We start from the raw sequence: 65007 nt of genomic DNA, 5'->3' as shown, positions 1-65007 counted from the left end.
ATATAAGAGCAAACGATAGTCACATACATAACAACAGAACCCAATAAGTTTGATATGAAAGATATATTTTAGATATTTCAAGAGAATATTGTGCAACCCAACAGATATTTCATATGATAATTCGTATCCTATTATATTTGATTGTATTACCTTGAAATATATGTATAATACCAAAGTAACTAATCTTAATACAATCTGTCTAATTAATTGTGTTAAGACATCAAATATAAATAAAAGTAAATTTATTAATTAGATTATTCATGTAATGTATTTAATAAATCAAACTCTAAAAATGTATTTAAGAAAAAAAAAACTCAATTTTGAGTTATTATTTTAAGACATAATTAGATTTTTATAGATAATACTGATACCATGTATTACATATTAACTTTTTTTAATTAAATATATTTACATGTGTCATTCGTTTATCTAAATCTATTTATTCGAAATTTAAATCCATTTAATTACATATCGCACTCTTTTATAATAAATATACTATACATGAATGGGCATGTACTATAAAGTATAGACCTTGTATTGCTATAGATCCATTTAATTCCCATTCTCTTCTTCATCAATCTGTATATTGACTATGTGTACAAGAATTGGAAACATAATCTCCATTACTGGATCTCAAAGACGTGCCTTGGTCAAGGGACCTTCTAATGTTATAATTCCTAGTTTTCTTCTCAATTCTCTTCAAAGTGGCATGTATCAGTTGTTAATTATACATCTTCCCAACTCCTCAATTTTATTTGAAAAATACTCGAGATGTGGAGATTCACAAAATGTTAAATGAATGAAGCTCAAGCTTAAGCTGCTCAAAAAGTTGAACGGGCTAAATTTAAGTTCTACGATACTTAAATCTATAGGCTCGTTAGCGCAGTCGAACTAATTGATATTGTTTTACTTTTAATATATTAATCGAATCGAATTTGAATTTAAATGATGAGGCTGAATGGTTTTATCTTTTTTTTTTTAATAGAATAATTAAGTCAAGTTTGAATATGTTGCGTGTGACATTAAATTTAAGTTCAAAAATATGAAAATTGATCGAATTTAATTGAGTCAAGCTTGAATATGCTAGTATTCCAACTTAACTCTTTTCAATCATATCAAAATTTAACTAATATATTGACCACCCACCATTAATATTTAGTTTAATCCATCCATTTTATGGAGGAGACCATTGCACCAACTTTATTTCCTTCTTCCAAGTTAACTCCTCCATTTACAATTACAACTGCAGCTTAGAATTCTAAATAACACTAAAATAAATGAGAAAGTTCATTGGTTATAATGATGTATTGTTCCATAGTTGGTGCACCAAATATGTAAAATTGAGCTCAAAGTTGGCCATAAGATTTAGAGTTCAACCATCCTTTATTAAAGACCTAAGATTTAAATGGGATAATATATAAATAGTTACTGAATTTTATATTTAGTATTTATATTTTATGTTTGTGTTTTTCTAATAATAAAATTGGCGTTACTAATTATGATGTGTTCTTTTTATCTTTCTTGTATGAAGATTTTTAAATTTTTATACAGTAGAGTCATAAAAAATTTTATACAGTAGAGTCATAAAAAATTTTATGGTGTTAGATCCTCCTCTTTCGAGAGTGAGAATAAAAAAAAAAGATTTATCCCAATTTTTACCAAATTAGATTTGTTTAAAGACATTTCTGGAGTCGATGAGTGTGGAGGAAGATCACCGATAGCGACAGAGCAAAGAGAGAAGAGAGAATCTTCAATTTTAGTAGAAGAATGAGAGAAGAATTAAGAAAAGGAGAAAATGAGAGTGACTATTGTGAGAAAATAAGAACAAGATATAAAAAAGAAAATAGAGTTTTATCTTTTAGTAAAAAAGTAGCAAGTAGAGAATAAAGTTTAAAATCCTAAAACAATATATAAATGCATCTATTTGCATTTATTTGGATCGTATGACATGCTAATTCGATTAAATAAATGGATTAATAGGATTATATATGGGTTAAGCGGATCAATCTGTTTATATGCTTTTCATTTTATGTCACTTATTTATAATTTGAATCCGCCTAACTAAAATTTAAATATGTTTAATTATATATTGAGTCGTACAATTTAGCTGGTCTTATCAAAAATTACCAACCATGTCATGACGACAACAAGTAGCTTAAAAAATTGGAATTTTATATTTGTATGAAAAATAGTGTATTTTTACAGTTCAAGATTTTATTTTTTTATTTATAAGGCCAAAAAATTTTATTTATACATTTTTTAATTGCATTATGGTATGTCATTGATATCCTTTTAATATAAACATAAAATTACTATCTTTAGATGACTTCTTTTGTATTATTTTTGATTTTATCTTCATGTACTTCACTGTTATTTAATATATTTTTAATATACTATTAATATAAGTTTTATATATTTTTTGAGCGAATGGAATTATTTTTTGTATCCTTTAATATCCTTTTACCAAATAAAGTTATAGCAATATTATTTTTATTTCTTATTTTAATCTATTCCTTCATTATCTTCAAAATACACTAGTTGCTATAAATACATGTAATATTATTCAATTTTATAGATATCAAAATAGAAAAAAGTTTAATTTGCCCTCTCAACTTGTAAGAAAAGATCAAATTAACATTTTTAATCTTTTAGGACAATTTAACTCAAAAGCTCTATCTTCCTGGATTAATTTAATATATTTTTTGGAGAACGTGTTTCATTCTCTCTAACAGGAAAGTGATACAATAAAAAATAAAATTAAAATTAAAATTTAAAATAATTAAATTTAAATTCTTAATTTAAAACCACTATACATTGAAATATAATTAGATATATTATAATTAAGTATTTAATTTGTGTTTAGATTATAAAATAGGTTTTAAGGATTAATAAATTACTTTTTATTTGTTAAAAGAAAGTGACTCTCAAGGAGAAAATTAAGCTAAAAAAATAAAGTTTTGGACTGATTTGAATAAAAAGGTAAAAAAGAATGTATAGATCTTTTTCGAAAAATATAAAGTGCAAATTGGACTTTATTTTTATAGAAAATAATAAATCATTTTCTGCGAGAATTAAAAATGATAAACTATCTTAAAAGTTAAATAATATTTTTTTAGTATTGTTTATGTATACTTTAAATATTCTTTTTAAAATAATAATAAATTATATAAAAAAGTGTAAACAAAATTAAAAATTATATAAAAAATTATTTAAATGAGATTTAAATTTAATATATATATATATATATATATATATGCTTCTATTGTTACGTAACAATAGAGCAGGATAGCATTTGCGCCCACATGTTTGAATTTGAGGGTAAAAAGCTCGCTTTTTATATGGGATCCGACGCATCCAGCAGAGCAAAGCGGCGTTCCATTCTTTTCGGCGGCATCCTTCTCTGCATTAGCGGCGAGTGGAGTGCCACAATTCCATTCATCATTTTTTATCTACGTAAGATAAAGCCCATAGAACTGGCGACGTCTCCGGTGTATATATATATATATATATTATATTTGATATTTTAATATTAAATGATTAATAAATATTTTATTATTTAAAATTAATAAAAGTATATGAATTCTTTTTTAATTTAGTGGATAAATCGGACAATTCCAGCCAAGAATTTTCTATAAAATTTTGTAAAAGGGAAATGGTTGTCCTGAAATTTCTTCCAGAAAATTTGGGCAATGGGCTTTCACTTGTTTTCAAAAAAGTGCTCAACCTTTTGGGCCTAGAGACTGAAATGCCGATTGCAATGACTCCAAACATCATAGCAGCAGCAATGACAATGTGAGTGCTAATTGCACCACTCTGCTGTGCATGTAAAATCACTCACATGTGAGAAAGTTGAAGCAACACCAAAAGATGGGAAGAGGGTTAAGGGAAATAGTAAAGAAAGGATTAGGAGAGATGAGTTTCAACTCAGAAGGAGGAGTCATTAACTGGTTTCCAGGTCACATGGCTGCTGCTACTCGAGCTATTCGCAGTCGACTCAAGCTCGCTGACCTCGTCATCGAAGTCCGGGATTCTCGTGTAAAATCTCTGTCTCTGTCTCCACTTCTATAATTATCTGATTACTCATTGAGTGTTGTTTTCTTTCTGTTAAATGGAACAGATTCCGTTATCTTCTGCAAATAATGATTTACAGCCTCACCTCAATTCCAAACGCCGTGTAATCGCTCTCAACAAAAAGGACTTAGCTAATGCTAATGTGATGCATGTAATTAATCTCCTTCTTCGTTTTTCCTAATGGGTTCTATTTCGTTTACTGTATATGTATGCATTTTTAATTTTTCTTTGATTTGTCATTGTAGAAATGGGTCCATTATTTCAACTCTTGCAAGCAAGATTCTATTCCAGTAAATTCACACAGCAAGAGTTCTGTTATGAAGGTTTGATTACACCTTGTCTTTGTTCTGTCGATGAATTGTAAAAAAGGCTCTGTTCTTAATGTATGTATTTAGGTAGATATTTGAGATAATATAGTAATCTGGTTTTGATTGAGGAGTTATACTGCGAAATGAGGTCATTCATTCGGCATAATAAAAAAAGGGGTTCTTATGGGTTCACTGAAGTAGTAGCTTAGAGGGAATTAAATGTGGCTGAACACTTTCAAGGGGTAGACTAGCTACCATATGAAGAAGTTAAATCTAATGAATTTTATATTGGTCGGATTGGAGGACTATAAGGCCTTACTTTAATTATGTGCGGGTCTGTTGGGATATGCAAGAGATATATGTGTAGCTTTGTCGCTAAATACAGTGTAGTTTGTATTCTGGTATTGGTGATTATTGACTCAGTAATAATAATATTATTATTATTAGTATTATTATCATTTTGTTTTTTTTCGAAATGTTACATTTTAGTGGCAAGCATATTCATTCTTTTACTCCTTTTGCATTACATTTCTTAATTTGAAAGTGATGCTCGTAATACTCGGTTTATGGTCTCCTGTTATGCTCATTAAATTGAATTATACATTTTTAGCAATGTACTTGTCCTATCCTTTGCAATTGATTTCCCTTAAAATTGGTGCAATATATTTTGTTGAATCTACATATATATTTGATGAATTCATTTCATTTTTTGGAATCTAATTTTCCTTTATAGTTTCATGCTTGTTCATACCTCTTTTCTTTGCTGGTTCATATATCAAAAGCTTCTTGAACTTGTGGAGTTAAAACTGAAGGAGGTGATTTCTAGGGAACCTACGCTCCTTGTTATGGTGGTTGGAGTTCCCAATGTCGGCAAATCGGCTTTGATAAATTCTATCCATCAAATTGCTTCTTCTCGATTTCCAGGTATAATATTCTATATATGGCACAAGAAAGATATTACATTAACATAATCTGGTGCGACAACTCTATTACCAGTATTTATGACCTTGAATTCAGTATAAACAGTTACTGTTTGAGTTGTTACATAGTGCAGGAGAAAAAGAAACGAGCTACAGTAGGCCCATTGCCTGGTGTTACTCAAGATATTGCAGGTTACAAGGTGAATTTATAAACTTACTCTTTATATTATGCAGTGCATGTGCTCTCAGGTCTCGACGTATGTGTCAATATGGGCATGCATGTATACATTTTTTTTTTTTCAATTGAGCTACCTATCTCTCACACCTTCATATAACAAACGTGTGCATGAACACATGCATAAACACTGTCTTGCCATGTTTATAGATTATGATTATATAGTGCATTGGATATTATCATTGTAAAGGGTTGTAACTCAATGGCATTGCTTTCTTTCTGACATATGAGTTGCCCTTCTCTTCGTATCAGTTCTTTTCTTGAGGTACTAAGCACTAGGCTTTGATGAAAATCTACCAAGACATTGCTTGGATGTAGTCTCTTTAAAAAATTTTCCTAGCATAATCAGGCTCTCCTTGTCAATTTTACTTCTTCTATTCTTCCTTTTTACTGATGAAAGTCTTCCCAGTTCTATTTTTGGTTATTATGGTCATGATTTCTTGTTGTTGGTACTCCTTTATGAAATATTCAATACTGATGCATTTAATGATGTGCAGATTGCTCATCAGCCTAGCATATATGTACTGGACACTCCAGGTGTGTTGGTTCCCAGTATCCCAAATATAGAAACAGGGTTAAAGCTAGCACTTGCAGGTTTAAACTACTTACTCCTTAATTTCTTATCATTTTATTCTATATATTCGCCTTTTTTCCCTTTACATAGGATAATTTAAATGATATTGTAGATCCCATGATTCATTGTACAGCTGTTAAAAGATTTCCTGTACGGTTAGGTTACAGTTTGCAACATATATACGTAGGAAAGGTATAGTTATTTGCATATTCACTATCTGCTAAAGTAGATGCAATATTACCCAGCTCAGACTTTGTTTTTGCAATATTGGGAATGCCTAACTGATGTTTTCCTCAAAATTAATATGCTTATGCTTGTCAGCTTTGAGTCAGAGTTGGGCCATCTTTGTAAGTTCAAAGTATTTATTTATGCAGTCAGAGATCTTAGATAGTGGGCCCCCTCCCTCCCTCTATGAATCCATTGAACTATAGTTATTCTTTTTTGCTGATCACCTTAGTTATTTCTTTTCCTGTCATCTTTCTAACATCCAAGTTGCTGCTGATTGTTTAGCAGTTATAGACCTTTTTCTCTTTATCTTTCTTTCTTCTTTCCTTCTGATTTTTCTTCTTTCCTGATATTTTCTGTTTATTTATAGATGATCCCCTCTCAATTTTCTTACACTTGGTCATTGCATATCTTACCATTTAGAAACTAAAATCAACTTAGCCTCTGGTACATATTAAGTTACATTCCATCAGGATATCTGCTTTAGATTTATTGTCCTCCTTATATCAAATTTTTTGTGCAAATATGCCATGCCAAGTTCTGGATTTTGTGCTGGAACGGTTGTGCTTTCTGATATCATGGAGGGCTGCCCTATATCCTGTCGTGCACAAGTAATGCAAATGAGAAACAAAAAATTATGATTTGCAAACAAGAAAGTTCAGTTGGAAAATAACTTCATACTTTTATTCAAATCTTACATCATGATGGGGTTAAAGCTATCAATTTGGCCATATGGCTTAATTGCTGCCTCTTTCTTAAATTTAGTTTTACCATAATGTCAGCAAAGGATTACGGATTAAAATTCTAGATAATCAGTCAGAATTGCAAGGGGATTAATTAATAATTATTATCTAAAATTAGGAAAGAAATCATAGTAATTACGTGATATTTTACTTTTCCCCCTACTCACCCACTTCTCCACTCCTCATACCATCCTTACATCCTCTCTGCCTTTTTGCAATAATAATGATACTCTAGCTTTACTATCTTTTCCTGATCTTTCTTTTTCTCATCCCATCAAAGCTTTATCTAGCTAGATTAATAAAAATAAATCCAGTATAATTACAATTTATTTATGAGAAGCAACAAGTTTTATTACGGAAAAACTCATGATGTTCATATCGATCTATTATGCGTCTCTGCATCTAGCATTAGCTAGACCTAATATGATAATTATTCTAGCTCTACCCTATCTTTTGTTCCATTTCTTCTGGAGATTTGAGGGAAATGAATGCATTTATTGTCAAAGATAGATTAATTTTGATGTGGTGGTAAAGTTTAACCTTAAGGTACATCCTTCTTTATTTATGATATTCAAAGGCCAAATTAAGTACTATATAAATTGCAGAGTTGTTGCAATTCAACAAAGATGGCAATTATGGCCATTGCAGTAAATGTGTTTTCGTAGCTCCTCTCTCGTAGAAAAAGGACCTATAACCGACAATTAAGAATGCCTTTGGTATTGACTATTGACTCTCTCTCATAAGGTAATCACCGAGGTGAAAGTAACTCTCTCGAAAATCAGTTTTCGCAGTTTAATAGTCCACCTACAAGATCAAAAGGGCTTAAGTTGCTTTTGCCTTACCTAAGTGTGAATGAGGGGCATAGCGAGATGCCAAAAAACACTGACAAAATTAATAACTGTAGGGATACCCAATCACATGTTGAGCTACTTCAAGCTTCCTATCTACATAATCAATCAGATTGAAGTCCTGCTACATGACTTCCCAGTCTGCCTAAAGCTCATTTTCGAAATGAATACAACTACTTTCTTCTTGCTCTTTTGTGTGCTGTTGGGCTTGTCTCTGTTAATTGAGCCTCGTCTGGATTAAAGGCCTGTTGGCTAAGCTGTTGCTGGTAGCTGATAGTTGATAACTGATAGCTGGTAGCTAATGGCCGATTGATTTTAGTGTTTAGTAAAAGTATTGCTAATTGATGTTGTTTATATAATCTAGGACTAATATAGACATCAATTAATGTTTTTCCATATGATAATGTCAGAATTTTTTTATTATATTACCTACTTATCTTTATGTATATACACGTAATGAATAATATTTTATTTGTCTCAAAGAAGAAAATGAAAGCCATTTCATCATTATGAATATAGTATTAGAAATAGTATCATATAGAAAAAGTAGAATAAATTATTTTTTGTTATATTTAGTTCTCATAAGGTTAAAAAAAAGATTGTGTTGTACCTTATTCAAAACACTAGTATGTACATATGCAGTTTTAACTAAAGGAAACAAATTGTTAAACAAACGTTTTTTTTTTTTAAACTTTTGTTTCTTTTTTATTTCTCTATCAGTTTATTTTTCATTGAAATTTTCTAGTAAATATTTCAAAAAGAAATTAAGGGATAAATGAGTCCAATTAGTTTAAAAAGCTATGGAATAGAGTTGTTGTAAACTGGTGCCATTTAGTATCCTAACAACTATCTGCTACCAATTTAAATAATTAACCAAACACTTTTTATTTAGAGTAAACAGCTATCAGCTCCCACCAATAGCTACGCCAAACACCCCTTAAGACCTCAAAGTTCATGATTTATCAAAATCCTTGGAATTAAGAAACCTAGGTTTTTAATAGGTTTCTGAATTCATGGATTTTAAAATTGTAACTTTTTGTTATACATATAAAAGCCAATGGAATTTAAGGGCAAATTTTGGACATAATGGATAACATCCCACATTCATTAAAGTGAGGTATTTGGCAAAACCCCGCCTCCTAGGGGGTTTTTAGATTTCATCTTTTGGTGGATTTTGTTAGATGATGTATTTTAAAAAATCTGTGGATTTTGTCCATTTTTTCACACCCAAACGATAGGTTTTGTCAAATTCATGGATTTTGTAAAATCTCATCAAATCCCTCTAATTAAAAATTGCCTTGAGTTTTGGTGGTGAATCAAGACAGACAGTTTGCTGAAAGGGTTATGTAGCTTGGGTGGCAAGGTAATTAAGCTTTCTAACGTGACTATTTCAATAAAATTATGACGTTTATATTAGACGGCCTGAAGTGAATGTTCTTTCTTAAAATTCTTTCATTGCAGGCTTTGCAATGCAAGGTCAATTCTTCCTGGCCCAGGACAAATCTGATGTTAGAGTTTGCCTATATCTAGAAATGCCGATATTGGGAAAGGATGTAGAGAAAAGAGCGGGGCTGGCTGGCCTGGAAAGAGAGGAAAGGGATGGTAGGGACAAGGATGGAGACTGGAGAGGAAAGAAATATATAAAATAAAGGCCTAATGACTAGAGAAGATCTAGATCTTTGTATATAAGAATTGGAAACTTTCTTTTTAATCTTGTTTATTCATTAGGCGTTCTTTATACATATGTTGAAATTCTGCTGTGATGTGTTATGACTGCATGTTCTTTGGAATCCTACTTTTCAAGCAGATATTTGGCCAAGTTTAATTTGGTATCTGAGAGACGCATATCCTTCTTTTTTGTTGAAGAAACTTCTGTCAACCGTGTGCTTCCATCCTAGGTGAATTGCCATAATTCACTGCATTCTTATCTATCTATGGGTGCATATGCAGGATCTGTGAAAGATTCTGCTGTAGGTGAAGAGCGAATTGCTCAATACTTGTTGGCTGTTTTAAATACTCGAGGCACTCCACTGCACTGGAGACACTGGAATAACAGAAAAATGGATGGAATCAAATATAATTCCCAGGACAAACATGAGTGTAATCTTAAAGATCTTCGGCCAAAGAGGAAGAGGCCACCAAATTTATCTGATGTGCTGTATGTTGAGGTGACTATCTCTCTCCCTCTCTTGCTACAGCAGGGCTACACTAAAGAAATATAACTCAGTGTTTGTTGATCATTCAAACTATGCTTGCGGTGGTGTTATGTATCAAATTTTTTAATATTCCATTGTGTGATTATGAACTGATGGCTTGTCATTGTCAAAATAATGTCTCATAATACAGCATGGTGCCATGGCCTACACTGGAGATATGTAACTTATGGGTTGTTGATCATTGAAAGTAGATTTCAATGACTGACTCTTAATACAGTATGGCACTAACGAAACGCAATTCGATGTTTGTCAATCAATGAGAGTGTATTCTGTGGTCGGATGTTACATGATTCATCATCATACAGGGCTTGTTACGGTCAAGATGATAATTAGGATAGCAGTTTCAGTGTCCAACTGTATGAGGTGCTTTTGATGTTAGACGCATGTGGTCCAATTTTGTCTTTCATTTATAGCATGTTTGCATTATTTAAGTTTCTGAAATCATAAATTATTCACTAAAGGACATGGTCTTTTTCGTCCCTGTTCTCACCTGTTGCATTAAAACTCATAGACTAAAGATTAACCAGTAATCACCACGATGATCCATTTAGTAAAAACATTAATGATTATCTTATTCCAAATTTTAGGCTTTGTATATCTGATAATGCTAACAATAATCTGAATAATTGGAAAAATTTCCTCAATCTTTCGAAAAAGCAATACAATTTCATTAATGTCTTGTCGGACTAATACCAATTAATGATGTCAAAATTGCTCTTGCATTTTTGCTTCAAGTCTGGGATGAACTTCAAAGAATTTTTGCCCTTTCATCATTTCCCATACTGTTTTATAGTTATTGTTATGCAGTTTTAATTAGGATATCAAAGCCAACCTGCTGCACCTTTTATTTGTCGGTGTCGTTTCTAAATGTTTGGTTTTTGCTTGTGTTCATCTGCAGGATATGGTTACTGAAGTGCAATGCTCATTGTATAAAACTCTAGCAGAATTCAATGGCAATGTGGAAGATGAGAACGATTTGGAGAATCTTATAGAACAGCAATTTGCAGTGCTGCAAAAGGCATTAAAGATACCTCACAAGGCATCCGAAGCTCGTTTGATGGTCTCAAAGAAGTTTCTTACTCTATTTAGGACAGGTAAACTTGGCCATTTCATTCTTGACAATGTTCCTGAAACCAACTCTGTATAATAATATCTGCTGGAATTTCATGATGCAGATCAAGAAAATAGAATGTTGAAATTTAATTCTTAATTGCAGGATTAAAAATTTTCGCCTAAACCATTTATTTAGGAAATTTGAATTTTTAGTTACTGTCTAGGAGTATTAGAAGTTATTTGAATTCTAGTTAGTAGTAGCTTATAATATTTCTAGTCCTAATAGTTTAGGATTACTTTTTTAGTCTATAAATAGCTAGGCTTGTATTGTCTTATTTTGAGTTGAGTTATGCAATTCTCTTTACCCTGACCGAAGGAACCCGTGGTTGTCATGTCATCTGCTTCTAAATGAGACTTAGAATTCTCCTCCTTTTTTATTCCAATCTTTTCTTTGTTTACTACATGTTCAGATCTAAAAACCTGCAGTTAAATTCAGGCTCAGCTTCTGAGTTCCCATATTTTCTGCAAATCAATGCAGAACAGCTTACCCTAAATCTCCTTTCCATCTGTTTATGTTCTTGCAATCACTTTCTACTGTGCAACACTTGCTGTGCACCATACCAGTATTAATAATGCAGAATATATATATATATATATATGAAGTTGTGTTGTTGAGACGTTGTAATTATGCTAGTGAGTTAGGCTTCTTGAATTTTGAAAGCATCCCTTCAACCACTTGGAACTACCAATGCAGTTGGAATTAGAAGTGCCAAACTTGAATAGCTTGTAAAGTTGAGTACCTAATTGGATGTGATTTCAGGTAAATAGGATACCGCTGGTGATTACACACGTACTACTTACTACCTTATACCTCCAACATTTCCAAAATGATTGTCTACTAATCTTAATCTAGAGTGCATAGTTTTAATGATTCAGAGATATTACCTTGTTGCACAGATATAAACTAAAAATTCTAATTTTTTTGCCTCGCCTTATCTTTTCAACACCCCATCAAATTCTCACAATTCAGAGATATTATAGTTATTGATCATGAGATTTCCGCCCCATCACTGCCACTTTTGGCCCTTATAAGTATTAGGGGGTAAATAACTTATCTAATATATAAATCAGTTTCTATATTTTTTTATTATATTAAAACTCATTTGAATTTTAATAAAATTAATTTTATTATTATATTAGAGTAAAATTTTAGTTTTTAATTTGTGTCTAATTAAAATAATAAAATTAATATTTTTTACTGTTTACATCTTTTATTTTTGGCATATTTTAATCCTAAAATAAATTTGAATGTATTAAAAATATTTATTTTTTGTATGATATTATTGAAATATTGTGTAGTTAAATTTTAAATTCTTAAATAAAATAGATAGTTAAAAGTTATTATTCTTATTAGATATTAAAATAAAAATATATCAAAAATAAAAATTTTGCTCATTTTAATTTGACTCGAATGGTTGATAAAAAGCTTCATTTTTAACATACAAAATTATCATAATCTTCTTCATTTATAAGGGACTTGTCAATTTAGTGTTTAGTGTTTAGGTTATTTCATTATATTAAAGCATGATTGTTTAATTTAATTTTTACTTTTTATATAGTTTAACTATAATATATAATAACAATAACAATAAATGATATTTTTGACTAGAAATGTTTTATTTTATATTAATAACTAAAATTAAATTATATAATAATTTAATAATATTGTTGTAAATATAAGTAGTTTTATAATATTTAAATTGGCTTGAATTAATTAAAAATTAAAAAAGAAAAAATATTAAATTTGTTATTTTAATTAAGCACTAAAATTAACTTGTGCTAAAAATAGGATTTTACTCTAATTTGATAATAAAATTAACTTTAGACGAGTTTGATACTTAATAATAAGTTTAAAGATTAAATTTTAATCTTAAATTATCAATTTAGTCATTTGATTAACACAAAATAATGGAATAGTAGTTAGTTTTATTAAAATTCAATGAGGTTCTAATAGAATAAAAAAATGCAAGGACTGATTTGTGTATTAAACCAAACCATAAGAATAAATAGTATTTAACCCTAAGTATTAATTGTTAAAAGTTTTTTCTTTTTTGTTCGTGTATCTACTAGCCATTAGATTTTTTTATGTATTAGCTATGACATATTTAGTAGTAGTAATGACTTCTTTTAATAATTAATTAGTTACATTAAAAAAATTAAACTAATTGCAACAACATTATTTCGAGCCCTTGAGAATAAAACAATTATGTGTGAATTTGAGGTTAATGCTATAACTAGTCGCAAATGATAATCTTTGATGAAAATATTATTAACATCACAAATAATATGATTATCGCGAGAAAAAATAATATGTTGCTATTAAAATGGCGCCAAATTTTTTCACCAAAATAATGATAATTTTAACGAAATATTTAAGTATCACTGATAAATTTCATAATATTAAAAAAAATGACTTTTAAATTAATTAATTGTGACAGGATTATTTTTTTTCCTAAGAAATAAGGTTATTAACAGCTATCAGGCACAAAAAGAATATGTTCTTTTGTAGGATTTCAACTTATTATTTTCCTTTTTTATCTTGGAAAAATGAAAATAAAGAAATGTTTTAATTTTCTTTAAAGAATTTCACTTGACCCTTCTGTTACTATCAAGAATGATATGAAATAAGTTTAACAGCCTGAAGGTTAGGGCTGACGAAGACGGAATTGGCTGTAATTTGCAGAAATGGGAGAGGAGCTATTGCGGATAAAGCAACGAGAAGGGTGAGAGCTAAATCTCCTTTGTCGGCAAAAGCTTTGCTTCACTCCCACTTAACAAGAAAAGATGCGTAAACTATAAACAATATATACACTATTACTCCACTATCATTTCTCAGAATTCCCTCTAATAATCCTACAAATTAATAAGGATTTAAAAGAGGAAATACTCTTTTTAAATTTATAGTTAGTAATTTCATAGATAACACATCATTATTTCAAGATTACGTAAGAAAATGGATTTAGGAACACAGTTGCAAAAACTACCCATTAAAAGTTAATAATGATTACAGTCACAAAGTGGCAGAATGTACCAAAAAAATTGCATGTTGCTCCATTATCTTGGAACATGGGTTGCTTTTTCTTGATCCTTAAAATTGAAATGTTCATGTGTTTTAGATGAAACTGCCTATTCTTTAATCTTTGTCTGCATCAAACCATCCAAAGATCTGTACTGCAAAAGGTGTTTTACCCTTCAAGGGAATGTGTGTCTTTCCCTCTGATCTCGCATGGAATTTGAGTATATACGTTCATCCTCTCTCAAAATTATAAAATCATTAAAAAATTAAAATTGAATAATACTATATCATAAAGATTTAGCAAAAAATACTAAAAAAATATTAACCGACTATATAACTAACTAATTATATATATATATATATATATTTGTTGAGTATTTTATTTGATATATAAACATGTTATATTTTTGAAATTTTTAAATACTTATTACTTTTGATGACGATAAATTCATTTATTAAAAAAATTTATTCTCTTTTTATATAATTTAATAATTTTTTCTTATTTAAACTGTTTAATTTTTTATTATATTCATAATATTTTTATGAAATTATATAAATAGGTGTATCTTATAAAATTAAATAAATAAATAAATTAATAATATAAATCGAATCAAAATAAATTATTATGTTATAATTTGATTTCCATTTGATTATTTCATTTATTTTAAATATATTTTTGTTAATTTAGTTTTTTTTTTTATATTTTAAGTATATAATTCAATAATATTTCCTTACTTTACATATATAAAAGTAAAAAAAATTTATGTTAACCTAAACACTAATTTTTAATTAACTGCATGTTTTACTTGAAATTGAACCGTATCAAAATAATTTCATTAGGATAAATTTAAGATAGAATGCAATGAGGGGTCAAAATCTTAATAAAAAATTAACTATTTTAATTGATAAGCTAATTATTCAACTATGATATAATAAAAAATCTTAAAAATTCTAATAAAACTTAAAATTATAAAAAATACTTTAGAGAAAAAAAGGACTATTAAATACTTAAAATTCATAATTAAGGTGTTGTATATTGTAATATAATACTTAAAAAATAAATTATTTAAAGTGAAAGTTATAAATATGAATCCAAATGGATATAGGAATGTAAAATAATTAAATATCCTAATTGAAGTATTGAAAATTGTAACATAATACTCTTTAAACAGTAAAAAAATATTATTTTACAATATAAAACAACTCAGCACTCCATTTACACCATGTCTGCAAGCTTCCCATATGGAATATTTCAACACATAGGCCTAACGGAGACAAATAACCATAATCCACAGATGAAATCTTACAGTCTTGGAAAACAAGAGATATATATGTGTTTGCCTAACTAACAGGTGAGTTAGAAGACTGACCTCTTACGTCGTGCCGACTCCTCAGCTAGACCTTTCAGGTTTACCCTTGACGATAGCTCGAGCTTAGCCATTAAACTCCTAGATCAGATTGTCAAAAGGCCCATTAAATGCCTAACAGTAGTAGGTACCAGAAATTTAAAGGATTAAAGGAAATTAAACCTGCCGGCATGAGGTTGGAGGGCTAATCAGGAATCTCCAAATGGTGCTATCCGTGGGAGACGGCTTTTGTGGGTATTGCTAAACAAAATATCTGCCAGAGCTGTATTCACTGTCAAGAGAAAATGAAACAGAAATTCTTATTTAACTTTTGGTTCAAGATACTTGCTGTATATTTATTAATTTTAAATAATATTAATATATAATATTATTAATTTTTTATTTATAATATATACAACAGATTTAGATTAAAAAAAAATTAAATAAAATTTTATAATTTTTTTATCCAAATCTTGTAGGACCCAAACCATTAACGCCTTTCACAACCTTTTTAGTTCTCTTCTTACATTATTAGAAACCAAACTGTTTGTCATCATTCAATTCTCCATTAATTATTACCACATTTTCACATCTTTCCTGTTGAAAAGCCTCGTTTTTTCTCATTGCCAAACATTCATTTGCTTATTAACATTTTTATCCACCGAAGCCATCATCAGAATTATGTAAAATAGGACAGTAGCATATAAATGAGTTACCATAGTTTCAGAGACCACTCTAAATTGTTTAAGAATACGGTCCAATCTTTCCTTTCAATTATCTTCTCCATACCTTCCATTATACAAAGTATATTCCGTACCATCTAAACCTGTAAGATCAATGAAGCCACAAGAATTCAATTGCTTCCCAGATGGTTCCGTCATTCTTTGTTTCTTTTAGTCTGAAAATGAAATAACACATTAAATTTCACCGAATTATTATCCATTTCCAGTTAAAGAAATTCTAAAGAAATAAAAGACGAGAAACCATTTTTGATAACCCTCAAACTTATAACTATCCATACGTTTCTCTCCATCACAAGAAATATGTCACCGCATTCGATTCTCCTCATATGATAATGATGGGATAATACTATAAATAGTTATCAATATTTTAATCTCATTTAGTCATAAAATTTTAATTTATTTAATTTTAATTTTGATTATAATTTAGTCATTTTGGTCGTAAAGAATTGGCTCGATGTGTTTTTTTCTCTTAATTGCTATAGTTTATTAATTATTTTTATCATATGTTAATTTTTTATTACAAAATTAAATTAAAATTTATTGATCAAAATAAAATTAAGTGTAAAATTAAGTTTTCGATTCTGGTATTATTTCAGAAAATTACGGACTTAGAAAATGAGAATAAGAGGGCAAAATATATAAGGAAAAAATAACATAAAAGATGAAATTACAGTAACTTAAAAAGTGGTATTTTAATAAGTATTTGGATGGGATTGCCTAATTTGTTACAGATTCCAGCTTAGGAGCCTCACTATGATGGGTGGGATTGGCGAGCAGTTTCTACTGTACCACCAGTTGTTCATTGCCACGTATCCATATGGTCATTTACCCACCTTCACATCCAAAAAGCTCTCTCTTTTTACAGAATTCTATATCTTGATTGATTAATTAACAGCTCCTTCAACATCGGACACATTAGGAGCATTTTACAAATCTACCCCTCCTATTAGTTTTCAATATCTTTACCATATATGACATTTTAAAATTACTTAGAATAATTTTGGATACTAAAATTAGAAAATAATATTAAATTTCAAATTTTTTGAACACAATTTTCAATTTCTCTCATTCTTAATTATTGTTTCTATTTTTCAATAGAAGACGGATTCAATCTTCCTCTTGAATTTTCCTTCTTACTCAGAGAATCCAACTTTTTATATAATTGATACATGAAAACTACATTATTTTTTATGTTTGTACGCTTAAAATTATAAATATTGTCTTATGTAATAGGGTTAAAAAACTATTTACTTCTGAGATTTGATTTGATACACAAGCTAGTTTTTATATTTTTTTATTATATTAATTTTTTTAATAAAACTAACAACTATGTTCTTTTAATTTTTAACTATTTATTTTATTTAAAAATCTAAAACTAAACTACATAATAATTTAATAATATTAAATAAAAAATAAATATTTTTAATATGTTTAAATTCTTTTAGGATTAAAATTATACTAAAAAAGATATAAATAAGTAAAGAATACTAAATTTATTATTTTAATTTGATGCTAAAACTAACTTGTTCTAAAAATAATATTTTACTCTAATTTGATAATAAAATTATTTTTTGACGAGTTTGATAGTTGATAATAAATTTAAAAATTAAATTATAATATTAAATTATCAGTTTAGTTTTTGACTAACATGAAAAAGATTGATAATTTTTTTATTAAAATTTTTAAAAAATTTAATGTAATAAAAAAATATAAAAACCGACTTGTGTATTAAACTGAATCTCAAAAGTAAATAGCATTTAAATCTGTATAATATATGAAAAAGAGAAACTTAATATGTCTATTCTATATTTCATAGTTATTGGTGACCATTAAAAATTTGTTTTCCTTTTTCAGTTAAAGAAACAATGACAAATTCAACAATTAAGAGCTATTGGAATGAATATCGATGAGTAGAGAGAACATATTGTGGAGATGAAGAGAGGTTAAAATAGTCTTATCCATGTAACATAGCTATTTTTATTATTTATGACAATTACTAAAATTAAATGATTTACGGTGGAAGTATTGGAGAGGACTTCAACCCAAACTGTAGAGAGAAATTGAAAAGTGCATCTGCAGACGTGAAGACCATCTTTTTGGTAGCGTGCCTAAATTATTTATTACAAGAATTGCATAGAAACTGAAATGATATATCAAGATTGTGCAGTTCTTTTGATTTATTACTTTTAGTAGAATAGTTTCTGTTTTTCAATATGCATCAATAAAATGAATATTGATGAAACTTCTATTAAAATATATTTAAATCTTGTTAGTTTCTTTTTCCTTCTTTCCATGTTGTATTTACTTCTAAAATTAATAAATATAAAGTTTGTTTCTTTCACTTTAGCTTATATTGTCAATTGGTGTGTCGTTGTTTTAATTTTTTTATATTAAAATTTTAATTTTTGTTACAGTCGATGGCCCTTATTAGAAATCTGTTTAATTTTTTATGATATAAATGATGGAGTTCTATATCAATATTCTATTCATTATTCATGCGGATTTCGAAGCTCTACACCCATTATTTATGGAATAGTCCTAGAGATTAGAGAAATGCAGATTCATTTTTTTAAGAGCAGTGCTCTATGGCTAAATAAAATAATGGTTCGTCTATTATGTGTGTTAGTGTCCAGACGAGTTGTCTTATATTAGTAAATTTTCAACTCATATGAGATTCGCCTTTAAACGAGTCGTCATCAAGTATCATCGATTGAAATAGAAATAGTATATGTAATACTAAAATGAAATAAATTGAAAAATTTGTACAATTCAGATATAAATTATAAATTTTTGATGCTAATAGAGCAATTTATCCAAAGTTAAGTGTAATATCGACAATGATGAATGTTGATGTAGATTTTCACCTCCGCATTACAAAAAATTGACAGATTTTCAATGAAGAACATCGTCTATAAAAAAATTGAAATTTTAATATTAAAAAATTAAAATATTAATGTTGAAAATAAAGGTTAAAAATTTTGGTACCAATATTTTTTTTAAATAGTGAGATTTTTCTTTTGTTTCTTTTATTTTTTTCCAATGGAAAATATATTTCTTTCAACGTGTCAGGATTGCTGTTCATTCAGAAGACAAGGACACATCATGCCAACATGGTACATGTATACTATTTCCATACATGACTTAAACTTATTTCATAGTGAACCGGAAGAAATTCTATGATAGTTCAGTCTGTAATTATTAAGTATTTTATTTATATTGGTTAATTATAATTATTAACAATGTAAATTTGACAATAATAATTAACCTCACGTATTATTTACAAATGATAAAAGGTAGGCTAAATTTATAAAAATTCTTAATACATCCATACTTTCTATAAGTAAAATAGAGTCCCTATAAGAGTCTACATCCGAATTTAAACCTTATAGTTATTTCTCATGTCTTGTCTTTCTACAAAAAGCAAAAAATACCTTTCACAGAATGTTGCGAAACTGATCTTCTGGTGGTTCCGGCCATTAATGGAGAGGAAAAAGAAAAAGATGGACCTGTAGAAGTTCTATATTATTAGAAGACTGAAAGTAAAGAAAAAAAGGGTGGAAAAGCAAAGCAAATCTAGCAATGTACTTAGTGTGGCAAAATCTAAGTGTTGAGCTATCAAATGCAGGAAATGGATCTTCAAGCAATAATAATGAAAAGCTGTTGCTCAGGGAGCTTACTGGTTTTGCTGAACCTGGTCGTATCATGGCCGTCATGGGTCCTTCTGGCTCTGGCAAATCTACCCTTCTCGATGCTTTAGCAGGTATATAAATATATATATTATATATCTCTTCTCCTATACTAATCTTAATATTTTAATATTGTTTTTCTTCCTTTCCAACTTCACTCCTTCTGCGTATATAAAACCTAACACCGGTGCAGTTCTTTGTTTCATGACAGAAAGAAAAAGAATATAGATTTGAGATATATAAGTGATGTAAACACGAGAGTTTTTACATTAGAACCAGTTTTTATTCATTATTCTTCTCTTTCGGATTACTATCAATATGGTCTGAGAGCGCAAATTTTCTCTCCTTATTCTTTCTTTTTCTCGAGAAACAAACAGTAATATTTCCAATCCATTTTCTCAATTTCCCTCTAACTTGAAAAATAATTAAATGACTAATCTAGCTAGAATGCTGAGTTGACATTTATAAATAAATAAAGTACTCTCAAGAAAAAACTTGGTAGTTAGGGTGATGATTTGAGTTTGAAAAACTTGGTTTGTGCATATGAAATATCTATATCGATAAGATTATAAAGGTAAATTTATAATCATAAAGAGAACAATTTCAGTGTGGCCGTCGATCCAGCAAAAACACATTTAATTTATAAATGAGATAGAAATATAATAAACTATGTTATAATTATAAAATCAAAAGCTTTATCAAAAATTTATTTAGTTGGAAAAGCTTGAGTTATTTTAATTATTAGGTATTTATAGAAATAGTAATAGATACCTTTTTTCTTTTCTTTTTTGCTTAAAAAGATTAATATTGTGCATCATGTCTCATAGTTAAATGTTTCTGCTTGCTCTTCCCTTTGTTTGGATAAAAAGAAAAGAAAAAATGCTTAGAGAAAAAGCACTTGTAAGTTTGCATAGTATATTTGTTAACTATTTTAACTAATTAATTAATTAAATTTTATTTTCTTTTAGAAGACCCCATTCAAATCATTAAAATGTTTTAATAAATGGCTAATCATTAAATTAATTCAAAGCTGTTCCACCTTTGCAATCTTCATCAAAGCTTTTCTGTTATAGATAATCATTAGCAATATGGTCATGACATAATTATTTTAATTATTTTATATTTAGATTTTTTATTTTACATATATATAAAACTTAATTTATTAATAATATTATCATAAAATATAAATTTTACTTTTATTTTTATAATATTTCTATTTATAGTTCAATTAATTAATTATACAAATCATATAATATATTCTTGTAAAAATTTTATATTTATTATATGCTAAAATAAATAAATATATAAATTATATATATTTATCAACTTTAATATATATTTATTTTATTACACTAATAACTTCTCAGACGTCTGTATAATAATTACTTTTAAGAAATTAGATTGCTAGAATTCTTACTTTTTATTTTTTATTAGATTACTTATTAATATCATACATATATAAATAAATTTTTTTAATTATTATATTCGACCAATAAATTCTTAAATATATCAAAAATTTCTTTTAACTATTTTTTGCAATCTAAATTAGAATTTTTATTTTTTAATATTTTATTATTAGTTTTATTCATACATATAAATATAAATATATCTTTTATTAGAAAGATAATAAGATTTATTATTAATATATAATAGCTACAACAATTATTATATTTATCATAATATTTTTTAATAATAAAATAATTGTATATTTAAATAAACCATAAAATTTTTATTATATTTATTATTAGTAAAATTCACATTACTTCTTTTATAAATATTTATAATTAATATTTCATAAATATGCCACATATTATTTTTTTATTAGAAAATAATATAATAAAATTTTGTCACTCGAAATTTCATAGAAATATCTTTCTTTTTATATATATATATATATATATATATATATATATATAATAAATTTTTAACTTAATAATTTTGACTAATAGCCATGCATTATTACTCACATGTTCTTTTTTTTCTTTTTGTAATTTTATTTTTTTTAGCTTTGCTGATATAGACATTTGATATGTACAAACAATTCAAATATTTTTAACCTATTACTAGTTGGTTCAAATTTTGCTGATAAGCCATGTCACCTCATTAAAAGATTTTCTGAAAGTTCAGGGGACAAGACCTGATTTTATAGATGAAAATATTTATGAGTGGAATGTCCACTCCAACATCTGTATCATATCAAATAAAATAATTAGGTTGAACTGCTCTCTGTCTTCTTGCACTTATCTTTTGTTTGGAAACATTAAAGAGAGGAGAAAAGAATAAGAAGAGGGAAACAAATCCTCTCTTTATTTTTCTGTCAATTGTCTCCAAGTGAGAGAAAAATAAAAGGAAATTATGTGATGTATTGGGCTTTCCATATTAACATCTGACATAAAATCAGAATATAATAGAAAATAATATATAAAATATAGAATTTAAAAATTTTAAAAAATACCCAGTTAACATATTCATTAAAAATAAAGAATTAATTATTATTAATTACTTATTTTTTATATATAAATTATTTATTAAATTATCATTTTATATCGATATATGAAATTTTCAATTCATATTATAACTTTTCAAATATAAATAGTTTAGTTTGTTAAGAAATGGTAACTTGATACCTTTCTCCTAAAACTTTTACTATAGAAAAAACTGTTATGAGAGTTATAATTGTAAATTGATCAACAAATTACATTCTTCTTTTTTTTTTTTTAATTTTTGTCTTAAAAAGGAAAAAGAGTTAAAGCCTCTCAATATTTTCCTTCCTTTTACTTTCATTTTTTCTTTCCTTTCACCCTTATTTTCTTTCCATCCGTTATCTTTTTCCCTCGTTCCCAAACATAGTGCTCAAGCCTAACTTGCCTTCTGATTCTTCCTCTATAACACTTCTAATGCAGTCTTCTTCTTCTTCTTCTTCCTTTTTCCCCCAAACATAGTGTTATATTCTAACATGACTTCTTATTCCTTGTCCGAAATGACTCCTGCTGAATAAATGATAGTATTTGATATTTTAATTCAATAATTATAAAAAAATATATTATAACTGATCAATTATAAATCATATTATATTTTTTGATAATTAACGTATTATCTTTTTTTCTGAACATAATTGAGTCTAATTAGATATTAAACATTCTCTCGGCTTCTCTATTTTGAACTCATAGCATGAAATCACGTTTGAAAAATTAAGATTTTTAAATTTACTAGAATTAATTATATATATGTCAATGGTGATATAAAAACTAGAAAAAAAATCTGACTACTATATTAACATAAAATAGTCAGAAAGTATAAAAATACCTTCCATTGATTCGCTAATCATGATTTATAATACTATTTTTTTTATGATTATTAAATTGATGTACTGAATAAATATAAACTACATAATTATAGTATTATTTATATTTTCACCTCCTACACTTTCTTATGCAGTCTTTTTCTTCTTTTCTTTCCTTTTTAACGAGAGACATAATTAGTGTACAGTAGTTATTAGTCTTCTGACAGTCTACTGCACGATTTTGTATATTATTATAGTGAGCCTATATGCATATATATAGAAATTTGTACAATGAATGACTCGGATCTACAGTTCTGCATGACCATGACATATCACTGCTACTGTTAAGTAATAACTCTGCCCTTAAAAGTGTACCGCAATATTTCATCTGCATAATAAGATTTTGACTGATTTAGAGATGTAATAACTTCATTATTTAATTGTCCGCCTCCTTTTATTCAAAATTAAATGTTTTTACAAGAACAAATGAACAAATCTCATAACACATTTAAAACATGATTTGTTATTGTAGAAATCTTCTTGTACTTAATCAGTCTTGTGGTTTAATTTGAACCCACAGGAAGACTTGCTGAAAACGTTAAAATGACAGGACAGGTTTTAATCAATGGAAGGAAGAGAGACATAGGTTGCAGAGATATAGTAAGTGTTTGCAAGTGATCTTCCTCATATGATTTATTAAACCAGCAAATTGCAATGGAAGTACTGCATTTTGCAGATTCAACAATGAAAAATCATCTTGTTTAGCACCCTAGATATTTTCTCTTAAAAGAAAATTGTAATAATTTTAATTATAACGCCACTTGTTCAGCACGTGAAAAAAATTAATACTAATATATAAAAAATATTTAGAGCTATATATCATTTTTAAAACTTGTGAAGTCTTAAAATGTTAATTAAAACTGAACATGATAGTTTTTGGATGATGGTGTTTGTTTCTAATTAGACACAGTAAATGCATCTCAAACCAAAATAAAAACTTAATTTGATTTCATAATCCGTCTCACTAAATTAAATATATATAATATTGTGGAGTGATTTAATTAATGAGTCATTCTAATGTGCTATAGGTGTACGGTACTATATAAATTTATAAATATTAATATTATTTTAATTTTAATAATTTATTAGCATAATTAAATACTAGATTAGTCAATTATATACAACATTTAATTATTAATCAATTAAATATTTATTTTTATTTATTAAATTTTTTATCTATTTATTAGTAGTATTTGACAACTATAAGATTTAACTATAAAATTTTAACTCGTATAAATAATTAAAAATTATATATAAATTTGCTGACAATCTATATTAGCAGAAGAATATATAAAATAAATAAATTATTTAAAATAATATTAATTAATAGCCTATAAATAAAAAAAATAGACTTATAATGGTGGATGCTACAATAGTACTCTAGCAGAACCCTTGATTAAGCTATAATACAAATAATCATTTTCTTTTCATATTTATTATAAAAGTAGAGAGAAATTGAATCCTAAAGTTTTCTCTTAAGAACAAAATGAACTTGCCATTTGAAATAGGTATAAAACTCGCTAGCTTTATCAACCTTTTTATTGGATTACCACCTTTAAATGATAAAAAAGAAGTTACTAAATTCCGTACTCATAGAATAACTTTTAACAATCAAAGTTACAAACCAACCAAAGGAGTAGAAATTAATTAACTTGTGCAAATTAGTTGAAGTTCATCATCCACAAGTACTAATGGTGCAAATCTCAACCATTCTTATGAACTTTTAGAACTAATATGTTTATCAATTGACTTATTTCTTTTCGTTTTGCTATTCTCAATCTTGTGCAGTCATATGTTACTCAAGAAGATCTTTTCTTAGGAACTCTCACAGTTAGAGAAACTATAGCATACTCAGCTCATATGAGGTTTCCTGGTACAATGAGCAAAGAAGAGATAGATAATGTTGTTGAAAACACAATTCAAGAGATGGGTCTTGAAGAATGCGCCAATACAAAAATTGGAAACTGGCATTTGAGGGGTATAAGCAATGGTGAAAAGAAGAGATTAAGTATTGCCATTGAAATTCTAACACATCCACATATATTATTTCTTGATGAACCCACTACTGGGCTAGATAGTGCTTCTGCTTTCTTTGTTATTCTATCACTAAGAAACATTGCCTGTGATGGGAAGATTGTACTCTGCTCAATTCACCAGCCAAGCAGTGATATCTTTAATATGTTTGATGATCTACTTCTTCTCTCAAATGGAGAAACTGTTTACTTTGGAGAAGCAAAAATGGCAATAAAGGTATATTAAATATGTATCATTTTTGTATGTTTTATATACGGTTTTGGTGATTGAAAGTGTTCAAAGAAGTGGTATTTATACAATTTAGTGAAATAGTTTTTTGCAGAAGCCGGATTCCCTTGTCCGACAAGAAGAAATCCTTCAGATCACTTCCTTAGGTGTATCAGTTTGGATTTTGACATCATAAATGAAGTTCTATTGCGTTCTCAAAATCTTTGTGTAAGTTCATAGTGTGATGTTCGTTAGTGATTCTGTATACTAGTTGGCCCTGGACTTGGCTAATTCTACTCATTTTGTTAATAGCAAAACAGTTGCTACAGTGCATAATAAATTCTGCGATATAGTTTTTTTTTTTTTTTTTTTTATTGATTCCTACAGGGAAACTCAGAGTCAACTAGTTATTCATTGAATATGAGAGCAACAGAAATCAGAGCAATCCTTATTGACAAGTACAATTGCTCTGAACTTTCAAACTATACAAGAAGAAGAATTCAAGAAATCGCGATGATGGTATGTATTATGAAAAGTTCGTGTATGTATTCCTCCTATAAATTAAATCCATAAATAAGTATATACATACTTATTAGTATTCAATATTTAAATACGTGTCAATAAGTGTATATATATATATCACTTATAATAACTCGATTGTTTTATGATATTCTGAACATTGCAGGGAGGATCTGTTATTGAATCAAAGAAGGGAAGCAGTGCTAGCCAATGGAAGCAGCTTTGGAGATTAACTGATCGGTCTTTTGTAAACATGTATAGGGACATGGGTTACTATTGGCTAAGGATTGTTTTATATGTCTTGGTTGCAATATGTATTGGCACCCTCTATTTCGACATGGGAAAAGATGATGGTGCAATCCTGCCAAGAGTTAAACTGACAGGTTTCATTTATGGTTTCATGATCTGCTTGTCCAATGGAGGCCTACCATTTTTCATTGAAGAAATGAAGGTCAGTAACTAGACTCCCTCTTACTTAATCAATTCTATAGCAATAGTTGCTAAAAGCAATGTGTAATAAGATTGACAGAATTTACTGGAATCAGGTTTCTCGTAGAGAAAGGTCTAATGGGCACTACGGAGAGGCTGTGTTTGTACTCTCCAACTTCATCTCATCATTTCCTTACTTGATCCTTATATCTATCTTATCCGGAACAGCAATCTATTTTATGGTGAAATTTCGTTCAGGATTCTCTCATTATGCATTTTTCTGTATGAATCTGTTCTGCTGTGTTTCTGTTATAGAGAGTTGCATGATGGTTGTTGCCTCACTGGTGCCTAATGTCTTGATGGGTATAGGAACTGGAACTGGTGCAATTGTAAGTGACATTCTCATGACACAACTTGTGCCTCAATTTTGAATTGTTAGTTTATAAAGTAAAAGATATATTTTATTCTACTAATTACATAAATTCTTTTCTTCTTTTTCTAATGCAGGTGTTCATGATGATGGCATCAGAGGTCTCTCGACCCTTGGAAGACCTCCCAAAAATATTCTGGCGCTATCCAATGTCCTATATCAGTTTTGTAACATGGGCAGTCCAGGTATATTCAATCATGAATCAAGTGATTAGGGTAAAGTTTACTTACCAGACTGTAATAAACTTACCAACCAGAGTTAAATAACCATCAATGCTCTAATTATTTAACACTAATAAATATATATTACTCATCTATCAGTTTAATGTATAAATAAAAATATATAGATAATTAACATAATATACTAATATTGATAAAACTATAAATAACTAATTTTGTTTATATATAAAAAAAAATAAAATTGTAGGGTCAATACAAGAATGATATGGCCGGGCTGGAGTTTGATTCTCTGATTCCAGGGAAATCAAAGATGAAGGGAGAAATAATTTTGCAGACATTGTTTGGAGTTCCTATGGGTTACTCAAAGTGGTTGGACTTAACTGTACTTACGTTTATATTATTTGCTCACAGAATACTCTTTTACATGATACTCAAGTACAAGAGTAGAGTTATGTCACTACTTCCAAGAGTCCATACAAGAAGAACTCTTAAATCCCTTGCCAATAGAGTTTATGGAGCAAGGCATAATGGACTTTCTTCCTCCAAGAGACACCACCATTCTCTCCATCCATTATCTTCTCAAGAGGGTTTGAGATCTCCCATTCCTTGATGCTTAGTCTATAGTAAGAATTCAGACAAGAAATTATTAATGTTGACATGAATGTTTTATTGATAATTTTGAATTCAAAACTATCTAAAATAAAAGCAAATAAAAAAAAATATTATTTTGATGTATGGTGAGTGCTATATTTTTGTTGTTATATTATTGTTTTCTAAATAGTTTATAAACTTACTTATTTTGCTGGATTTACTCATTAGTATTAGAGCATTGAAATAGTGATCTTTAAAAGCATAATTTTTATAATAAAAAGTATTTTAATGATTATTTAAAAATAAATAAATAAATAATTTTATTCAAGTCTTATAAACCTTTTATAATTTTTTTTTTTTTCTGAAATCAACTAATGAAATTCATTAACCAGCATCCACATTTACAAGCAAATCACCTAAGAACTCAGGAGCATATGCCCAAATGGAGGGACTAACATGAAAACGGGCAGCTCAATCTAGATTTATCAACATTGGCTTTCGCCTAGATTTGTTAAAACATTTTCAATTTTAGCTAAATTTATCAAAATTAAAATGTCAGAAACCGTAAATATTTAAATTTTCTTAAATCAATAATATTCAATATAAATTTTAAAAATAATCGATAACTCTAAATTTTTTATATATTTCACGTGCTAAACACGTGGCACGTTATAATTAACTCACAACAATTTTTAAATCCATATAAACAATCTTCTCACGTGCACAATGGTCAATGGCTCGTGTTCGCTCATTACTAATATAGATATCTTTTCATTTCTTAAAAGATACGATTGTTGCTCATTTTATAACTCTCATGATTTAGATACTTGAGAGCTTCTTACTTTTGACCACTTGTTTAGTTAGGCTGATAATTAATTGATATTAAATTTTTAATAAATTAATATTAGGTGTTGGCGATAAAATATTCAATTATAGATATAGATATGGAATTAAAATTTTATTTTCAATAAAATATAATATAATGTTATAACTTTGATAAAACATGTTAATTTTATAATAGATATAAAATATATATCAAATTTTTTTATAAAATAATATTTTTTATATTAATACGTAAAGATATTAAATATTGTATCATTTGTTATTTTAGTTTTATAAAGAAAAAAATGAAATTATCTTTTTCAATTATTTTAGAAAATAGTATTTTTAAAAGATACCAGATATGACTTAACTTTCTTTTACTGTTTTTGTAAAAGACAGAAAAAAGACTGAACAACTCAAACCTTTCTATTATTATTTTGGATAATACAAATTAAAATTAAAAAAAATATAGATAATATTATAAAATAATTAAAAAGTTAGTTTGTTTAAAAAATAAGAAGTGAAACATCTTCAAAATAATTAATGTTCTAACAACTAAAAAGCTATGAACTGCTATCCAACAACTATGTCAAAAACCATATGCCCTCTTTGCTCTTACTTATTATTTAGATCACCCCTCTAAAAGTTATTGTTTGTATACATTTGTTTTCAAACACTATTTACTTCATTTTCCATGCGTGGGTCTTTATATATTCCAATCTATATTCTTTTTTTATAAAAGACTAACCCCACCATATTATATAAAATACTATATAGAAAAACCTTATGCATTTAAAACATGCGATACACCTAATCACCCTTATTAATCTCTTCTCACTTTATATCAACTTATGGGTCCTATTATTTATTATTTATTAACTGTTACAGTATTGTGTGGGTGTGACATCGTTTTTTTCTTTAACCAATGATGTCCTTTTCATCCTAACTACGAAAATCAATAAGTATATTATTAAAAAAAAAAAGAAAGGAAAAGTAGTCTTATTTTAGTATTCACACAACTTAGATACTCAATACTAGGAGTGATAAAAAAATCAATCAAACTGAAAAATCGGTTTAAAATCAAAAAATCAAACCGATAAAATAAGTTAACCAAACCAACAGTTTCGATTTAAACATATTTAATGTATTAATTAATAACAAAAATCTTATTAAAAGCAAGTCTAATTTTAAAAAGAAATAAATTAATTATATTAATTTATTGACTAATTGAAGAAAAAGAATTCTAAGATATTACAAATTCTTTTAGAAAAACCGAAAAATTCAGTTAATCGCACCGTGAATTTAAAAACCAATATATATGATTAGGTTTCTAAAAATAGTCAAATTGATTTGAGCATGGCCAACAATCAAATACAAAAACAAAAACAAAAAGTTAGCAAATTGAGACTACTATTTCTTGTGGTAATGGACCAACCTGAAAAAAAAAATATATTATATTATTATAATTGACATATAAAAAAATATTTTATGCAAGTTATAACTTGCAGAAACCAAATTTTTAATTTAAAGTGATAAAAATGAGATTAGTGAAAAATAGAGTTTCATAAAAAAAATGATATGTCAGTGAAATATACTATCTATATGAAAATATTGAATTTATACAGTTTAATTTAATGTAATTAAAAAATAATTGAATTTATACTTGTATCTAAAAAATATATAATAAACAATATATACTAAATATAAAATGAGTTTTCATATAATTCTTACAGAATTTTATTTTCTATTTTTTCTATATAAATATGGATATAATATCTATTCTTTTTCATTATAATAGATATTGGGAAACACGAGGTATGTAAAGAATTTAAATGTATATTTTTTCTATATAAATGAATATTATATAGGTTATTGTTATCTCTATTGTTTTTTATGTGGTAAGGAATTTATTCTCTAGTTATTTGTGAAAATTTGTATTGATTAATTAATGGGATGTCCATTTTATAAGTTTAATTTTATTCAAATCTTTTCTAGTATATTTTAGAAAAAAAAATTTTTTTTACCTTATTATACGATTTTGAAAAATACATTAATTGATTTTTTTTGTCATATTTGTAGATACCATTCTATTAAGAGTAAAAATTTAAATTAAAGTAGAGTAGAAGAAATTTAATTAAGAAATTAATTATTTATATCAGCTCATTATTTTTTATGCATAGAAATCAATTTCATAAATGGAGTCGGAAGTGACATAATTAAGAAAATTATGGATACAATATCTAATTCTTTTAGACTATAATAAACATTGAAAAAAGAATACGAGGTATGTAAATATTGACATACGGGCATTCTTATACCAAAATACAATAACTTTCAAAACTGCATAATTGAAAACTTTAAGTATATTATGGTGTATAATTTATAAAGAGTATCATCGAAATATATTATGAATATATTTGAGTATATAATATACTCTTAAATATATTATATAGATTAGCATAAAATGCATATAAAAGTTTTAAAAAATAAAATTATCATATAAAATTATAAAAATACTCCAAAAACGTATAGAAATAAAAAAAAAATGTCCAAAAAGCATACAAAACTAAAAAAAAAGTTCAAAAATACGTATAAAAGTAAAAAAGAAGAACCATGCAAAAAGCATATATAAATAAAAGAAATATTCGAAAAACATAAAAAGAAAGTTAAATAAATAAAATTTTAAAACACGAGGTAAAAAATAAATAATGAAAAAAGTAAGTCATGTAATTTCTTCTTGTTACTTGGGAAAAAAAATAATAATAATCAAGCTTCAATGTTGTCCCCGGAAAAAAGATGGGTCATATATGGGCGTTTGGCCTGCATTTATTAGCCGGTAAATGGAGGGGAAATTGTTTGGCCGGAGAAGTGTAGAAGAAGGGTTATATTAATAGCCATATTGATCATCCCCACCAAGCTAACCTACCTCTTCTCCTTTTTGTTCCCCTTTTACTTTCTTCAACAATAATGGATATCACATTCATTACTCAAGCAACAGTGCAAAATACATCTCCAATAAAAGAGAAAATAGATTTATAATCACAACAATATAAGCTATAGTAATTGTTAAAATTTATAATTAACTGCAAAATTAAATTTGTACATACTGCTCCTCCTATGCTCTTTGTTACTCAACAAGATCTTCAATTTTTAATTTTCTTTTCAACATTAACTTTTGTACTGCTTTTATTCTTTATTTTGTGCTTATTATCAAATCTAGTATGTAATATTTAAATCTTTTAATTTCAACACCACATTTTAGTGTTGGTTTCAATTTTAGTTTTTAATAAAATTATCAATTAGATTTGCTGATATTATGTAAGATTTCAGTGACAATAAAAAAGAACTGAATCGACATTAGAGTTGTTGACTCATCAAATTATTAGAATATTATCGTTTAAGTATGTAAAATTAATTTTTTCTTCATTTTCTAATTTTGGAGTTTTATTAGTTTTATATATTTAAACAATAATATTTTAGCAATGGAAATTTTGGCTCAGTTCTTTTGAAATCAATATTAAAATGCGATGCTGAAGTTAAAAATTTAAAAATTTAAAATTACATCTTAATATTAATATATTTTGATACTTAATTATTTAAACAAAAAAAAGACAAAGGTCTTGAGAAATTTAAGATACAATAAAGTGAAAATCTAACAAGATAAGAGAAGTCAAATGTTATATTAACTGATTCGGAAAAATATTACTAGATTTAGTCTATCATGTTATCTCTAAGTAAAGTCAGTCGCATTAAAGTCAGTCGCATAAAGACACGTGATATCACTTATTAAATATAGTATTTTTATTAATTTGATTACTTGTTACTATTGAGCATCTAGCATTAAATACAACCAATACATATGCTACACATAATAAGTTATACTATATATCAATGTGAAATTAGTTTTGTCCAATATTAACATAAGGAAAATGCGTAAGGGATCAAGTTGATCCACAATAAATGTGGATAATAGGGATAATATAGTATTTTCTTATTTTTTATTATTTGACACAATTACCTTTTTTTTCTAATTAAAATTTAACTTTTCTTCTTTCTTTAATTAATGTTTATTCTATTTTCATAAGGTAAGTGATTTTCATTCATTTATTTAAGTTGATTTTTCCTTTTTTATTTTTCTTTGGTAGAAAATTTAAAGTGTTAACTTGATCTATTTAAAGTGTTCATCTTTACTATATCCGAATAGTTCATGAAAAATATCATACATGGTGTTATTTCTTAATTCATAGTGTTCTTCAATTGAAGAAGATAACAAAAGATAATTAGGAATGAGAATTCTAAAAGATTATTGTTATCTCTATTGTTTTTTATGTGATTATTAATTTATTCCCTAGTTATTTGTGATATAAATTTGTATTGATTAATTAATGGGATGTCCATTTTATAAGTTTATTTACATTGAAATCTTTTCTAGCATGTTATATAAAAAAGAAACTGTTTTACCTTTTTATACGATTTTGAAAAGTACTTAAATTGAGTTCTTTTGTCATATTTGTAGATACCATTTTCTTAAGAGTAAAAGTTCAAATTAAAGTAGAGTAGAAAAAAATTCAATTAAAAAATTGACTATTTATAGGTATATATAAAAGTAGAGGTGTCTTTCCTATTGTGCCTACAATTTTAAGCTATCTTCATTAAGTCAATATCGTAAGCCATTTTTTTTCTACGTCGCTTTAGATCTTCATCATTTTAGGTTTTGGGTGGTATTAATTCTAGATCATTTTGACTTCAAAATCATTAGCTTTTATGCTTTGTTGGGTTAAAACCCATAAAAGAATTCGATTCATTTGGGAAAAAAGTATTGAGAGAAAATAAAATAGAAATAATAAAGTTGAAAGAGATATTTTAGTGTTATAGAATGTATTGACTTACTAATATGAAATTCATTTGGAAATTTTACCTATTATATTAGAATTTAGTTTAGCAATAACCAATTTCACATAAATTTGATTATGCAGAATACTAAATTAACTTTCACTCTATTTAAAACATATAAATTTTAGATTCATAATAAATTTCATAAATATTATAGATTGCAACCAAATACTATGTTAATATAATTCAACTGCAGACAAGTTAAATTTAGGCCAGTCGAATTGAATTTTCATATTTGAATCCTACTTTGCCACCGCTAAATTTTTTTACCCCTTCAAAAAGAAATTACCTTTATTTAAATTTATTACTTTGGACACATTTAGGGGGAATTAATAATTCAAATATTCCCTCATCAAAATAATATTTTTTTTTTCATTTTCTAGTTTACAAATAATAACTAAATTCCCCCGACAATATAAGAATATGTTTGATAAAATATAATGAAGTAAATAATGGAATAACAATATATTTACATGCTTCATTATTTTGTATAATAATGAAAAATATTTGATGTAATATAATAGTAAATATATCATGTAATTAATTATTTTTTAATTTAACGCTTAAGAAAATATATATAATTATTTTTATTTATTAAATCGTTATATTTTGTTTGCTCTTTTATTTTTTCTCTTAACATATAAGTACAGCATCTCCGACCATCATCAACCACTTATTAGCATCATTATGCGGCTACTGGCTGGGGACCGGACATCAGGTGTCTCTGACGGAATTTCAACTATTAATGACTGGATTCCAGCAACTAATCAATCAGTGATCGAATTTCATCCACCATAAATATTTTAAATAATTAATAACCTTAATAGATTCTTAAATACCTTACTTTAACATTTTATTTTTACACTAAATATTATATATAAACTATATATTAAAAATTTTAATATATTATATTTATTATTGTAACGAAAAAGAGTAATAAAATAATTCTTATATTACATTATATTATAATTTTTATTATATTACGTAATTAATTATATTACATTTTTATTAATTCATATCTGCAAATGTGGATGAATTGCATGTTTTTCTTTTTCTTTTTCTTGTCAATTTCACAATCAGTGGTCAGGTTTTTGTCTATAGATATTTAAAGTAGTATTGGGATTGTCCCACCATGTCATTAAATTCAATTGATGCATTGCAAGAGTGCATGGACACCCAATAAATATTTTCTTCTTTGACGTGTTTTGACATGGGCCACAAATAATTAAGAAGAGCAGACATTGCACTCACACAACTGGGTAGCTACTTATAGCTGTGGCCTGTGCGCAGTAAGACATAGCCATGGATATGAAAACAAAAGAAGGTGAGGGTTTTGGAGATGAGTTAGAGATGGGAGTAATGGGATCGAATCATGAAAAAATGAAAGCTTTGGTGTGGGAAGATGTATCAGTGATGGTGAATCAATCCTACTGGAGCATGATGAGAGGATCATCAGCAAACAAGAATAAGTTGCTGCACGGGCTAAGTGGGTATGCCTTGCCTGGTCGGGTTATGGCGATTATGGGTCCTTCTGGCTCTGGCAAATCTACCTTGCTTGATGCATTATCTGGTACCTCTCTCTCTCTCTCTATATATATATATTTTTTTTTTTTCTTTTTTATTTCTATTTCAAGATTACCAAAATTTGATATATATATCACAATAAAAAAAAAAAGTATACAATAGATGAGTGACACGCCTTCTATTATTTAAAATTAATAAATATATATCAATTATCTGTCCGATTTGATGTATAGATATATAAAAAATCTAAATAAATATTTATCGTAAAAAGGTATGCATGCAGTGATTAAAATATGAATAACAGTTCAAGTTTAATACAGTTAAGTAATATTTATATTTCATAGTCAAATTAAGACTTGGACACTATGTTACTGATTTTCTTTTGATTATTATAACTTTGTTGGCAGCATATATTCTCGTTTATGCTTCTAATATGACCTCCAAAGGTTATCCCATAAATTGTCAAAAGGCACCTGAATAATACAATGATTACACTCAAATACCAATGTGCACCAAATATAGCATATATCAGTTAATTATAATAAGTTAAATATTTATTAATTTTTATTATTTTAGTGTTAAAATGTATAATCATTCAATCCAATAGTTTTTCCTAACACATTTGCCATAAACATTAAAAAGATTTTATGTAATGATTTAGTGTAATACAGGTGGTGCTGCTGTTCATAAACTATTCCCTCGCCCGAACATCTTTGTAAGAGAGAAGTTAGATGGGTGTTGGAAAGCATTAATGCAGGCTAATACTAGTGTGACCTAACTATGCAACTTAGTTGATAATGAAAAATTCACTAAATATTCTTTTTTGACACTTACACTAGTTTGAATTTAAATTTTTTTAATTTACCTATGGAAACACTTTTGTGAGTAAACTAAGAAATTAAGTTAATTATTTTTAAAACTAATAAAGTTTATAATTATAATTTAATTTTTAAAAAAATTAAAGAAAACGAAAACGATAATTCATCAAAGATACAACTATGCAGATATGAGGTAAAAGATGGTCCATCATTAATATAGAAAACTTGAACTTCAAATTTTTAATTAGAAAATCTTAAAAAGTTAAATATATAAAATTTTATTGGATAAAATTTATGAGATCAAAAAATAAAATCATATAAGTTAATCGAAAATTTAATTTGAATCTGATAAGTTTATTTGAAACCCCACCTAAATTCTAAGGCAATCCAAAATAGATTTTATCCGATTCCATAATGATATGAATCTAAAAAAGAAATAGGACTAGAAAGAGTTGAAACTTGCCCAACCCAAACTCGACCAATCCGAATTCGAAACTAGCAAAATCCGAAGACCCAAATGCAAATGATCCAAAATCCAAGACGAGCTTATTCGAACTCTATTTAACTTTCATGTTTTTCATCTCCATTATCTAGAATTAAAATCACTGTTTAATTAAGAATATAACTCATCACTTAATAAATTAATAGAAAAAAATTATAAAATTTACATATAAATTTGGACTCCATGTGTCTAAAATAAATACACATGTCAAAAAAATTAATATTAAAATTTAATATATATTAGTTGTTTATTCGCGAGTTACACGTCCATTATTATTATTTTGATTATAAATTAAATTTACCGATAAAATTTCTAATACTTTCTATTATTCTCTTTAAAATTAAAAAATAACAATAAACTAAATATTGTTAAGTATTTTTTTAGTATTTTAGAAATTTTTTAGTGCTATAATACAAAAATTATCTTTCAAAACCTTATTAATCAATTTTTAGTATTATATAAATTAATACTATAAATATACTTGATATTACTATTTTTAGACATAGAAATTACTGTATTATTAAAAATGAATAATTATTTATATAATATTAAAAGTATAATTTAATTTTTTTAACTAAGAATTATCATTTAATTAAAAATATAATTTATTGATAAAAAAATTCTAAAACTATATCTAAATTTAAATGTATGTATATATATATAATGAATGTTGTGATGGGTTGGATAAGGTGGTGGAAAGTGTGTGAGCATGAGGTCCCGGCTTGCAAATGATATTCGGATATGAATATTAGGGTCGTTATGGCAATGGATATATGATGGGAAAGTATGTAGTGGTCCCGGTAGATGACAAGGGATCCATATAATATTTACCGTCGCTAGGCTTTCGAATAACGACAAATTATTGATAATCCATTAAATTCAATCATTTTTTTTTTCTTTTCTTGAGAAAATACCAATAATATTGATAATCAATGCAATCTCTAATTTCCAGTTTTAATCTAAATTTAAAATAGACCTTTACCAATCCACTCTATAAATTAATTATATTAAAAGTTAATTTTCAAAATAAAATCCGAAAAGATTGGAATATATTATTCCAGCACTAAAAGCTATTAGAAAAATTTAGGCTAAATGTATATTTTATCGTTTAATTAATTTAATATTTTAACTTTTTATATAGTTTTATAGATATCTGAATTTATTTTATTGATATTATTTAACATTTTTTGATATTATATTTTTACTCGGAACGTCCATATACATTATACGAAATTATTTAACTATTAGCAAAATATAAAATTTAGATACATACTAAATTAAATAAAAAAAATTAAAATATTTAAAAGTTAAAATATAAATATTTATTTAATTGAATTAAAAGTTAAAATATTAAATGGATGATAAATACGATTTGGCCAAATTTCTATTAAGTGCAAATTGGCATGTTCCATCAGTATTTTAAGCAATTTAAAAATTAAATTGCCACATAAAAAGATAATAAATTGTGGGAGTAATGATGACATGCCAAAGTCAGGAATGTCTAAGGCTAAAACAATTACTATTATGTCAAATATCTAATCTCTTTTCAGTCTTATTCTATTTCATGGGTATGATTTTGTAGAAGGAATGCAACAACTCCTTTAGTTTAAACTTAAATGGTTTTCGACTTAAATTAAATTAAATATGCTCTCTATTTGGTATTTTATATTTCAATCATGAAACTAATTTAATAGGACATGTCATAACGTGCTAAGATTAATAAATTCTTCGTTACATTAAAATAAATAATAAGAAAAATAAAGTTTTCCACTACAGAAAAAGAAAAATATTTATTTAAATACCATTTATATGTGGTAGCTTTTTAGTTTATGAAAATCAGCCAATAAAACAGTGGCTAATCCGGGACTGAGAGAGAGAAATTCTTTTGTTAATGCACATCTAAATTAGAAGTTATGTTCTGTCATGAAATAATAATACTTTGAACATTATATGTTCAGGAAGGCTTCCATCCAATGTAATCATGACAGGAAATGTTTTGCTCAATGGGAAGAAGAGAAGCATCGGCTGCACAAATATTGTAAGTAACTAAGTACCATATTGATAAAATAAATTTGGACAAAGAAAAAAGAAATAAACTTGTGGTCTTTTTCATAATAAATAAGTGTATATAGTTTATTCTATTCATAAATTTTAGGATTATACATGTATCTTTGGCCCCCTGTATTTTTATTATTTTTTATAATTTTTCTTTATATTTTTATTTGTCCATATTGAGTTCTTGTATTTTTATTTTTAGTGATATTAGGTTGTTTTTTAATAGCGAGTTAGTGCATGTTAATAAGAGTTAATACATTTATCCCACTAACTAGCTAATCAGACACAAGCATCTCCTCGGATAGATTTTTCCTTTTGCTCCTCGGCCTAAAAGGTATTAGCAACTATTTCCAACTATTGTTTTCCACCCTGCATATTAGTTGGCCATTAAGATTTGTATATTTTATTAAAATATTTACGGTTTGACTTTTTTAATATTATTAAATAAAAATAATAAGTTAAATTAGATTATAATATCTTTACTATTTATTATTAATCAGATTTTAAATAATAAATTTAAAAGGATTATCGTTGCTAAAAATAAAAGTATAAAAACTTATTATCAAAAATATAAATATATAGAGGGCAAATGTTTATAAAAAATTTAATAAAAAAAGCTCAAAAAATATTCACACTTTCATTACCAGAATGTGTAATACACGCGCCAACTTACTGTTAAAAAAATATATAATATCAATAAAAAATAAAAATACAAAGACTCAATGCAGATAAATAAAAATATGAGAAATTATCAAAAATAATAAAAATGCAGGAGGCAAATATGCATTTCTCCATAAATTTAAATACATTGTTATGATATCTTTAATATTTGTCATTTAAACGCTAAATTTACAAATTAACAGCACTATGAATATTATTAATCAAAGAACGCACGTGCACTTATTTATAAAGAAAAAACCACGTGTTTTTTAAATTCAAAATTGATCGTACTACAAGCATTTTTTGTACTTCCCTCGTGAAATTCATTCGGACAAAGTTATAGCTAGAGAAAATCAAAAACATGATCTAGGTGATAAACTGTTTCATTACACAGATTCTGTGAACACATTTATTGTCTTCATGAATTCATTTGATGTTTTTCTTTTTATATGTAAAAATTTTGCAGTCTTATGTTACTCAAGAAGATCATCTTTTGGGAACTCTTACTGTCAGAGAAACACTAGCTTACTCAGCTCACTTGAGGCTTGGTTCTCGGATGACAAAGGAAGAAATCGATGCAGTGGTAGAAGAAACAATGAAGGAGATGGGACTGCAAGACTGTGCAAATAGCAAAATTGGGAACTGGCATCTGAGAGGAATAAGTGGGGGGGAAAAAAGAAGAGTCAGCATCAGCCTTGAGATGTTAACACAGCCGCATGTTATGTTTCTTGATGAACCAACTTCGGGTCTTGACAGTGCTTCTGCTTACTTTGTTCTTGAAGCTCTAAAAAATATTGCTCTGGATGAGAGAATAGTTGTCTGTTCTGTTCACCAGCCAAGTAGTTTCACCTTTGATTTGTTTGATGACCTGTGCCTGCTTTCAAGTGGCGAAACCGTTTACTTTGGAGACGCAAAGACAGCTCTAAAGGTAGTAATAGAACATCACTATGATGAAATTTTTAGGAAACCCTTTTAAAATGGACAATAACTACGAACTACTCCCGATGTATTGTAATCAAACGTACTGGCCCAGACAATGAAAGGGTGGCCCAGCGAAATCCTACAATGAATGCTGACTTGCTGATTTTGCAATGCAGTTCTTTGCTGAGGCTGGATTTCCTTGTCCAACAAGAAAAAACCCTGCTGATCATTTTCTTCGGTGTATCAATACAGACTTCGACAAGATCTCTGCAATTAGATTACGAACACAAAGAGATTTGGTTTGTAGCCCTACAATCTCTTTCTTTCCGTTGTAGTAAATAAATTTATATTCGTTCGTCGAGTGTCTTCGGAAGTTCATTTCTATAAAAGTTTCCAATGTACCCAATAAAATAAGCCCAATCTAGACTCTGCCAGTTTGTTTTACTAGTTGCTATTACATGTTACAGGGATCTCCGGAGTCTTCGAGTTCTCATATCAATTTGAATATAGAAGACATCAAAGCCATACTCATCGAAAAATACAAGAATTCTGAATATCCAATAAGTACAAGAAAAAGGGTCCGGGAGATTGCACTAGTTAATGTGAGTGATCTAACCTTTAGCCAACATAACAATAACTTTAATTATATGTAAATTATACTTCACATTCATTTATATCTTTACATTCCAGGATGAGCCTATGAGTGATTTAAAGATGAAAAACAGCAGTTGGGGGAAGCAGCTCTGCACATTGACTAGTCGATCATTCGTGAACATTACAAGAGATGTGAGGTATTACTGGATAAGGATATTGTTCTGTGTTATTGTTGCATCTGGTGCTGGAATTATGTTCTTTGATATTGGCTTATCACTCCCATCAATCTTGACAAGATCTAAATGCTACACCTTTTTTTACGACATCATGCTTGTCTTGTGTGTTGGAGGCTTACCCTCTATCACTGATGAATGGAAGGTAAGAATTTCCTACAAATGAAGTAAAAAATCTGTAGATTATCATTTCTTTTCTTCTTCTTTTTTTATTTTCTGTATATTCCATATAACGGCATGGCACCTAGGCCACGAAGTAATAGCTTATGTTCTGACAATATGTTCTGGATGAAAGTAGGTATTACACTATGAAAGATTAAATGGGCATTACGGAGAAGGTGTGTTTGTGATGTCGAACTTCCTCGCAACGTTCCCTTTCATGGCGATCACCGCTGTGTCATCCGGAAGTATAATATATTTCATGGTGAAATTTCATATGGGAATTTCCATCCTTTGCCATTTCTGTGTCAACACCTTCTGCTGTATTTGTATTATGGAGAGCATTGCAATGATTGTGGCATTTCTTTTACCTAATTTTTTGATGGGTGTAGGAGCTTCAGCTGGTGTAATTGTAAGTAAAAATAAGATTTGTAGCCCTACTTTCTTTCTTCTTTTTTTCTTAAAAAAATCTGTAATGTATTTTCTGAAAAGAAACTAATAGTACTATGCTATTATCTTTTGAGTTGCAGGTCTTTTTGACTATCCCAGCTGGACTCTATAGGCAACTGTCTTATCTTCCCAAGTTCTTCTGGCGCTACCCAATGAGCTATATCAGTTTTACCACCTGGTCTGTGCAGGTAGTAAAGGCCAGTCTTCTACTACCTAACAACTAGCTTAACCGACACTTAAAACAAGCTCAGGACACTTTTGTAATGCTCTTTTTGGTGCACAGGGTCAATTCAAAAATGACATGATCGGACTGGAGTTCGACCCCATGGTGCCGGGGGACTCGAAGCTCAGAGGAGAGGAAGTTCTCCAGAAGTATTATGGTATTGATTTAAAGTGGTCGAAGTGGTGGGATTTGGGTGCTGTTTTGTTCTTATCGTTGTGTCACAGGGTTTTCTTCTTTATGGTACTGAAATACAAGGAAAAAGTACGATTCCTACTAAGCAGACACAACTCAACAGAAACTATCAAACACTTGGCACAAAAGCCTTCATCGTTTAGAAGGGATTTGCATAATAGCTTCTCTAAGAGACACCAACCCCTTCATTCATTGTCTTCTCAAGAAGGTCTGTCATCACCATTGCCTTAGCAGTGTATATATATATATATATATATATATATATTATTATACAGATGTTCTTATATTTTACATTTAGCAGATGAACTAAATAGCAACTAAATGAGCTGAGAGACAAAGTCTGTTTGGTTTGCTTGTATTGTATCTAAAAAAACTTAATCAGAATAGTTATTTTAATGATTGATTAGAGAGCAAAATCCTAATAAACTAAAATTAATTGTATGATCCTATTTGAAAAATTGGTTGAATCTTTTTACCTGCATTCCCATTGGTGTATTAACTCATGTAGGAAACTAGATAGCACCAATGGCTCGTGAAAGATCAGAAAGCTACTGAAAAGTTAGAGCATCCCGCTCTATATACTTCTTTATTAAACTAATTCTTTATTTTAACTTATCTTAAAATAATACTCTCTATATATTTCTTATTAAATTAACCTTTTATTTTAATTTATCTTAAAATGTATATACTCATTATTTCATTCTCAGAAAAAGAGTTTAATTCTTCATTAAAAAAAAAAAATGTACACCACAAGAAAATGTAATTCTCAAAGAAAAAAAAAAGAAACATAATCAAATATTTTTAAAAGTTATTCGCCTAAAATAGAATATAACTCTTAAAAAATTTTAGATAAAAATGATGAATTAATAAAATTCTTAAAATCCTAATTTTGGATATATTCTCTATAATGTAAAATGTGCATAATTTAACAACTTATTAGAAATGATCTTCAATGCCACAAAATTGACTGATTTAGAGAAAAGGCCACAAAATGAAGCTCAAATCAGGAAATTTCTAGTTTCTTGCCCTGCCTTTGTTTCCTCCATGATAAAGGTGAGCTTCTAAAATAGTAGCAAATAACAAGGCCATAAAGAAACTAAACCCACATCTCAAGGGGGTATTATCTTCTAATTTTCCCACAATTTCAATACACTTAGAAAGTTCTATGCCTCAGTCCCAAGAAGAGAATAACAAAAAACAAAGATAAAGTTGATCCATAGAAACAAGGAAGCAGTCCATATCTTGGGTTGCAATGAGAACAAAGAAAAAAACACTAGACTAAACTCCATCAGATGTACAGATTTGAGGGAAGTACAAAGATTGGAGATTAAAAGACCAGTAAAATTTACTTTGGGAGTATGCATGTATAATCTACAATGTAATGGAACAATACAAGGTACCATTGTACGAATTATAATGCATTATTTGACTAAACAGTTTGCTAGGAACAAAATTGAATGACAAAATGATGGTACATTGGCCGTACAAGTGTTTCAAAACTCTCATTTATTTGCATCAATGAATTCTCTGTACTCTTTCTTCATTTTTACTCCCGATACAGTCCTGCATAATCAAAATATAAAAAAATTTACAGCAGCTGGAGACAATGAACCATGTAACGGAAACTTAATTGTAAACAGACAATTTATTTGATCAAGCATAAAAAATAAGCACTAAATCCAATCCAGCACTTAAGGACTATCACAAGATATCTAAAGAAAAAAGAAAAAAAGAGCGGAGGGAAAGACCAAAATGAAGGAAAGCTGCTGAAAACTTGTAGAAGTAATGTAAGAAGTATGGAAATAACAAAGTCTAGCCAACCTGAGCATCTCCTTGTTCTTGAAGAACTGCACACATGGTGTACCCATAATTCCAGCTGCTTCTGCTATTTCTGGATCTTCCTCGATGTCAATTTCAACAAAATGCACATTCTGATCATATTCATCAATCACCTGCCATTTAGTTATTCAACAGCAAAAGAAGGGTCATGAATGTAACAAGATGTAGTCAGCATGTCAATCAAACTAAGATATGAATGAGAACTTCCACCAATTTTCAAGAGACTTTCAGTCACCTTATTCTGATGTAAACTGCATGGCACATTAAATAAAAGCCAACTCTACTCCTGGCCCAACATAATAAAGTTAACTACTGTATTCCCCATTCCAATTTGATTGCTTTATTTGGTTCGCGAAATGAAATACAGTATAAAAGGAACAGTTATTTCATGACCATGAGTAACTACTTTTCACTCATATTTGGAATTTCAATCACAGATTTGGGAAACACCTGTGTGATACTTACTGCTAATTTAAAAATAAAGGCAAAAGTTCAGATTGTGGATAGCAATTTCAAAAAATAATTAGTCCACACTAATTTGAACCAAAGGTAAGAATAGTTATTCATTGTTCTATTTTATGAGATAAATAAAGTTAACCTTTCCTCCATAATTCACCTATACAAACCATCTTCTTTTGAGTCGCATATCACCACAACTATCCTGTTAACTCAAAATTGTCCCTATTCCAACCTTGTGATCCAAATTATGCAAAACACATTAGCATGACCTAGATCTCATTTCACAGTTCCGATAATAGGCCCATTTATCTTGCTGAAAACATTTTTCCATAATATCTTTTTCAGATATTTTCAGATTTTCTCATGTTTGGTTAAGGAAAAAAAATTCTGTGCAATGTTTTCCAAGAGGAAAACGAAGAACTTCCCAAAAACTAACTTCTCGCTGGAAAATGGGGAGTCATTTTCCCAAAAGTTTCATCAATTAATTAAGTTTAACTAATGTGCACCACAGAATTTTAATGCAGAAATCTGGACACAAGACTTCCAAGAAACTTTGCTTGAGCATGGGCTCAAAACAAGGCTTCGCAGGTAATAACATAATCTCAGAAATTTGATGTTTATATAATAAATGTTCAAGTGGAATTGAAGTCATTCAAACTATCATACTAACACCACCCACATGTTGTGGCATTGAGATCTAAAACAACATACCTTGCTAAGAATAGGTTTCAAAGTCCTACATGGACCACAAGTTGGAGATGTATATAGTACACATATGAGCCTTGGACTTTCATGGTACAACTTTCGTAGAGCATACTGCAGAAAGAAAGGAAGCAAAAGAAATATAAATAACCAACAAAAATTATATCAGCATTAAAGAAGAAAAAGAAGAAGAAGAAAATATCTTTTTGTTCTAGGAAACAAACAGCACCTGGCCCCTATGCTTTGTCAATGTAATGTCAAAGCCCTCTTGAACATCTCTGTCAGTGAGTTCCTTCTTAACCTCTTCACTAGGAGGCTATCATACAGAATCACGAAGAGCATGTGAATTCAGCTGGGACCATGATATAGACATACCATAAAAGATAACTGTAGATTTCCATAAAATTTCATAATACTGTGTTCTAAAACATACCTTGGGTGAAAACAACTTAATCCTTTTACAACAAATATTAAATTTTAAACTTTTCATGTATTAATTTCAACATCAGAGAAAAAAATCTAACCTAAAGTTTTAATCTGTATGAAACATGTAGCCAAACATTGTAGTCCGAATCCTTGTTTTCAGAATTTATTCACAAAGAACCATTTCAATATACACACATACAAACAAGTAATCCTAAACCTTCGGTTTTCTTCCATATGGAGAGACCAAATTTTTAGAGGACTGGAACTAGTTTTATCAGTCCAATATCTTAATGTTGAGTAATAGTTTTACTTCAAGTCCATAACGCTTATCAGTTATTGGTGAATAAAGTTCTGGTAATTTTTGTTTTGTTGATTGCAAGGTGCAATTGAACCCTAAGTTTGCCCATGGAACCTTATGCATGATGCCTGTCAATTCCTAAAGTGTGATGCCTGTCAATTCCTAAGTGTGAATCTTTGAAATTTTTAGTTCTTTTGTTACTTTCACGGCAACCAGATCTACTATTCTGCAAAATATTAAAGATTTCATCTACCCACAGCATTCTCAATTGCTTACTTCAGTTTATACTCTCTCCTTGCTTTGGATCAATTTAAAACCAGTCCCAGTAACCTAAACCTTGACTAAATCCATGCATCTTAATCTTCCATCAATTTCCAGCATAACTTGAAAATTAAAATTGAACCAAAATGTATTCAAGGTGTCACTCATAATAGAGTTCATATAGCCTTGTTCCTATTACATCAAAGTTCCACTGGTACAAATGAATAGCATAAAGTCAATTAGCTTGTCAACCTTACATCAAAATATTACAGTAAATCAAATTTGAGTAGTCAACAATCGCTGACCAGAAAATCTTAGATTGGACATTTTATAAACCAAACTCTAGCATCATAAACTACAAATTTTTGTTGACATAAATTAAAAGAGATAATGAAATAATAAGAGATATCATTTCTAGTTATGAATTCCCTTCAGCCAGCCAGATAGGCAATGTTCAGTAGTGACAGGTCACACAGGCAAGGAATTTAATGAGAAATTACTATGTGAGGAGACCAAAATCATATAATAAGTAGAAACATGATCTATCTAGCAAATAAGTTGGACTGCAACAAGAAACTTCTCTCGTACTTTTTCTCCTCCCTTATCTTTTGCCTTTTCACTTTCTTTTTTTTCTTTTGAAGAACAGAGAGTGGACAATGAACAGAAATATAATCACCTGATGAAACTCTACAAGTAGATTATTGCTAACAAGGTATCTCTCAACTGATAAAGCAGCAACACATCCAGATCCAGCAGCAGTTACGGCTTGTCTCCATTCGTGGTCCTATTCAATAGATAGTTAAATTCTAAAATAAAGAAGAGCTATATGGTTTACCCAAAAAAAAGTGATGAGAAGGTTATCTGAATTTTGCAACTAAGATAATACAACTTCTGTGAATATAAATAGTAGTTGCGGATAAACATGATTTCAACTATCTGATTTAATTACAAAGGCAAAGATTTGGCATTCCATGAATGTATACTTAAAGAGGAATAAATAACAAGAACAATCAGATTCAGACAGGAAGAAAAATACACAAGATAAATAAACGTAACTCAATCACTGTGACCAAGTAAGTGTTTTGATACGGGAAAATAAAAAAAAAAAACTCTTAGAAAAACCATAGTGATCATATGCTGTAGCATCTTAACTTGTACCAGTAGCTTAAGATTTTCAGAATTGCAAGCCGGAAAACTTTTAAAGAAAAATAGCTGGTTTTTGTCACAAGCATGACATACATTATTATGTATGACCAGTTGATAACATTTTGATTGCAATAGTTTGCACATCACTTTTTTCTCAAATCTTTCAAACTTGAATTACCCTAGAAAGAGGTAATTATTTACTTACAGTCGCAAGTTCTTTTGCCATTATACATCCATTCTATAAATTTTGAACTTTAAATGAAAGACATGAAACACCAAGAAACACAATAACAATAATAGTTGTTTTGTGATTACCTGCACATCTCCAGCTGCAAATACACCTTCCACAGAGGTTTTTGCAGTACCTTCTTGAACTAACACATACCCAGCACTGTCAAGTTCAACTTGGCCTTCCAAAAGCTGGCTATTAGGCAAATGGCCAATACCATAGAACAAGCCTTTTGCCTCGAGCACAGATTCCTCCCCGGTATCAAGTTTTCTAGTCAGAATACCAGACATCTGCCCTTTAGTATTGCTGACGACATCCACAGTCTCTGTATTGAAGTGCACGGTGATGTTTGGATTGTTGAACACTCTGAAACATTCGTGATAATCAACCTGTTAAACAAACATTCAGGGAGTTGAAAACTCAACATACAAATTGTTCATTAGTATTAGGGTGTCAAGGCAGCCAATTATAAAAAGAAACATGGAAAATAGGTACCACGCAGCAAACATTCAGCAACTGTTAAGCAATTGATTGAATGGCATGACACTTAAATGATAGAGTAACATAAAGGCAGAGGATAATCACAAGTCTTCAGAGCCAAGTTTTAATAAGAACTTGCATTTTCCTTAAAATGGAATCCTAGTACAGAATCTCATATACACCACAACACCACATGTTTTCAGGAAAAAATAATTCCGAAGATTCAAGGATAAACAGATTAGGATGACCATATACAGCACAATGCTGATCAAATTACACAAATTCAAAAGTTAGCATTTCCCAAATTCATTGTCAGGGGCAGCTCTGAAAAGTTTTATTTTTTTTGGCTCCAATTTTGTGAAATATAAACTACAATTTACATTCAGCAATCTACTAACAGAGATATGTGATACTAAGCAGAGATGTGTGTAAACAAAGAATATTTGGCAAAAACAAGATACAATTGCCAAATACCCAAAAAAATTAAATATCCACTTTTCAAACAATTAAATATAAAGCCAAATGTACAATTGCATAAAAGCTCACCTATCTTGCATTGCTTTAGATGCCCTAAGTTGGTCCTTGCGTACAAGCAAATGAACATGACGGGCGTATTTAGTTAAGTAAATTGCTTCCTCGGTAGCTGTATCACCACCTCCAACAACAGCGAGAACCTGCCCTTTGAACAGTGGTGATGCTCCATCACAAATTGCACAAGCACTAATTCCCCTACTCCAAAATTCATCTTCTCGAGGTAACCTGAGCCTTTTTGCAGTAGCTCCTGTGGCATATATTACACTATGGCACTTAACCTGAAAATAATAACATAACAGAGACTTGCATATCAGAAGTAATCAAGTTTGATCTAGATTTTCTTTTCCCTCCTTCTCGAACTTAAAATTAATGAGAATACATAGCCGATTAGCACAACAAATGGGTAAAGTGGGAATACATAACAATGGACCCATGTCATACCATTCATACATAAGGACTAGTAACTCATAAATAGAAATCCAAGAAAAAAATATTAAATTGCTCATCATGCATTTAAGCCATAAATTATCACCTTACGTTCACTACTTTTGACAATGAAAGGAGCGACTTTGAGATTAACGGCTTCAACATCTTCCTGGAACAGTTCAGCTCCCCAGCGTTCAGCTTGGCGACGCATCCTAGTAAATGATACACCAATCACGCAATCAGCTAAACGAAATGCATACTAAATGTAACTTCAATAGCTAATGAATTATTACCTATCCATTAAATCAGGACCAGTAATTCCGTCAGGAAACCCTGGAAAGTTCTCAACTTCAGTGGTAGTCATCAGCTGTCCACCAGGGACACCTCCCATTTGATAACCCTCAAATACTACTGGCTTCAAATTGGCTCTTGCTGCATATATTGCTGCTGTGTATCCAGCAGGCCCTGACCCTATAATTACCACATTCTCCACGCCTTTCCCTGCAATTATAAGAAAAACATATTACCTTACTTAAATAAGCACGTGATGAATTTGTATCTAGAGAGAGAGAGGGAGAGAGAGAGGGAGACCAGGAGAAGGGGGCGAGTCAGCGGAGGAAGCTTTGACTCGGAGAGACAGAGAGCGTCTGTAATTAGAAGAAACGGCGGCGTTCCTGAGAAAGAATAGGGAGTGAGGAGGAGGGAGAGAGAGTGTGGCAGTGGCTGTGGCTGCGGCTGCGGTGGTCATACTGAGCCTGTGAGTTGGAATGGCTCCGATTCCGATTCTTATCCTCGGAGTGGTGGCCATAATTTGTTTCCCACCATACAATAACAATAATAGAGCAAGTGAAGTCTGTATAGTTGTAGCGGTTAAAACAATAAACAAGCATTTTTCTGTTTTTCTTTCCTTTTCTTAATTCTCTGGGATTTGTGTCACACGCGCTCTATTTAACTTTTTTTCCTCGAGAAAATTACAAAATTAATAGTTATCAAATATAATATTAATAAAAGTTAAATTCTTTTCAGGAGTATTAGAAGTTAGTTATTTTTCCTTTCCAAAAAAAAAATAAGTTGGTAATTTTTATCATGCAGTTAACAACTTATTAAATTTTAATAAATATATATTAAAAATAAAATATAATTTGTGTAGTCCAATATTAAAAATCTTTTAACTTTATAAATATTTTTTTCATATTTTTTAAAAGAAATTGCAAAATTTATTCTTTGAGAGTATTATTCTTTTAAACTTCAAATATAAATTATTGTTATATATTCTTCTTTTATTATTCAAAAATTTAGTTCATACTTACCCTTCAAAGTCTTACTATGTTTCAATAATAATTTTTTAATATTGAGAATGGTTGTTATATTTATTTAGCATTCTCAATCTCAATGGCATTATCTATAGATTCTTCATTTCAAGTTGAGAATTTTATATGAAATTTTTCTAATAGAGAACTTTACATATATTTTTTCAAATTAATCAAAATAAACCATTTTCTTTGTCAATTTTAATAAATGGTTTCCAATGAAAAAAAAAAGAATTTATAAGAGTTAGGCGAGCAAGGTGCAATCAGGTAGTCGAGCGTGTATGATTAGACAGAATCAAATTATGTCGTTTCCCTCTTCAAAGTTTTGTAAGACACCAACCAAGGTAGTTGCGGAACCTGTAATGGAGGACCTTAGTTAGTCCGGTGTTAGTGAATCATATTTGCCGTTAAATTTAATCAACGGTAATTACTAATTATTGTAGAGCATCCTGAGTCATTCAGTTTTGGTAGGCTAGAAGCATGTGATCTCCGAATAGAATAAACTCATCGGATATAAACCTTTAACACATAATAATCTATTAAATTTATATTCAAGTATTTAAATATTATTTATTATTAATTTTTAATATAATTTAATAAACATTTCAATTTCTTCTTTAATAATATTTAAATAATATTATTATATATAGCTAATATTTAATATTACTAAAAGTAAAAATTTATATGTTCGTTAATTTGACTAAAAAATTAAAAAATATTTCAAACATTATAAAATAAATTTTAAATATTTATAAAATTATTTTGAAATTAAAACACTGAAATGACTAAAAAAAATAAACCTTATATAATTTGATATAAAAGTAAAAAAAAAATAGAGAATTGATAAACCAAAATCCGTACATTCTTGATTGTGTTTCAAATTTATCAATAACGAAATAAAATACTATATTAGGATTAAGATATTAATACGTGTATTTAAATTATAATTTATTTAATTAAAATATAACATTTTGGACACACATTTTATCCGGGTCCGGGATATAAACGGCCTCAAAAATTGCCTAAAAGGAATACTAGCAAATCAAATGGATTGCAATTAGTGATTACCGTCCACTCGGTTCATGCAATTTGATTGCTGCAATAAAACTAGTGTCATTACCTTCCTTGTTTCATGGGCTATGAGTCATTAAGGCATCTGGGCCAGCATTTTGGTAATGATCTTGGGTCATTGTGTTTGGATGAAATATTATTTCGAAGCATTTCTCTGAATGCTACTTTTATTTCAGTGATGCATGTCTGTTGGGTTTTTTTTTTTGTCAAATTATACATTAGAAGCTTTTGGGCAAATATAATGGCTTGGATAGCTTATTTAATTATGTGTTTTTCCTTTAGTATAAGAAACAAATAGTAAGTCTCTACTATATAAAAGAAAATATAATATGATCTGCATTTACTATTATCGTTTGTATTAATATAAAGTGATTTATAATTGCAAGAGTTGTGATTTTCTATATCGATATATATATAATATTTTAAAATAATGAGAAGTTTTGACATTAATATATTAATATTAAAAAAAATTATATTCTAATTCATTTTTAAGATATTTGACAAGTTATCTGAATTAGATTAACAAGTAATAGATACTTTTGAATGAGACCGGTTTTTTTTCTAATCTCTTAAAATAAAATTGATGTTTTGAATGTGTCACACATATTAACAACTGAAATGAATGCCGGAAGCAAAAGCCTATACTATTGAAGTAGGAGAATTCAGGCTTTATATCAGCCTTTACAAAACAGAAAATGCAGAAAATGAAGAAACTACTAAAAATGTGGTCCATTGGTTACAAGAAAGATAAATATAAATTGAGGTCCTAGAAATCAAGAAATTATTGACAAAAGCAACAACTAAAATAAAAATTAAATCAAACTGAGCTTAGTCACCAACAAACCCTCCCTTAAACTAACTCACAATTTGTAGTCAGTTCACATTTGGTGCCGATTCCAAGCAACTCTCTTAATCTTATGAACACCTCAAGCGTCAAAGGCTTAGTCATAATATTTGCTAACTGATCCTTTGAACCACAATACTGAAGAAAATGAAATCTAACATTAATATGCTTGCTTCTACCGTGCATAACAGGATTTCTTAATAATTTAATAGTAGAGTTGTTATCATAAAGAATATTACTGCACTTACTTTGTTGAAGACCAAGCTTTTCAAGAATCCTATGCATCCATATACTTTGACTACGCAAGAGGCAGAGGCTATGAACTCAGCCTCAGTAGTGGAAAGAGTGACTACTGGTTGTTTCTTTAAAGACCATGAAACACCACCTTAACTGAGTAAGAACACGTACCCTGATATGCTTTTTCGATCTTCAACATCTCCTGAATAATCATTGTCTGAGTAGGTCAGCAACTTCACTTCACCACCTCTTTTGTAGAAGATTTCCAACTTAGTAGTCCCTTTTATGTAATAAAGAACTCTCTTTACATCTTGTTGATGCAACTCAGTTTTATCTTTCCATGAAATTGCTAATTAAGGTCACCAAAAAAGCTAAGTCTAGTATAGTGGCAGTCAAATACATAAGGCTATCCACCATTTGTTTGTAAGTTGTTGCATCAACACCAACCCCGTCTTCATCTTTTACAAGTTTGAAACCTGATATAATTGGATTTTTTACAAGATTGCAATTCCTCATGCCAAATATTTCGAGCATCTCATCAGTATATTTCCTTTACTTCATGAAGATCCATCCACTACTTTGCACAAATTCCACGCCAAGAAAGTATTTCATTCTCCCAAGATCAGACATGTCGAACTCCTGTTTAATAGAGTTTTCTTGAACCTTTTGAATGTTGCTGCATCATTCCCTGTGAAAATAAGATCATCAACATATACACTTACAATAAGACATTTCCCTTCCTTTGACTTTGTAAATAACATATGCTCACTCAAACATCTTTCAAAACCTTCTTTGATGAAATAGGACTCAAGCTTGTTGTACTAAGCTGAGGAGCTTACTTCAGTTCATATAAAGCCTTCTTGAGTTGTAAACCTTGCCTTCTTCTCCCTTCAGTTAATAGCCTCGTGGTTGCTCAATAAACACTGCCTCATTTAGCTCCCTATGCAAGAAGGCACTTTTCACATCAAGCTGATACACATTCCAACCTTTGCAAGCAATAAGAGATAGGATCATTCAAATGGTATCCCATCGAGCCACAAGTGCAAAAACTTCAGTATAATTTATCCTAAATTTCTATGAGAATCTCTTTGCTACGAGCCTCGCTTTGAGTTTATCCACTTCCCTATTCTGGTTTAGCTTGGTTTTGAATACCCATTTCACTCTAATTTTTCCAATTGGGAGTATAGTCAGCTCCCAGGTTCCATTCTTTTCGGTGGATTTGATTTCCAATTCCATTGCTTCTTTCCACTCTAGGCTTTTGACAGCTTCTTCAAAGGATATTAGATCACTAGAGGTTGTAAACGTCATTAAATTATCCTCTTCATCTAATTCAGATAACCGTTCACCATTTACATAATCCTCCAAATAAGTCGATGCCCTTTTAACCCTCCCTTGAATTGGACTGGAAGAATTGTGTTCAACTTCCTCATTTGATAATGAACTTGAGCCAATAGCACTATCTTCAACCAATTGCTCTTCTTCATTTACATGTTCTTTTAGTAAGTTATCCTACTTAAGAACTGGACACTAGTTTCTTTAATCGAATTATCCCAATCCCACTTCTTGTCTTCTTCAAACAACACTTCTCTACTCACAATAATTTTCTTAGATATAGGATCATACATCCTATAAGCTTTAGATTCCTGACTCAAGCCCAATAAGATACATCAGAGGCTTTTATTATCAAGTTTTGTATTTTGTCAGGAACATGAACATGTCCAATGCAACTAAACACCTTGAAGTGTTTCACTGATGGTTTGAACCTATATCATATTTTCTCTAGTGTCTTATCTTTTACAGCAAAAGTAGGAGATCGGTTGAGCAAGTGAACAACCCAATTGATGGCTTCTAGCTAAAATTCTTTCGATACAAGCTTCTCCATCAATATACGACGTACCATATTCAAAATCATCTGGTTCTTTTGCTCCACAAGCCTATCTTGTTGTGGGGTATAGGCTGTGGTGAGTTGTCTCACAATACCATTAGAGCTGCAATACTCATTAAATTCAAGTAAGGTAAACTCCCCACCTCGATCAGTTCGGAGGCAACATATAACATCTCAAGTTTCTTTTTTTGCTTAACTTTTGAATTTTTTGAACATAGCAACTGCTTCTGATTTAAGATTCAAAAAATAAGTCCATAACTTTTGCTATAATCATCTGTAAATATGAGTATGTACCTGTCATGGCTGTTTGATTCAGGTGTAATTGGGCCACAGATGTCAGCATGTATGAGTTGTAACTTCTATATAGCTCTCCACATACTTTTCCTAGGAATGGTTTCTCGATGTTGCTTTCTTGCTATACATACTGTGCAAATACTAGAGGAATCAATGAGATGAGGCATATGCCCTTCACTATTTTCTTATAAGATAAAGTATTTAAGCCTTTGAAATGTAAATGCCCATATTTACAGTGCCACAAGTAAGTTTCACCTTCGGATGTGGCCTTGAAGCATGTCAGTATAAAGACTTAAGCTTGCACCTGTCTTTCTCTTTCAGCCAGAAGGATAAACATTCGGTTAGCAGACATTTGGGTCTGCATAATTAACTCTCATTCATGATGATAAATTTTACATTCTCCATATGTTGTATTAGAATAACCAAATTGCGTTCTTGTAGCTGACCAATATTGAGGAGGTTATTTTTTAGCTTAGGTAAGTAAAATACATCAGTAATTACCTGGCTTGTGCCACTGACTTGAAGCTTGATGTTCTCTTTCCCCATTACAACCATTTTTTGTATCAGTACCAAGCTTCACAACTTGTCGAAAAAACTCATCTAAATGGAGAAACCATTCCCTATCTCTAGTCATATGATTGTTGCAGCCTGAGTCAAGAAACCATACTGTTTCTTTAGAGTTGTCAAAATCTATTTGAACCATCAACAACACTTCTTCTCCTACATCGATTTTAGTATAATGAGCTCCATTTTATCTCTTAGGACATTCATATTGGAAGTGTCCTAGCTTGTGGCACTTATAGCACTCCACAAGTGCTTTATTAAATCCATGCCTGCCTCTACCTTTTCCATGACCTCAAGACGCACTTTGACCACCTCTGCCTCTTCCTCCCTCGCATGAGATATTCAAAGCTTGTTCGTCACTTTTAATATAATCATTCATTCTTTGTTCATGAACAAGTAAGCTGCTTTGAAGCTCATCTATGGTAAGTTTACTGAACATGCCACATAGTCAAATCTAGAAGTCATTGATCTTAAAATTTTCTCAATGATCATGACCTGCTCCATCTTCTCACCATGAACTTTCATCTTATTTACAATAATTAATGTCCGAGAAAAGTATTTGTCCACCTTCTCCCCTTCCTTCATCTACAGCACCTCAAATTCTCTTCTTAAAGCTTGTAATTGAACCATTTTGACTCGTGTTGATCCTTGATATTTTTGCTTCATAGAGTCTCATATGCTCTTAGCACTTCCTTTATCAAGGATAGTCTCCATGATAGTGCAATCAATAGCCTGAAACAGGTAATTCTTCACCTTCAAATCTTTGAGTTGGAGTTATTTTTGTGCCTTTATTAGCACAGTCCCATCCTTTACTAAGAAATTTTTTATTTTTATCAAATCCTAATACTCTTTAAAATGGAGAAGGTTCTCCATTTGCATAGCCCAATGGTCAAAATGACCATCAAACTGAGGGATGGCAGCTTGAATATATTTATTTGTGGCCATCTCAGACTTTTCTGTTCCCATTTCAAGATTTTCACTCTTTCTTTTATCCTCACTAAGTGTTTCACTCTCTTTCTCTCTTGTTAGGAATTGCAATTCATAGCTTCTCAATCAGGCCCATATGTACTAAGGCTCTAATACTAAATTGTTATCATCTCAAGCTCTTAACAACTCAAATAAATGCTGGAAGCAAAAGCCTGTATTATTGAAGTAGGAGAATTAAGGCTTTGTATCAACCTTTACTAAATAAAAAATGTTGTAAATAAAGGAAGCACTAAAGATATGGTCAATTGATTACAAGAAAATCAAATCTAAACTAAGGTTCTAGAAATCAAGATATTATTGACAAAAGGAACAACTAAAATGAAAACTAAGTCAAACTAAACTTAGTCATCGACAGAAACAACAACAAATGTTAGTTATATAATGAATGTATACCAAATACATACGAAACAAGAAATATGTAAAATAAATACCAAAAGCATATTAGTTATATACCAAATGTATATTAAATATTATCTAATGGAGATCAAAATATAGCAAACAACTCAGCACCACAAAAATTATAAAAACAAATACTAAATTAAAAATATTTATATTAATTTAAAAAATTACCTAATATCTATAATCATAATTTTTCAAATAAAATTTCAAATTGTAATATTTTGAAAACTAAATTGATAGTAAGAATAATACTTATTTTCTCTTTTTAGGTATTTATGTTAAATTTTAATATTTAACACATTTCTCTATCCAAATATCCACTACACTTTGAGTTATAAATAAATACATACTCGCTTTATTTTATGTTAAAATATTTAATTAATAATATAAAGGTAGTTAAAAATTGAGTTCTAAACATTTTGATTATAAAAGCTCTAGTACAATATGAAATAACTATTTTATTTAAAAACTAATTCTATATTTCTATCAATTATAGAAATTGACGTATGTTTGTCTCTTTTGGTTCTTTTTTCTTTAAAGAAGAAAGGCTTGGTTATAGAGAGAAGAGATAATGGTTGTTAATTAAATAGTGCTTTCATTAATTTGAAAGGCATTTGCTTAGTTAAATATGGTTACTATTAACTCATCAAATAATTATGTTAAGTTCTTACAAATTAGTATCACATCGGCAGAAGCCATCGCATTGTTGCATTAACTTGGCCGGAATTCTAGATTTAAAAATCATAATCTTAACCATGGCTAAATTTAAAAAATCTAAATTTAATTAACAAAATCTGAAAATAAAAAATATGAAAAATGTAGATGGCTTACCTCTCCCTTTATAGTGAAGTCTGATCATAGCAAATATAGCCGGGACAAAGTATAAAAGTGCACTTCATTATAATTTGTTATGCTATTCAAACACATTGTATTAGAACAAAAACACCCATAAAAGAATAATATTAAACGTCTTATTAAACGTCTCATCTTAATTTGTATCGACATTCTTGTTTTATTGTAAGATAAATAGCCTCAACCTGTTAAAGACAGTTCTACAAAAATATTATATGTTACATCATATAGGTACAAAATAGGTGCCGATAGTACGTAGTATTACTAACAATGCAAATTGCTGCAAAAGTTATTTAGACACTAAAAAATAGTACCATTCAATCCAGTAATTAACTAAGTTCTATTCTATTCCAATTTGCAGGCATGCATGATGAACAGTGATGTATTAGAAAAGCATTACCAAATGGGTCCAAAAACTTGATCCCATGCATGTGTGATTTTGTCGAGTCGTGCATGCTTTCCTCCTCTTTCCCACTAGCCGCACTTCAAATATGCTTTAGCTATCACATTGCCAAAATGGGAACACAAAGCTGCGGTTGGTGAAGACTTGAAAATGATTTTATATTTCTTACATATTTTTATGTGTAAACATTTGTTTTCTTTATTCTAAAATCTTTTCTTCTTTTCTAATCTATTCTAAATTATCGTCTATCTTATTTTTTAATTATTAATTTAGTAAATGGTTATAAAAATATTCTTCATTAATTAATATAAATATTATCATATATGATTAATTTTTACATTTTATGTTATAAAACTAAAATGTTTACAGAAAGTTTAATAATATTTCTTAAAGGAATAGTGAGCTTATCTTTGCTTATATGCAAATTAAAAGTGAACTATTGTAACAAATGAAGAGAATATTACATCTAAAACGTAAATACCTGTTTTATTTATTTTATTTATTTAATTAGTAATAATAATGAAAATCAAAGAGCCATTCTAAATTTCTTAATCATAAAAAATCTAATATCATGCTAAAAGAACTATTAATTTAAAAAGCTTAAATTTAATATAGTCTAAAAATAATTGTATATCTCCAATAATCTAAAATTATTTAATAGCCATGTTAAATATGTATATTAATTTTTTTTACTGGGATTTTCCATATAAGTATATAAAGAAAAGGGATACCAAGTCAAGAAAGCTCAGCTCCCCAACCAAAATGAGAACCTTCTAATATGTCCAAATACCCTGAATTTTCTACTACTTTTATTATTGCCCTATCATACCCCATTCACCACAAGCGTGTGGTTCCAAGCACCAATAAAGCCTTCTAAACATTCTTGATTGATAAAAAGTTTGCAATGTTAAATAGTCATTTAAAGAATTGAAACAGGTTTCATTGACATAATCATGATTAATAGACTAATCATTTACTCAATGAAAAGGAAAAGAAAAAGAAATATATATATATATATATATATATATATATATATATATATATATATATATAGAGAGAGAGAGAGAGAGAGAGAGAGAGAGAGAGAGAGAGAGAGAAAGAGAGAGGGGTATGATAGGGCAAATTATAAGTTTATAATTCCTTTTGGCTGTCTTGCCAAATTTATGAAATGTGACACACACACCCATGAGGACCAACAAGTTGAAAGAAAGGAAAAAAAAAAAAGCAGGATGCATTTTTAGAGACCTAAATTACTTTTAACATCTTAATTTTTTTTATTTCACTTAATAAACACTTAGATTCTATTTTTATAATTTTTAAAATATTATTAATCTTTTATTTAACCTAACTACTATTTAAATTCTACTTCTTTTATAATATTATCTATATTGGATGACACCAGTTGTTAAAAAGTTGAGGTGTTTATCAAATTATGTCATTAAAATATTAATCCAAGAGTGTGCAGATGAGATGGCAAGAGTTTTTTCTAATTTAATTAAGTTAAAACTCTTGAGAGAATATTTTGTCATCCATGCTGAATATCTGAATTAAATCTAAATATATATCTAAATAAAAAAAATTAAAAAAATTAAAATGATCAAATAACTAAAATTCATATTTAGTCAAAATAATAAAAAGAAAGAATATGAGGAAGAGATATGTAGGGGGTAGGGAGGAGCGTGTGAGAAGACAAAATGATTTGGAAAGTAAGGGAATTAGAGAGCATAAATAGGAATAGGGATGTAGAAAATTGAAGATATGAGATGGAAAAGAAAGCACACAGAAAGTCAAAAAGTCACTTGTCTTCTTGGAAAAAAAAAGGTCTAAAGCCATTAGATCACAATGTTTCCTAGTGGAAGAAGAAAAGAAAAGAGAAAAGAAAAAAAAAAAAAACAATACACAATTTGAGAAGGATAGAGGAATTCTCACGTTAGCTATAGAATAAAGAATGTGGAAAGTATTCTTACACCTATAAATCAACTATATTAATATGTTCAGCCTAAAACTATTTTTATTATCTTATAAGGTAAAGTGCAAATTAACTACCATGAAATCATTCTCATTATGACCTTCCTGCCTTTTCCTCTCATCTCAACCCTTCATCTAAATCAATAATCACCTATAATAATTCCCACTGTGATGTTAAAGTATGTGTGTATATAAATATATGTATATGTAGAGGTAGCTACCATTAGAACACATGTGTGGCAAAGAAAAAGAGAGTTGTGCAAAACTGCTGTTTATTGACTAGTCAAGGTGATATTACCTTAGGTGGTCATCTAGAACAATCAATGAATATGATCTTAGGTTTCTATGGACCTGCATGTATCATAAGAGCATAAAAGAAGATATTATATATATATATATATATATATATATATATTATAGTAGGTAATTACATGAATTCTTCTAAGTATATATAAGGAGTTTTAGCCTTAGAACATACGTTCCAACCATTTCTTTCTTCTCTACATAAAGAGAGAGAAAAGGGAAGAGGCAAAAGGCCCTCGCATTCCTCATGAACTGTGTTTTCGTATTGGGTTTCTATTGTTGGGGTTGGGAGTTCTTAACTTCCCTTCTTCTCTTCTCTCTCTCTAATTAATTGATTAATCTCTTAGCTTAACAGCTCTTTCTTATACCTTCATCTTTCTTCTTCTCTCTGCCCTTTTCGCTCCTTCGTTCCCTTTCTTCTTTTGGAAAGTTCATATTATATGGAGATGGAGGCCAATGATCACAGGGGTTTATTGGAATATGTGCGCAAAACAACACCTCCACCTTTTCTGTTGAAGACCTACATGCTCGTGGAGGACCCGGAGACCGACCATGTGATCTCCTGGAACGCCGACGGAACAGGGTTTGTCGTGTGGCAGCCGGCGGAGTTCGCCCGTGATCTCCTACCAACACTGTTCAAGCACAGCAACTTCTCAAGCTTTGTCCGGCAACTCAATACTTATGTATGTATATTAATTATAACTAATAATATAACCAAAAAATAAATAACAATTCATTAACACTCGTCTTTTATTGATGCAAGGTCTAATGGTCGTGAACTATACAGCATATATATCAATTCTGTTTTTATATTTTGGCCATAAAGATGATTAACTCACGACTTATATAATTAATTGATTAAACTCACGACTTATATCAATTCATCATTGATTATTTTTAAGTTTTGTTGGTAGTTGAATGATGGAATAGGTTAAATGGTCTTATTCTAACCTAACCTTGCTTTATAGTCACTTGGTCTTCATTGACTAAGCAATTAATTACTTAATTTCAAGTCTTTGAAATACATATAATTAATTCAGAAGCTTCACAGTGTGTACAACATTATACTTATTATTAGTTTACTTGTGTACAAAGAAAAAGAAATACAAATTGATCAGCTACCAATTTTTGTTTATTGGATTAGCTATATTTTTGGCACAGTTGTTTATAGGATCATATACGTGTGTGTGTGTGCATATATATATATAGTGGCAGAAGCATTCACATTGGTGTCATTTTCTTCTCATGTTTTTGGTAATTAAGCTCAATATATGAATTCATTATCTAATTAAAAGTCCAAACGAGTTCCTGGTTTCCTTGTATTATTTTATTTTCTTTTTTTTCTCTTTTATTGAAGCTAAAATGAAGAAGATCTGCCATTTAATCCAGCTACTAAATTGTCATATGTATCTAGGGTTTTCGAAAGGTTGCAACAAGCCGGTGGGAGTTCTGCAATGACATGTTTAGAAAGGGAGAAAGGGAGCTACTATGTCAGATTCGTAGACGAAAAGCATGGTCTAGCAAGCAGCAGCAACAACCGCCACAACCTAATAACATTGCAGCAACTCAAGGTGGCACAACCCAAGAGTCTGATGAAGATCAAAGGTCATCTTCGACATCATCGTCGTCTGAATTCAATACTCTAATCGACGAAAATAAGAGACTCAAGAAAGAAAATGGGGCTTTATGCTATGAGCTCACTAGCATGAAAAGGAAGTGCAAGGAGCTTCTTGATTTAGTGGCTAAATATGCACATTTAGAAAGAGAAGGACATAATAATAATAGTAATAATGATGATGATGAGAGGCCAAAGCTATTTGGTGTGAGATTAGAAGTTGAAGGAGAGAATGAGAAGAAGAGAAAGAGAGCAGAAATTAGAGAATGCGCAAGCATTTTGCTTTCACAATCATGCAAATAATGATTGATTGTGCCCGTTAATTAATGTAGGATAATCATAATAATAATCAAGGTAAGCAAATAGCTACTTGGAATGTAAGTAGCTATTTATAGCTTTAGCTAGCTAGCTTGCTTAGATGATACATATACATATATAGCAGAGGTTTGATATTGTTTATGTTTAATGGAGGTATTAATGAATAGGAAATATATGTACATTAGAATGTACTTCAAAGCATAATAATAAAGGGGAATAAGCCCCTTTGATTTACTTTTCTTATTTAGATGAAAAAGAAGGATTTCATTACTCAATATTAGATATACAAAACTATCTCATATATATATATATATATATATATATAGTATTAAAGCATCTTCACTACTTCAGATAATTAATTAAATTAAATATTTCAACTGAACGTAAAACAAAACAGACTTATACTTGTTCATACTTCAAACCCAATAGACATTTACATTCCAGTAATACAACTAATGGGTTGCCTCATTAAAAGATTTTGCCAAGTAAACAATAAGAAAAAAGGAGCACAACTTACCAGAACAAAAGTGCAGAAAAGAGAAGAAGGGAAATGGCAAAGTCGTTTTGCATGGCCATTCTCAGGCTATACTCGTCCCCACTTATTGATGTGCATTAGGGTTACAAAAGAGAATTGTCTCTAATAAAACGAATTTTCTAAAATTTTATTTGCTTAAAGAATCACACCTTCGAGCAAAATATATGCGAGTCAGCATTGCTTTATCATATATAGGCACCCACCACACTCATTTACAGTTAAAAGAGCTGTTCCGTTATAAAATTTGAAAAATGTATCACTATTCTATTAATTATTTAAATATAAAAAAAAAACTCACTATAGATGTGACTCGAATTGAATGTAATATACAAAAAATAGCCAATTCTGTTCTATTAATTAATTAAATTCTTAAACAGTTAACATGACCTAATTATCCTTGACATAAAAATTTATCTTTTGCTGAAGTTGTGTACTTCATGAATTTCTTTTAATTTTACTTAATTATTTGCTCATTTACAACCCAAATTATATAAGAATATACTAAAGCTAGATTTGAGAAAATTCATCCGCTATATGTATAAAAATATGATATTTCAATTTCAAAATTCTGTAACAGGTCAGGTGATGAAATCCCATAGACCATTTGATTTGCTTGTTCAACTACTCAGTTACATTCAAGAATTTAAATGATCATCTTCCTTGTCACATGCTATTTATTTATATTTTCCTTATTTAATTTGATATTGTCAACTTTTATTAATATGATGTTATAGGAAAAAAAAAACATATTTCCAAGTCAAGCTTTTGTAATGTTGTTTAAAGAACGAATCACAGACGAAAACTTCAAAGCTTTTGTCTGAAATTTAAAAGAAAGAGAGAAAAGGACGATTTTCATTACATTTAGACATCTTGAATTAATTAAGTAATGGACATGAGGACAACAATGGCAATTTAATTCTAAAAGAATTATGGATGGCAAATAGTTCTATATTAGAATTTCGAATTGATTGATTTATGTGGAAGGTAAATGAATAAGAGAGTAAAAAGTACAACAAATATATTTAGGCTTAGGTCTAATTAATATTAAAATGTCTAGAACTAGCCAATTTGTTAGTTGGATATTTACTTTTATAAATCGTTTGTCTTTCTTATTCTTTAGTGATATAAGATTTCTAATGTTTACTTTTAAGTACAACCGAGATTTGACATTAACGCCCAGTTTTTATTTAAAATTAAAATTTTTTATCTGAAATTTGAAATTAGTTGAAAAATAACAGCAATACTGGACCAGACTGATGGGACTGGCATATTGATGGAAAGCCAAAAAATTAAGAAACTGGATAAGACTTGTTTTGATACCATATTATTAAAAATTGAAATTGAATTGATTAACCTGAGAATTAAATAAAGGGGTTTTCTCTTTTACATATATACATGATACAAGCTGCAAAATTTTAATTTACAGCCCAACTTATTTTTTACGACCTATCTGAAACTTTTTTATTTATACGATTTTTTTTTTGAAGTGCATTATGGTATTCTTTTGATATTTTATTGGTATCCATTTACTATCATTTTAGTATTAATTTTTTTAATAAAATTATGTCAACCTCATTTTCATCATTTATTTTTTATCCACCTTTTCATTATCACAAGAATTCAAAATAGCTGCTACAAACACAAAATTACTATCCTTATTGGCAGCTTTAAATGATTTTTTAAATTTTATTTTAATTATATCTTTAAGTATTTTTAACTGCAATTTGGTATCTTTTTGATATATTATAATATATTTTTTTAAATACACATCTTCATATCCTTAATTCATGCATACCAAACATAAAGATATAAATAAAAATAATAAATCTACCTAATTTAGTTGGTTTCATAATTATGCAAGTTAAATGATATCATTTCGATATATTTTATGTATACCTTTAGTATATTTTTCTGACGAAATATAAAAAAATAAAAATAAAAAGCAATATAAATAAAAAAATTTGAAAGAAAATTTTAAAAATAATTTTTCTTTAAAAAATTTGTGTCTCATTGAAAATTTCTCTTAAATATATGAGAGAGTGTAGTAGCCAACTAATAGAATTGAGCTTGAATCCAACCAATACTGAAATGACTAGAACTAGCCACTTGGTTGGTTGAACTATTACCTTTATAAATTGTTGGTATTTTCTTTTAATAATTGGTAGGATCCAAATCCAGTTCTATTTGTTGCGCTCCATCCTCTCTCATTCATTTTACGTACACCTTAATCAATTCAATTTCAATTTCAAATATGCTATCTTTGTCCGTATTGAAATTACTGTGATATTTCTGGTCAATATACATTACCTGGATATGTACTTAAAGATATAAGACTACTTTTAGGATCTCACTATATCATAGTCTCAATAATCGAAAATTTTAGAATTCAGTTACTGAAGATAATATAGACTTGTACTCTCTCTATCTATATATATAGAGAGCGAGAGACAGAGAGAGAATGAAATGGTTTGTTTGACGTTCTGGAATCATAATTTAATGGTCTTCTACCTTGAATACAGAAGTAGGATTGAAATACTAATATATATATGTGTATGTATGTATGTATGTATGTATGTATAATCTAATTTAGGAGTCATTTTCCATTGATGTTGGCTTCTCAACTTACTTAAGAAAGATGACTACTTGAATTATTCCTTTCTATTATTTGATTTTGAATTTGTCAAATCTCACTGTTCAATTACAACAATATATATAGTATCTCATTTGGACTATATTATCATTTTGTTTCTTTTTTAAATAAGAAGCAGATGTTGTTTTCAAAATATAAAAAACAAAAAGA

At 28.9% G+C, this 65007-nt stretch overlaps 5 protein-coding genes and 1 long non-coding RNA gene across 7 annotated transcripts; 4 read left to right on the top strand and 2 right to left on the bottom strand.

Moving 5' to 3' along the window:
- Positions 1-3867: 3867 nt before the first annotated feature.
- LOC8280406 (short integuments 2, mitochondrial) lies at positions 3868-11405 on the top strand. Its single transcript, XM_002533394.4, has 8 exons — positions 3868-4035; positions 4118-4222; positions 4317-4394; positions 5162-5303; positions 5429-5499; positions 6032-6128; positions 9875-10092; positions 11039-11405. The coding sequence occupies exons 1-8, from the start codon at positions 3868-3870 to the stop codon at positions 11285-11287; spliced, it is 1128 nt and encodes a 375-aa protein (XP_002533440.2). The 3' UTR covers positions 11288-11405.
- A 2819-nt stretch (positions 11406-14224) lies between these two features.
- Positions 14225-15930, bottom strand: LOC125368632. The gene is made up of 3 exons (XR_007214309.1): positions 15799-15930; positions 15640-15717; positions 14225-14509 (listed from the first exon to the last, which is right to left on the bottom strand). It is a non-coding gene; the product is annotated as an uncharacterized LOC125368632 (long non-coding RNA).
- Positions 15931-19732: 3802 nt separating this feature from the next.
- Positions 19733-27918, top strand: LOC8279946 (ABC transporter G family member 15). 2 transcript variants are annotated; one of them, XM_048369793.1, is made up of 9 exons: positions 19733-20118; positions 23908-23987; positions 25176-25637; positions 25734-25856; positions 26016-26147; positions 26314-26598; positions 26693-26965; positions 27084-27191; positions 27433-27918. In XM_048369793.1, exons 1-9 carry the CDS (start codon positions 19938-19940, stop codon positions 27793-27795), a joined length of 2007 nt encoding a protein of 668 aa, XP_048225750.1. In that variant the 5' UTR covers positions 19733-19937; the 3' UTR covers positions 27796-27918. The 2 variants fall into 2 exon arrangements, with proteins under 2 accessions (XP_048225750.1, XP_048225751.1); XM_048369794.1 differs by having other exon boundaries at positions 27597-27773.
- A 6760-nt stretch (positions 27919-34678) lies between these two features.
- On the top strand, positions 34679-42225 carry LOC8287674 (ABC transporter G family member 15). The gene is made up of 9 exons (XM_002529468.4): positions 34679-35061; positions 38294-38373; positions 39517-39978; positions 40148-40270; positions 40439-40573; positions 40662-40943; positions 41097-41369; positions 41488-41595; positions 41691-42225. Exons 1-9 carry the CDS (start codon positions 34794-34796, stop codon positions 42051-42053), a joined length of 2094 nt encoding a protein of 697 aa, XP_002529514.3. The 5' UTR covers positions 34679-34793; the 3' UTR covers positions 42054-42225.
- A 917-nt stretch (positions 42226-43142) lies between these two features.
- On the bottom strand, positions 43143-49489 carry LOC8287673 (NADPH-dependent thioredoxin reductase 3). The gene is made up of 10 exons (XM_048369715.1): positions 49214-49489; positions 48916-49123; positions 48729-48834; positions 48209-48474; positions 47269-47548; positions 46484-46591; positions 45052-45138; positions 44832-44936; positions 43644-43774; positions 43143-43385 (listed from the first exon to the last, which is right to left on the bottom strand). Exons 1-10 carry the CDS (start codon positions 49428-49430, stop codon positions 43325-43327), a joined length of 1569 nt encoding a protein of 522 aa, XP_048225672.1. The 5' UTR covers positions 49431-49489; the 3' UTR covers positions 43143-43324.
- Positions 49490-59900: 10411 nt separating this feature from the next.
- LOC8287672 (heat stress transcription factor B-3) lies at positions 59901-61915 on the top strand. Its single transcript, XM_002529466.4, has 2 exons — positions 59901-60422; positions 61154-61915. Exons 1-2 carry the CDS (start codon positions 60180-60182, stop codon positions 61655-61657), a joined length of 747 nt encoding a protein of 248 aa, XP_002529512.2. The 5' UTR covers positions 59901-60179; the 3' UTR covers positions 61658-61915.
- Positions 61916-65007: the final 3092 nt, after the last annotated feature.

The sequence above is a fragment of the Ricinus communis genome, chromosome 10 (assembly GCF_019578655.1).
Source record: "Ricinus communis isolate WT05 ecotype wild-type chromosome 10, ASM1957865v1, whole genome shotgun sequence".
Classification (NCBI taxonomy): domain Eukaryota; kingdom Viridiplantae; phylum Streptophyta; class Magnoliopsida; order Malpighiales; family Euphorbiaceae; genus Ricinus; species Ricinus communis.
Note: the sequence above shows the minus strand (reverse complement) of the source record. Positions and strands in the feature narration are given on the sequence as shown.

What these genes read in the sequence shown, in the direction of transcription:
- LOC8287674 (XM_002529468.4), top strand. Translation starts at nt 34,794, where the DNA reads ATGGATATGAAAACAAAAGAAGGTGAGGGTTTTGGAGATGAGTTAGAG. An exon ending in GCATCGGCTGCACAAATATT is followed by an intron (nt 38,374 to 39,516) that starts GTAAGTAACTAA and finishes AAAATTTTGCAG; the next exon opens with TCTTATGTTACTCAAGAAGA. An exon ending in GAGCTTCAGCTGGTGTAATT is followed by an intron (nt 41,370 to 41,487) that starts GTAAGTAAAAAT and finishes TTTGAGTTGCAG; the next exon opens with GTCTTTTTGACTATCCCAGC.
- LOC8287673 (XM_048369715.1), bottom strand. Translation starts at nt 49,430, where the DNA reads ATGGCCACCACTCCGAGGATAAGAATCGGAATCGGAGCCATTCCAACT. An exon ending in TTGCAGCTGGAGATGTGCAG is followed by an intron (nt 46,592 to 47,268) that starts GTAATCACAAAA and finishes TCTATTGAATAG; the next exon opens with GACCACGAATGGAGACAAGC. An exon ending in TGAAACCTATTCTTAGCAAG is followed by an intron (nt 43,775 to 44,831) that starts GTATGTTGTTTT and finishes ACTAAATGGCAG; the next exon opens with GTGATTGATGAATATGATCA.
- LOC8279946 (XM_048369793.1), top strand. Translation starts at nt 19,938, where the DNA reads ATGTACTTAGTGTGGCAAAATCTAAGTGTTGAGCTATCAAATGCAGGA. An exon ending in TGCGTTCTCAAAATCTTTGT is followed by an intron (nt 25,857 to 26,015) that starts GTAAGTTCATAG and finishes TGATTCCTACAG; the next exon opens with GGAAACTCAGAGTCAACTAG. An exon ending in TTCAAGAAATCGCGATGATG is followed by an intron (nt 26,148 to 26,313) that starts GTATGTATTATG and finishes TGAACATTGCAG; the next exon opens with GGAGGATCTGTTATTGAATC.
- LOC8287672 (XM_002529466.4), top strand. Translation starts at nt 60,180, where the DNA reads ATGGAGATGGAGGCCAATGATCACAGGGGTTTATTGGAATATGTGCGC. An exon ending in TCCGGCAACTCAATACTTAT is followed by an intron (nt 60,423 to 61,153) that starts GTATGTATATTA and finishes ATATGTATCTAG; the next exon opens with GGTTTTCGAAAGGTTGCAAC.
- LOC8280406 (XM_002533394.4), top strand. Translation starts at nt 3,868, where the DNA reads ATGGGAAGAGGGTTAAGGGAAATAGTAAAGAAAGGATTAGGAGAGATG. An exon ending in CTAATGCTAATGTGATGCAT is followed by an intron (nt 4,223 to 4,316) that starts GTAATTAATCTC and finishes TTGTCATTGTAG; the next exon opens with AAATGGGTCCATTATTTCAA. An exon ending in AAGATATTGCAGGTTACAAG is followed by an intron (nt 5,500 to 6,031) that starts GTGAATTTATAA and finishes AATGATGTGCAG; the next exon opens with ATTGCTCATCAGCCTAGCAT.